This window comes from Pavona decussata, unplaced genomic scaffold (genome assembly GCF_977016875.1).
Source record: "Pavona decussata unplaced genomic scaffold, jaPavDecu1.1 SCAFFOLD_96, whole genome shotgun sequence".
Taxonomy (NCBI): domain Eukaryota; kingdom Metazoa; phylum Cnidaria; class Anthozoa; order Scleractinia; family Agariciidae; genus Pavona; species Pavona decussata.
Window position 1 is genome coordinate 2,038,825 of NW_028145513.1, and position 72,089 is coordinate 2,110,913.

General features: G+C 40.7%; 1 protein-coding gene and 1 pseudogene across 1 annotated transcript; one reads left to right on the forward strand and one right to left on the reverse strand.

Annotated features, from left to right (window-relative positions):
* Window positions 1-45,110: 45,110 nt before the first annotated feature.
* Window positions 45,111-47,474, reverse strand: LOC146472900 (uncharacterized). Its single transcript, XM_085119189.1, has 2 exons — window positions 46,578-47,474; window positions 45,111-46,124 (listed from the first exon to the last, which is right to left on the reverse strand). The coding sequence occupies exons 1-2, from the start codon at window positions 47,377-47,379 to the stop codon at window positions 45,235-45,237; spliced, it is 1,692 nt and encodes a 563-aa protein (XP_084975315.1). The 5' UTR covers window positions 47,380-47,474; the 3' UTR covers window positions 45,111-45,234.
* A 22,600-nt stretch (window positions 47,475-70,074) lies between these two features.
* The window catches only part of LOC146472901 (uncharacterized), a 4,681-nt pseudogene continuing 2,666 nt past the window's right edge, over window positions 70,075-72,089 (forward strand).

Genomic DNA, 72,089 nt, shown 5'->3' on the forward strand with positions numbered 1-72,089 from the left:
CTAGCCAATTTTTCCAGAGACTGAAAATGAAGAAAATAACTTGGTGGCGTGCATTCTTGTGGTTTCGGTGGATGCAGAGTCACTTGTAGTGGTCACTGATAAGTTGGTTGGGGAAACTTGCAGCGATTGTTGTCGATGTTTCAGTTCGGGCTTTCCATCGAAATAAAAGAACCAGCTATGCTTAGAATTCACATGTTTCCTACATCCACGCTGACTTTGAAATCCTTCATGGTCGCAAACTTGTATTGGAGAGTGATACAAGCTGTCTGTCTCGTCTTTTTCCAAATGGAGGCGTTTTTGTTTGGGTAATGCACCATCGACGTTAGACCAATCTACTTTGTTCTTCTTGTTCATATTTCCAGTAAAGGAACATTAGGGAAATGCACTCTTCAGTATAGATCAGCCAAAATCAACCAAACGCTTGGATCCATTTGCAAAGAATGAATCTTTGAATAAATCTCGCACTTGTCACCACTTGCCCCTACTTTTCCATGCTCATTACTATTGTAGTCAAATTCATAACAACCCAAACGTGGTTAAGCTTGCCTGTGCAGGCCTTTGCATGCCCAAGACCATTCTAACAATAGTAGGCACCATCCTTAAAGACATTTCAAATTTGACACTCTCCCACCCACGCACCCTGTCTAAGGGGTGATGGATCTGGCTGGCAATACATTTTCCAATGTTATTCAATTTATAGAATTTCTTCATTTATAACAATTAATTAATGGCACAAATCGGTAAATAAAAAGTAAAATATATCTAAAATAGCCATAAGGATAATCTGTAAAATTTTAGGGTAAAAGCACCTCATACTGAGACAGATCACCAATTACCAAAACAAAATAATGAAGGGACAATAAATGACAATAAAACTAGCTACAAAGTTAGTAAGTTAATTAATGAAATTATTTAAATTATAATGGAATCACATACGTTAGTCGGTGAGCGTTGAGTCCAGTCCACAGTTGATCGATGTAGCCTTCTTATTCCGTTCCGAGCTATTGCTGGGCTGCGTTTCATCATTTTACAGACACTGACAATAGCCGCACACTTTAAGTGTCTTTTTGAGCTTTAAAACACAAGTGCTGCAGGAGGATTGCGAGCAGAGAACGTGGAAAACTCTCAAAGATTTATACTCGTTTTTACCTAGCAGCATAATTTGCTAATTCGAAAAATCACCAGAGATATAAACAAAACACGACCTGATGTTGCTCTCGCGTATCTTATGGATGAAATGATAATGGCAATGGCTCTCACATCAGTATTAAAGTTAGCCAGTACTAAATATATTCTAAGTTTATACAGTAAGCAATAGAGAGGCCGACTTTAAAAAGATTACCAGCTCCGTCGTCTTGCGTGCGATCGCTCACCGCTTGAGACACTTCACTTTTCTCCTCTGTTGCCCGCTCCCTCGTTTCTTCTAGCCTTCGCTTCCGCAACTTTGTGTCTTTACTTAGCTCTCCTCCACTAAACGACACAAAGGATCGAAGCGATTCCATCTCGGAAGCTGGTTTCAGAAGAACAACCTATTTCGAGACAGTGTTTGTTTACGAAGTTTATCCTAATCATTTCGGAAATATCTCGAAAGGAAAAGATTTTACCAGCCGATAAATAAATTTCCGATCTCTAAATAGACGGATAACTTAACTTTCTAAATTCGTCTCCTGTAGCCATATTCGTTGGATTGATTTTGAAGAAAATAATTCGAACTAAAACAGCTTTTCCGCCAGCTTGTCACGTCCTTTTGAATCGAAGTTGCGGGAACTTGAACGTGCTAAAATAAGACCTTTGGCAATCAACCAATCTGATACACGCGGTTACATAGCTGATACATAGCTTTTCTTAGCTATTTGTTGAGCTGTGCGATCTTTCTTGTAGCCACCCCCACTTCCAGTCAACCAATTGGTGAAATCCTAGCCAATTTTTCCAGAGACTGAAAATGAAGAAAATAACTTGGTGGCGTGCATTCTTGTGGTTTCGGTGGATGCAGAGTCACTTGTAGTGGTCACTGATAAGTTGGTTGGGGAAACTTGCAGCGATTGTTGTCGATGTTTCAGTTCGGGCTTTCCATCGAAATAAAAGAACCAGCTATGCTTAGAATTCACATGTTTCCTACATCCACGCTGACTTTGAAATCCTTCATGGTCGCAAACTTGTATTGGAGAGTGATACAAGCTGTCTGTCTCGTCTTTTTCCAAATGGAGGCGTTTTTGTTTGGGTAATGCACCATCGACGTTAGACCAATCTACTTTGTTCTTCTTGTTCATATTTCCAGTAAAGGAACATTAGGGAAATGCACTCTTCAGTATAGATCAGCCAAAATCAACCAAACGCTTGGATCCATTTGCAAAGAATGAATCTTTGAATAAATCTCGCACTTGTCACCACTTGCCCCTACTTTTCCATGCTCATTACTATTGTAGTCAAATTCATAACAACCCAAACGTGGTTAAGCTTGCCTGTGCAGGCCTTTGCATGCCCAAGACCATTCTAACAATAGTAGGCACCATCCTTAAAGACATTTCAAATTTGACACTCTCCCACCCACGCACCCTGTCTAAGGGGTGATGGATCTGGCTGGCAATACATTTTCCAATGTTATTCAATTTATAGAATTTCTTCATTTATAACAATTAATTAATGGCACAAATCGGTAAATAAAAAGTAAAAAATATCTAAAATAGCCATAAGGATAATCTGTAAAATTTTAGGGTAAAAGCACTTCATACTGAGACAGATCACCAATTACCAAAACAAAATAATGAAGGGACAATAAATGACAATAAAACTAGCTACAAAGTTAGTAAGTTAATTAATGAAATTATTTAAATTATAATGGAATCACATACGTTAGTCGGTGAGCGTTGAGTCCAGTCCACAGTTGATCGATGTAGCCTTCTTATTCCGTTCCGAGCTATTGCTGGGCTGCGTTTCATCATTTTACAGACACTGACAATAGCCGCACACTTTAAGTGTCTTTTTGAGCTTTAAAACACAAGTGCTGCAGGAGGATTGCGAGCAGAGAACGTGGAAAACTCTCAAAGATTTATACTCGTTTTTACCTAGCAGCATAATTTGCTAATTCGAAAAATCACCAGAGATATAAACAAAACACGACCTGATGTTGCTCTCGCGTATCTTATGGATGAAATGATAATGGCAATGGCTCTCACATCAGTATTAAAGTTAGCCAGTACTAAATATATTCTAAGTTTATACAGTAAGCAATAGAGAGGCCGACTTTAAAAAGATTACCAGCTCCGTCGTCTTGCGTGCGATCGCTCACCGCTTGAGACACTTCACTTTTCTCCTCTGTTGCCCGCTCCCTCGTTTCTTCTAGCCTTCGCTTCCGCAACTTTGTGTCTTTACTTAGCTCTCCTCCACTAAACGACACAAAGGATCGAAGCGATTCCATCTCGGAAGCTGGTTTCAGAAGAACAACCTATTTCGAGACAGTGTTTGTTTACGAAGTTTATCCTAATCATTTCGGAAATATCTCGAAAGGAAAAGATTTTACCAGCCGATAAATAAATTTCCGATCTCTAAATAGACGGATAACTTAACTTTCTAAATTCGTCTCCTGTAGCCATATTCGTTGGATTGATTTTGAAGAAAATAATTCGAACTAAAACAGCTTTTCCGCCAGCTTGTCACGTCCTTTTGAATCGAAGTTGCGGGAACTTGAACGTGCTAAAATAAGACCTTTGGCAATCAACCAATCTGATACACGCGGTTACATAGCTGATACATAGCTTTTCTTAGCTATTTGTTGAGCTGTGCGATCTTTCTTGTAGCCACCCCCACTTCCAGTCAACCAATTGGTGAAATCCTAGCCAATTTTTCCAGAGACTGAAAATGAAGAAAATAACTTGGTGGCGTGCATTCTTGTGGTTTCGGTGGATGCAGAGTCACTTGTAGTGGTCACTGATAAGTTGGTTGGGGAAACTTGCAGCGATTGTTGTCGATGTTTCAGTTCGGGCTTTCCATCGAAATAAAAGAACCAGCTATGCTTAGAATTCACATGTTTCCTACATCCACGCTGACTTTGAAATCCTTCATGGTCGCAAACTTGTATTGGAGAGTGATACAAGCTGTCTGTCTCGTCTTTTTCCAAATGGAGGCGTTTTTGTTTGGGTAATGCACCATCGACGTTAGACCAATCTACTTTGTTCTTCTTGTTCATATTTCCAGTAAAGGAACATTAGGGAAATGCACTCTTCAGTATAGATCAGCCAAAATCAACCAAACGCTTGGATCCATTTGCAAAGAATGAATCTTTGAATAAATCTCGCACTTGTCACCACTTGCCCCTACTTTTCCATGCTCATTACTATTGTAGTCAAATTCATAACAACCCAAACGTGGTTAAGCTTGCCTGTGCAGGCCTTTGCATGCCCAAGACCATTCTAACAATAGTAGGCACCATCCTTAAAGACATTTCAAATTTGACACTCTCCCACCCACGCACCCTGTCTAAGGGGTGATGGATCTGGCTGGCAATACATTTTCCAATGTTATTCAATTTATAGAATTTCTTCATTTATAACAATTAATTAATGGCACAAATCGGTAAATAAAAAGTAAAAAATATCTAAAATAGCCATAAGGATAATCTGTAAAATTTTAGGGTAAAAGCACCTCATACTGAGACAGATCACCAATTACCAAAACAAAATAATGAAGGGACAATAAATGACAATAAAACTAGCTACAAAGTTAGTAAGTTAATTAATGAAATTATTTAAATTATAATGGAATCACATACGTTAGTCGGTGAGCGTTGAGTCCAGTCCACAGTTGATCGATGTAGCCTTCTTATTCCGTTCCGAGCTATTGCTGGGCTGCGTTTCATCATTTTACAGACACTGACAATAGCCGCACACTTTAAGTGTCTTTTTGAGCTTTAAAACACAAGTGCTGCAGGAGGATTGCGAGCAGAGAACGTGGAAAACTCTCAAAGATTTATACTCGTTTTTACCTAGCAGCATAATTTGCTAATTCGAAAAATCACCAGAGATATAAACAAAACACGACCTGATGTTGCTCTCGCGTATCTTATGGATGAAATGATAATGGCAATGGCTCTCACATCAGTATTAAAGTTAGCCAGTACTAAATATATTCTAAGTTTATACAGTAAGCAATAGAGAGGCCGACTTTAAAAAGATTACCAGCTCCGTCGTCTTGCGTGCGATCGCTCACCGCTTGAGACACTTCACTTTTCTCCTCTGTTGCCCGCTCCCTCGTTTCTTCTAGCCTTCGCTTCCGCAACTTTGTGTCTTTACTTAGCTCTCCTCCACTAAACGACACAAAGGATCGAAGCGATTCCATCTCGGAAGCTGGTTTCAGAAGAACAACCTATTTCGAGACAGTGTTTGTTTACGAAGTTTATCCTAATCATTTCGGAAATATCTCGAAAGGAAAAGATTTTACCAGCCGATAAATAAATTTCCGATCTCTAAATAGACGGATAACTTAACTTTCTAAATTCGTCTCCTGTAGCCATATTCGTTGGATTGATTTTGAAGAAAATAATTCGAACTAAAACAGCTTTTCCGCCAGCTTGTCACGTCCTTTTGAATCGAAGTTGCGGGAACTTGAACGTGCTAAAATAAGACCTTTGGCAATCAACCAATCTGATACACGCGGTTACATAGCTGATACATAGCTTTTCTTAGCTATTTGTTGAGCTGTGCGATCTTTCTTGTAGCCACCCCCACTTCCAGTCAACCAATTGGTGAAATCTTAGCCAATTTTTCCAGAGACTGAAAATGAAGAAAATAACTTGGTGGCGTGCATTCTTGTGGTTTCGGTGGATGCAGAGTCACTTGTAGTGGTCACTGATAAGTTGGTTGGGGAAACTTGCAGCGATTGTTGTCGATGTTTCAGTTCGGGCTTTCCATCGAAATAAAAGAACCAGCTATGCTTAGAATTCACATGTTTCCTACATCCACGCTGACTTTGAAATCCTTCATGGTCGCAAACTTGTATTGGACAGTGATACAAGCTGTCTGTCTCGTCTTTTTCCAAATGGAGGCGTTTTTGTTTGGGTAATGCACCATCGACGTTAGACCAATCTACTTTGTTCTTCTTGTTCATATTTCCAGTAAAGGAACATTAGGGAAATGCACTCTTCAGTACAGATCAGCCAAAATCAACCAAACGCTTGGATCCATTTGCAAAGAATGAATCTTTGAATAAATCTCGCACTTGTCACCACTTGCCCCTACTTTTCCATGCTCATTACTATTGTAGTCAAATTCATAACAACCCAAACGTGGTTAAGCTTGCCTGTGCAGGCCTTTGCATGCCCAAGACCATTCTAACAATAGTAGGCACCATCCTTAAAGACATTTCAAATTTGACACTCTCCCACCCACGCACCCTGTCTAAGGGGTGATGGATCTGGCTGGCAATACATTTTCCAATGTTATTCAATTTATAGAATTTCTTCATTTATAACAATTAATTAATGGCACAAATCGGTAAATAAAAAGTAAAAAATATCTAAAATAGCCATAAGGATAATCTGTAAAATTTTAGGGTAAAAGCACCTCATACTGAGACAGATCACCAATTACCAAAACAAAATAATGAAGGGACAATAAATGACAATAAAACTAGCTACAAAGTTAGTAAGTTAATTAATGAAATTATTTAAATTATAATGGAATCACATACGTTAGTCGGTGAGCGTTGAGTCCAGTCCACAGTTGATCGATGTAGCCTTCTTATTCCGTTCCGAGCTATTGCTGGGCTGCGTTTCATCATTTTACAGACACTGACAATAGCCGCACACTTTAAGTGTCTTTTTGAGCTTTAAAACACAAGTGCTGCAGGAGGATTGCGAGCAGAGAACGTGGAAAACTCTCAAAGATTTATACTCGTTTTTACCTAGCAGCATAATTTGCTAATTCGAAAAATCACCAGAGATATAAACAAAACACGACCTGATGTTGCTCTCGCGTATCTTATGGATGAAATGATAATGGCAATGGCTCTCACATCAGTATTAAAGTTAGCCAGTACTAAATATATTCTAAGTTTATACAGTAAGCAATAGAGAGGCCGACTTTAAAAAGATTACCAGCTCCGTCGTCTTGCGTGCGATCGCTCACCGCTTGAGACACTTCACTTTTCTCCTCTGTTGCCCGCTCCCTCGTTTCTTCTAGCCTTCGCTTCCGCAACTTTGTGTCTTTACTTAGCTCTCCTCCACTAAACGACACAAAGGATCGAAGCGATTCCATCTCGGAAGCTGGTTTCAGAAGAACAACCTATTTCGAGACAGTGTTTGTTTACGAAGTTTATCCTAATCATTTCGGAAATATCTCGAAAGGAAAAGATTTTACCAGCCGATAAATAAATTTCCGATCTCTAAATAGACGGATAACTTAACTTTCTAAATTCGTCTCCTGTAGCCATATTCGTTGGATTGATTTTGAAGAAAATAATTCGAACTAAAACAGCTTTTCCGCCAGCTTGTCACGTCCTTTTGAATCGAAGTTGCGGGAACTTGAACGTGCTAAAATAAGACCTTTGGCAATCAACCAATCTGATACACGCGGTTGGGACAAGAAGAACTTGAATACTCCATGCCACAACTATCTCCTGAAGAACTGTCCATCGTAGAAAGAGAACTTCTGACACCACATAGCGACCTTGTCAATTTCCTCACCAGTCCTCAAGACACTAATGTTATGGCACTAAGTTATTTTGAAAGTATGGAACCACTTCACGAGAAACAAAACGATCAAGACGGATTTATATACCCTGGAGCTACTGTTAACGTGAGTGTCAGTATACTTCTTAACATTACGTACTGCACTCGGTATCATTTATCTGGGGAAGCCATGGCTGATCTTTAAACCTTAATCAGTATACAAAGTGCTAAGGTTCACCCTGGCTTACAATCACTTCACAATTTCATGAAGTACTTTCACCATTTGAAAAGCCCAATTGTACCTTGCATTTGCATACATTCAGATATCACATGAGTAGCAAGTCACATGATTTTGAGCTCAGTGTGTTTTGACTTCGAGTTGGTCCTTTTGCCTCGCGGTGGATCCGCAATATTTCTTCCTTCACTTGTTGGAAAATATTCCTTTCGAAGCTAAAAAATACCAAAATGACCCACAACAAGACCGAAGATGAACTTTTAGACCTTCAAGATGACGAGAAGACCTCTGATACTTTTGATGTTGACGACAGGCTACAAGATGGCACTCGCATTACATGCAATCCCAACAAGGATGCAACACCGGCATCTTTGCATGAGATTAGCCTTCTGACCAGCCCAATACAGATTTTATCTAACAGACTGCCTGGAGTGCTTTATTCGCCTCTCCTAGAGGCACAAATGAACGAAAAATGCAAACTCCTGGTAATACACAGTAATGTAGGCTTCAGTTTAAGTTTCTTCTGTAAGTCACTTTCGTTCTTTAAAGCACAAATTGAACACAATTACCGTGATGATGATGATGATGATAATAATAATAATAATAATAATAATAACAGTATTTATTAAGATAACTTATCACTGCACTCGCTTTTTTAGTATATATGTTATTCGAATAAACAATGCGGTGTCTATAAGTTAGGCATTTATTTGAGGGTGGCGTATCCTCAAAAAACACGATGTCACAGTTGTAAACAAACCATAACAGTTCCCAGCTCCGAAATTTCGATATTCCATGGAATCACAGACCAACGTTGTGTATAAAATCCCCTGTACAAATTGTTCGTGGTGTTACATTGGGGAAACCGGCAGAGCTTTCAATACCCGAAAAAAAAAAAAAAACATTTGAGGAACACCAAAACTGCGGCCAAAGGTTCTAGAATTGCTAATGACGCCTGGTCCAACAACCGTGTCATTGATTTTGAAAACGTGTCAATTATTGACAAAGGCACCTTTAGAACCAGAAAAACATTGGAAGCGTGGCATACCAAAGTGACACCTAACGCAGATAACAATTCTTGCCGGTTACCTGAACAATACAACATTCTTTTTAACAAACATTCATAATTATTTACATTCTTTTTATTATTTCGCAATTCACATTTTTGTTTAAAAAGTTTTTCTCATCGCTTTGTCATCACTCATTTTACCCGTCGAAGACTGCAGTGTGGGCAGTCGAAAGCTCGTAGTTTTTAATCTTTTTAGCCAGAGATCGCTTTATTGAATTTTAACTACTTTTTAATTTACTTCAAGTATATATCTATAAAATAAATTTAAGATAGAAAATGTAACAGTTACTCGAGTTTCACGCACTAAGCAATCATCAGACTGTACCGTTGGAGTTTGTAGAGTTATAATTAAGGGAGGGCGGTTGGAGGAATCTTGCTTCTGATTGGCTGCGTAGAATTTAATTTCATGCCTGCATTTTGTAATTAACTCAGATCGTTTATTGAGGAGGGTAGATTTGTCAGCAGATAGGATGCAGAGCTTCTCAGATAGGCACAAATTGCAGCGCAAGGGATGTACGTGATATGGATTTGCTCGTTTGATAATGGACCATTTAATCGTGTAACTGGTGCCATTATCCTTCTGGTCCCAGATGTATTTGGAGAGAACAGTGTCATGTATATGTTTGGGGTGATTGAAAGAAAGCTTCTGGTCATTATATCGCGTTTTGAAAGTATGCTCCGTCATTCCTATATAAATCTTATTATCGCCGGATGTGGTGGTGACGTCTGCGCTGTAAACGATACCGCTTAAAAGACACGCACCATCGAGAGGGCAAAGGTCTTTCTTCCTGCAGTTGCATTTGTCAGGCTCATTGTAAATCCAAAGGAACTTGAATTTTGCGACGTGGCGCGTGCCAAAAACAAAAACAGGAGCAGATGGGTTTGTCCTCCATGCCGGGATCGAATTGCCCTCGAACTAAAGTGTCAGATGTATGAGGTACGTTCGGAAGTTTATATAATATTTGTGGTTATTTTGCCCAAAAGGCAATTCACCCGTTCTTTTATTTTTATTTCTTTTCTAACGCTATTAGAACGAGTAGTGACATAGTAACTGCTTTCTCTTGTGTGTAATGCTTCAAAAACAAGTGATAAACAATGTCACTGTCTTTTTTCGGCAAGTAGATTTTGGGCGAGTCAACCCACCGTATTCCTTGTTTCTCATTTTCTAATTTTCCAAAATGTGTGATGGTCTCGTCATATTGTGGTTTGGAAGGATTATTTCTTCACGGTCAATAGCATAAATCTAGGTCTATCTCTTGTATTTTCTTTACATAAGATGCTTTCTATGTTATAGGAAGCAAACTGCAATCAAGGGGCATCTGCTTCCAATGATCCAATGCTGGGAATCGAGGTGGGAGGTGATGAGCTGGTTTTGGAAGAATTAGGTCAACAGATGATGGTGGAAGATCGAGAAGATGTTCGCCTACCTATGTCAGTGGTAGAGATGTCATCACAAAGTATCCAAGTACCCGAAATTCCTCGGCAAGCATATAAAGAAGCTGAACAAAGAACGCAGCAGAAAATGAGAGCTAAGGCCATCAATAACCTTTCTGCTCCAATCTCGTTCCCAGAGCCCTCGTTACCCTTGTCCAGCGGAGCGGACAAGTCTGACGGGTTTACTTGATTTGGGCAGTTCTTGCACGTTTTTACAGTGTTCTCGAAACGTGGCAAGTAAAATGTCACGACTTGTAACAATTCGTCCATCGTGGCCCAGTGACCTCGTGCTTCCAACGTGTCAATGTCCAGGCCTTGAGACCACTGCAATCTCATCATCTTTGCCACCGTCTTTGGAGCTTCCTTGAGGTACAACTCAGTCGCGGATAGGTTTTGCAGAACTGCGTCTGATGCTCCATTGATTTTTCAAAAGTCCATTAGATCGGAAATTGCGTCTATGTATCCCAATCATCCACCATGTCTGAGTTTGCACTCGTCTTGCAAGAAGTCGATGAACTTGAACAGTAGATTTGGAGAGCAAAGATTGTAGTCTATCACTTCGAATGTCAATTCCTCCTCATCTTCGCAACAAAATTTCAAAAATTTAAAGCTTTTCTTAGCTATTTGTTGAGCTGTGCGATCTTTCTTGTAGCCACCCCCACTTCCAGTCAACCAATTGGTGAAATCCTAGCCAATTTTTCCAGAGACTGAAAATGAAGAAAATAACTTGGTGGCGTGCATTCTTGTGGTTTCGGTGGATGCAGAGTCACTTGTAGTGGTCACTGATAAGTTGGTTGGGGAAACTTGCAGCGATTGTTGTCGATGTTTCAGTTCGGGCTTTCCATCGAAATAAAAGAACCAGCTATGCTTAGAATTCACATGTTTCCTACATCCACGCTGACTTTGAAATCCTTCATGGTCGCAAACTTGTATTGGACAGTGATACAAGCTGTCTGTCTCGTCTTTTTCCAAATGGAGGCGTTTTTGTTTGGGTAATGCACCATCGACGTTAGACCAATCTACTTTGTTCTTCTTGTTCATATTTCCAGTAAAGGAACATTAGGGAAATGCACTCTTCAGTATAGATCAGCCAAAATCAACCAAACGCTTGGATCCATTTGCAAAGAATGAATCTTTGAATAAATCTCGCACTTGTCACCACTTGCCCCTACTTCTCCATGCTCATTACTATTGTACTCAAATTCATAACAACCCAAACGTGGTGAAGCTTGGCTGTGCAGGCCTTTGCATGCCCAAGACCATTCTAACAATAGTAGGCACCATCCTTAAAGACATTTCAAATTTGACACTCTCCCACCCACGCACCCTGTCTAAGGGGTGATGGATCTGGCTGGCAATACATTTTCCAATGTTATTCAATTTATAGAATTTCTTCATTTATAACAATTAATTAATGGCACAAATCGGTAAATAAAAAGTAAAATATATCTAAAATAGCCATAAGGATAATCTGTAAAATTTTAGGGTAAAAGCACCTCATACTGAGACAGATCACCAATTACCAAAACAAAAAAATGAAGGGACAATAAATGACAATAAAACTAGCTACAAAGTTAGTAAGTTAATTAATGAAATTATTTAAATTATAATGGAATCACATACGTTGGTCGGTGAGCGTTGAGTCCAGTCCACAGTTGATCGATATAGCCTTCTTATTCCGTTCCAAGCTATTGCTGGGCTGTGTTTCATCATGTTACAGACACTGACAATAGCCGCACACTTTAAGTGTCTTTTTGAGCTTTAAAATACAAGTGCTGCAGGAGGATTGCGAGCAGAGAACGTGGAAAACTCTCAAAGATTTATACTCGTTTTTACCTAGCAGCATAATTTGCTAATTCGAAAAATCACCACAGATATAAACAAAACACGACCTGATGTTGCTCTCACGTATCTTATGGATGAAATGATAATGGCAATGGCTCTCACATCAGTATTAAAGTTAGCCAGTACTAAATATATTCTAAGTTTATACAGTAAGCAATAGAGAGGCCGACTTTAAAAAGATTACCAGCTCCGTCGTCTTGCGTGCGATCGCTCACCGCTTGAGACACTTCACTTTTCTCCTCTGTTGCCCGCTCCCTCGTTTCTTCTAGCCTTCGCTTCCGCAACTTTGTGTCTTTACTTAGCTCTCCTCCACTAAACGACACAAAGGATCGAAGCGATTCCATCTCGGAAGCCGGTTTCAGAAGAACAACCTATTTCGAGACAGTGTTTGTTTACGAAGTTTATCCTAATCATTTCGGAAATATCTCGAAAGGAAAAGATTTTACCAGCCGATAAATAAATTTCCGATCTCTAAATAGACGGATAACTTAACTTTCTAAATTCGTCTCCTGTAGCCATATTCGTTGGATTGATTTTGAAGAAAATAATTCGAACTAAAACAGCTTTTCCGCCAGCTTGTCACGTCCTTTTGAATCGAAGTTGCGGGAACTTGAACGTGCTAAAATAAGACCTTTGGCAATCAACCAATCTGATACACGCGGTTGGGACAAGAAGAACTTGAATACTCCATGCCACAACTATCTCCTGAAGAACTGTCCATCGTAGAAAGAGAACTTCTGACACCACATAGCGACCTTGTCAATTTCCTCACCAGTCCTCAAGACACTAATGTTATGGCACTAAGTTATTTTGAAAGTATGGAACCACTTCACGAGAAACAAAACGATCAAGACGGATTTATATACCCTGGAGCTACTGTTAACGTGAGTGTCAGTATACTTCTTAACATTACGTACTGCACTCGGTATCATTTATCTGGGGAAGCCATGGCTGATCTTTAAACCTTAATCAGTATACAAAGTGCTAAGGTTCACCCTGGCTTACAATCACTTCACAATTTCATGAAGTACTTTCACCATTTGAAAAGCCCAATTGTACCTTGCATTTGCATACATTCAGATATCACATGAGTAGCAAGTCACATGATTTTGAGCTCAGTGTGTTTTGACTTCGAGTTGGTCCTTTTGCCTCGCGGTGGATCCGCAATATTTCTTCCTTCACTTGTTGGAAAATATTCCTTTCGAAGCTAAAAAATACCAAAATGACCCACAACAAGACCGAAGATGAACTTTTAGACCTTCAAGATGACGAGAAGACCTCTGATACTTTTGATGTTGACGACAGGCTACAAGATGGCACTCGCATTACATGCAATCCCAACAAGGATGCAACACCGGCATCTTTGCATGAGATTAGCCTTCTGACCAGCCCAATACAGATTTTATCTAACAGACTGCCTGGAGTGCTTTATTCGCCTCTCCTAGAGGCACAAATGAACGAAAAATGCAAACTCCTGGTAATACACAGTAATGTAGGCTTCAGTTTAAGTTTCTTCTGTAAGTCACTTTCGTTCTTTAAAGCACAAATTGAACACAATTACCGTGATGATGATGATGATGATAATAATAATAATAATAATAATAATAATAATAATAACAGTATTTATTAAGATAACTTATCACTGCACTCGCTTTTTTAGTATATATGTTATTCGAATAAACAATGCGGTGTCTATAAGTTAGGCATTTATTTGAGGGTGGCGTATCCTCAAAAAACACGATGTCACAGTTGTAAACAAACCATAACAGTTCCCAGCTCCGAAATTTCGATATTCCATGGAATCACAGACCAACGTTGTGTATAAAATCCCCTGTACAAATTGTTCGTGGTGTTACATTGGGGAAACCGGCAGAGCTTTCAATACCCGAAAAAAAAAAAAAAACATTTGAGGAACACCAAAACTGCGGCCAAAGGTTCTAGAATTGCTAATGACGCCTGGTCCAACAACCGTGTCATTGATTTTGAAAACGTGTCAATTATTGACAAAGGCACCTTTAGAACCAGAAAAACATTGGAAGCGTGGCATACCAAAGTGACACCTAACGCAGATAACAATTCTTGCCGGTTACCTGAACAATACAACATTCTTTTTAACAAACATTCATAATTATTTACATTCTTTTTATTATTTCGCAATTCACATTTTTGTTTAAAAAGTTTTTCTCATCGCTTTGTCATCACTCATTTTACCCGTCGAAGACTGCAGTGTGGGCAGTCGAAAGCTCGTAGTTTTTAATCTTTTTAGCCAGAGATCGCTTTATTGAATTTTAACTACTTTTTAATTTACTTCAAGTATATATCTATAATATTAATTTAAGATAGAAAATGTAACAGTTACTCGAGTTTCACGCACTAAGCGATCATCAGACTGTACCGTTGGAGTTTGTAGAGTTATAATTAAGGGAGGGCGGTTGGAGGAATCTTGCTTCTGATTGGCTGCGTAGAATTTAATTTCATGCCTGCATTTTGTAATTAACTCAGATCGTTTATTGAGGAGGGTAGATTTGTCAGCAGATAGGATGCAGAGCTTCTCAGATAGGCACAAATTGCAGCGCAAGGGATGTACGTGATATGGATTTGCTCGTTTGATAATGGACCATTTAATCGTGTAACTGGTGCCATTATCCTTCTGGTCCCAGATGTATTTGGAGAGAACAGTGTCATGTATATGTTTGGGGTGATTGAAAGAAAGCTTCTGGTCATTATATCGCGTTTTGAAAGTATGCTCCGTCATTCCTATATAAATCTTATTATCGCCGGATGTGGTGGTGACGTCTGCGCTGTAAACGATACCGCTTAAAAGACACGCACCATCGAGAGGGCAAAGGTCTTTCTTCCTGCAGTTGCATTTGTCAGGCTCATTGTAAATCCAAAGGAACTTGAATTTTGCGACGTGGCGCGTGCCAAAAACAAAAACAGGAGCAGATGGGTTTGTCCTCCATGCCGGGATCGAATTGCCCTCGAACTAAAGTGTCAGATGTATGAGGTACGTTCGGAAGTTTATATAATATTTGTGGTTATTTTGCCCAAAAGGCAATTCACCCGTTCTTTTATTTTTATTTCTTTTCTAACGCTATTAGAACGAGTAGTGACATAGTAACTGCTTTCTCTTGTGTGTAATGCTTCAAAAACAAGTGATAAACAATGTCACTGTCTTTTTTCGGCAAGTAGATTTTGGGCGAGTCAACCCACCGTATTGCTTGTTTCTCATTTTCTAATTTTCCAAAATGTGTGATGGTCTCGTCATATTGTGGTTTGGAAGGATTATTTCTTCACGGTCAATAGCATAAATCTAGGTCTATCTCTTGTATTTTCTTTACATAAGATGCTTTCTATGTTATAGGAAGCAAACTGCAATCAAGGGGCATCTGCTTCCAATGATCCAATGCTGGGAATCGAGGTGGGAGGTGATGAGCTGGTTTTGGAAGAATTAGGTCAACAGATGATGGTGGAAGATCGAGAAGATGTTCGCCTACCTATGTCAGTGGTAGAGATGTCATCACAAAGTATCCAAGTACCCGAAATTCCTCGGCAAGCATATAAAGAAGCTGAACAAAGAACGCAGCAGAAAATGAGAGCTAAGGCCATCAATAACCTTTCTGCTCCAATCTCGTTCCCAGAGCCCTCGTTACCCTTGTCCAGCGCAGCGGACAAGTCTGACGGGTTTACTTGATTTGGGCAGTTCTTGCACGTTTTTACAGTGTTCTCGAAACGTGGCAAGTAAAATGTCACGACTTGTAACAATTCGTCCATCGTGGCCCAGTGACCTCGTGCTTCCAACGTGTCAATGTCCAGGCCTTGAGACCACTGCAATCTCATCATCTTTGCCACCGTCTTTGGAGCTTCCTTGAGGTACAACTCAGTCGCGGATAGGTTTTGCAGAACTGCGTCTGATGCTCCATTGATATTTCAAAAGTCCATTAGATCGGAAATTGCGTCTATGTATCCCAATCATCCACCATGTCTGAGTTTGCACTCGTCTTGCAAGAAGTCGATGAACTTGAACAGTAGATTTGGAGAGCAAAGATTGTAGTCTATCACTTCGAATGTCAATTCCTCCTCATCTTCGCAACAAAATTTCAAAAATTTAAAGCTTTTCTTAGCTATTTGTTGAGCTGTGCGATCTTTCTTGTAGCCACCCCCACTTCCAGTCAACCAATTGGTGAAATCCTAGCCAATTTTTCCAGAGACTGAAAATGAAGAAAATAACTTGGTGGCGTGCATTCTTGTGGTTTCGGTGGATGCAGAGTCACTTGTAGTGGTCACTGATAAGTTGGTTGGGGAAACTTGCAGCGATTGTTGTCGATGTTTCAGTTCGGGCTTTCCATCGAAATAAAAGAACCAGCTATGCTTAGAATTCACATGTTTCCTACATCCACGCTGACTTTGAAATCCTTCATGGTCGCAAACTTGTATTGGACAGTGATACAAGCTGTCTGTCTCGTCTTTTTCCAAATGGAGGCGTTTTTGTTTGGGTAATGCACCATCGACGTTAGACCAATCTACTTTGTTCTTCTTGTTCATATTTCCAGTAAAGGAACATTAGGGAAATGCACTCTTCAGTATAGATCAGCCAAAATCAACCAAACGCTTGGATCCATTTGCAAAGAATGAATCTTTGAATAAATCTCGCACTTGTCACCACTTGCCCCTACTTCTCCATGCTCATTACTATTGTACTCAAATTCATAACAACCCAAACGTGGTTAAGCTTGCCTGTGCAGGCCTTTGCATGCCCAAGACCATTCTAACAATAGTAGGCACCATCCTTAAAGACATTTCAAATTTGACACTCTCCCACCCACGCACCCTGTCTAAGGGGTGATGGATCTGGCTGGCAATACATTTTCCAATGTTATTCAATTTATAGAATTTCTTCATTTATAACAATTAATTAATGGCACAAATCGGTAAATAAAAAGTAAAAAATATCTAAAATAGCCATAAGGATAATCTGTAAAATTTTAGGGTAAAAGCACCTCATACTGAGACAAATCACCAATTACCAAAACAAAATAATGAAGGGACAATAAATGACAATAAAACTAGCTACAAAGTTAGTAAGTTAATTAATGAAATTATTTAAATTATAATGGAATCACATACGTTAGTCGGTGAGCGTTGAGTCCAGTCCACAGTTGATCGATGTAGCCTTCTTATTCCGTTCCGAGCTATTGCTGGGCTGCGTTTCATCATTTTACAGACACTGACAATAGCCGCACACTTTAAGTGTCTTTTTGAGCTTTAAAACACAAGTGCTGCAGGAGGATTGCGAGCAGAGAACGTGGAAAACTCTCAAAGATTTATACTCGTTTTTACCTAGCAGCATAATTTGCTAATTCGAAAAATCACCACAGATATAAACAAAACACGACCTGATGTTGCTCTCGCGTATCTTATGGATGAAATGATAATGGCAATGGCTCTCACATCAGTATTAAAGTTAGCCAGTACTAAATATATTCTAAGTTTATACAGTAAGCAATAGAGAGGCCGACTTTAAAAAGATTACCAGCTCCGTCGTCTTGCGTGCGATCGCTCACCGCTTGAGACACTTCACTTTTCTCCTCTGTTGCCCGCTCCCTCGTTTCTTCTAGCCTTCGCTTCCGCAACTTTGTGTCTTTACTTAGCTCTCCTCCACTAAACGACACAAAGGATCGAAGCGATTCCATCTCGGAAGCTGGTTTCAGAAGAACAACCTATTTCGAGACAGTGTTTGTTTACGAAGTTTATCCTAATCATTTCGGAAATATCTCGAAAGGAAAAGATTTTACCAGTCGATAAATAAATTTCCGATCTCTAAATAGACGGATAACTTAACTTTCTAAATTCGTCTCCTGTAGCCATATTCGTTGGATTGATTTTGAAGAAAATAATTCGAACTAAAACAGCTTTTCCGCCAGCTTGTCACGTCCTTTTGAATCGAAGTTGCGGGAACTTGAACGTGCTAAAATAAGACCTTTGGCAATCAACCAATCTGATACACGCGGTTGGGACAAGAAGAACTTGAATACTCCATGCCACAACTATCTCCTGAAGAACTGTCCATCGTAGAAAGAGAACTTCTGACACCACATAGCGACCTTGTCAATTTCCTCACCAGTCCTCAAGACACTAATGTTATGGCACTAAGTTATTTTGAAAGTATGGAACCACTTCACGAGAAACAAAACGATCAAGACGGATTTATATACCCTGGAGCTACTGTTAACGTGAGTGTCAGTATACTTCTTAACATTACGTACTGCACTCGGTATCATTTATCTGGGGAAGCCATGGCTGATCTTTAAACCTTAATCAGTATACAAAGTGCTAAGGTTCACCCTGGCTTACAATCACTTCACAATTTCATGAAGTACTTTCACCATTTGAAAAGCCCAATTGTACCTTGCATTTGCATACATTCAGATATCACATGAGTAGCAAGTCACATGATTTTGAGCTCAGTGTGTTTTGACTTCGAGTTGGTCCTTTTGCCTCGCGGTGGATCCGCAATATTTCTTCCTTCACTTGTTGGAAAATATTCCTTTCGAAGCTAAAAAATACCAAAATGACCCACAACAAGACCGAAGATGAACTTTTAGACCTTCAAGATGACGAGAAGACCTCTGATACTTTTGATGTTGACGACAGGCTACAAGATGGCACTCGCATTACATGCAATCCCAACAAGGATGCAACACCGGCATCTTTGCATGAGATTAGCCTTCTGACCAGCCCAATACAGATTTTATCTAACAGACTGCCTGGAGTGCTTTATTCGCCTCTCCTAGAGGCACAAATGAACGAAAAATGCAAACTCCTGGTAATACACAGTAATGTAGGCTTCAGTTTACGTTTCTTCTGTAAGTCACTTTCGTTCTTTAAAGCACAAATTGAACACAATTACCGTGATGATGATGATGATGATAATAATAATAATAATAATAATAATAATAATAATAACAGTATTTATTAAGATAACTTATCACTGCACTCGCTTTTTTAGTATATATGTTATTCGAATAAACAATGCGGTGTCTATAAGTTAGGCATTTATTTGAGGGTGGCGTATCCTCAAAAAACACGATGTCACAGTTGTAAACAAACCATTTACCACACTACAACAACAGTTCCCAGCTCCGAAATCTCGATATTCCATGGAATCACAGACCAACGTTGTGTATAAAATCCCCTGTACAAATTGTTCGTGGTGTTACATTGGGGAAACCGGCAGAGCTTTCAATACCCGAAAAAAAAAAAAAAACATTTGAGGAACACCAAAACTGCGGCCAAAGGTTCTAGAATTGCTAATGACGCCTGGTCCAACAACCGTGTCATTGATTTTGAAAACGTGTCAATTATTGACAAAGGCACCTTTAGAACCAGAAAAACATTGGAAGCGTGGCATACCAAAGTGACACCTAACGCAGATAACAATTCTTGCCCGTTACCTGAACAATACAACATTCTTTTTAACAAACATTCATAATTATTTACATTCTTTTTATTATTTCGCAATTCACATTTTTGTTTAAAAAGTTTTTCTCATCGCTTTGTCATCACTCATTTTACCCGTCGAAGACTGCAGTGTGGGCAGTCGAAAGCTCGTAGTTTTTAATCTTTTTAGCCAGAGATCGCTTTATTGAATTTTAACTACTTTTTAATTTACTTCAAGTATATATCTATAATATTAATTTAAGATAGAAAATGTAACAGTTACTCGAGTTTCACGCACTAAGCGATCATCAGACTGTACCGTTGGAGTTTGTAGAGTTATAATTTAGGGAGGGCAGTTAGAGCAATCTTGCTTCTGATTGGATGCGTAGAATTTATTTTCATGCCTGCATTTTGTAATTAACTCAGATCGTTTATTGAGGAGGGTAGATTTGTCAGCAGATAGGATGCAGAGCTTCTCAGATAGGCACAAATTGCAGCGCAAGGGATGTACGTGATATGGATTTGCTCGTTTGATAATGGACCATTTAATCCCGTAACTGGTGCCATTATCCTTCTGGTCCCAGATGTATTTGGAGAGAACAGTGTCATGTATATGTTTGGGGTGATTGAAAGAAAGCTTCTGGTCATTATATCGCGTTTTGAAAGTATGCTCCGTCATTCCTATATAAATCTTATTATCGCCGGATGTGGTGGTGACGTCTGCGCTGTAAACGATACCGCTTAAAAGACACGCACCATCGAGAGGGCAAAGGTCTTTCTTCCTGCAGTTGCATTTGTCAGGCTCATTGTAAATCCAAAGGAACTTGAATTTTGCGACGTGGCGCGTGCCAAAAACAAAAACAGGAGCAGATGGGTTTGTCCTCCATGCCGGGATCGAATTGCCCTCGAACTAAAGTGTCAGATGTATGAGGTACGTTCGGAAGTTTATATAATATTTGTGGTTATTTTGCCCAAAAGGCAATTCACCCGTTCTTTTATTTTTATTTCTTTTCTAACGCTATTAGAACGAGTAGTGACATAGTAACTGCTTTCTCTTGTGTGTAATGCTTCAAAAACAAGTGATAAACAATGTCACTGTCTTTTTTCGGCAAGTAGATTTTGGGCGAGTCAACCCACCGTATTCCTTGTTTCTCATTTTCTAATTTTCCAAAATGTGTGATGGTCTCGTCATATTGTGGTTTGGAAGGATTATTTCTTCACGGTCAATAGCATAAATCTAGGTCTATCTCTTGTATTTTCTTTACATAAGATGCTTTCTATGTTATAGGAAGCAAACTGCAATCAAGGGGCATCTGCTTCCAATGATCCAATGCTGGGAATCGAGGTGGGAGGTGATGAGCTGGTTTTGGAAGAATTAGGTCAACAGATGATGGTGGAAGATCGAGAAGATGTTCGCCTACCTATGTCAGTGGTAGAGATGTCATCACAAAGTATCCAAGTACCCGAAATTCCTCGGCAAGCATATAAAGAAGCTGAACAAAGAACGCAGCAGAAAATGAGAGCTAAGGCCATCAATAACCTTTCTGCTCCAATCTCGTTCCCAGAGCCCTCGTTACCCTTGTCCAGCGCAGCGGACAAGTCTGACGGGTTTACTTGATTTGGGCAGTTCTTGCACGTTTTTACAGTGTTCTCGAAACGTGGCAAGTAAAATGTCACGACTTGTAACAATTCGTCCATCGTGGCCCAGTGACCTCGTGCTTCCAACGTGTCAATGTCCAGGCCTTGAGACCACTGCAATCTCATCATCTTTGCCACCGTCTTTGGAGCTTCCTTGAGGTACAACTCAGTCGCGGATAGGTTTTGCAGAACTGCGTCTGATGCTCCATTGATTTTTCAAAAGTCCATTAGATCGGAAATTGCGTCTATGTATCCCAATCATCCACCATGTCTGAGTTTGCACTCGTCTTGCAAGAAGTCGATGAACTTGAACAGTAGATTTGGAGAGCAAAGATTGTAGTCTATCACTTCGAATGTCAATTCCTCCTCATCTTCGCAACAAAATTTCAAAAATTTAAAGCTTTTCTTAGCTATTTGTTGAGCTGTGCGATCTTTCTTGTAGCCACCCCCACTTCCAGTCAACCAATTGGTGAAATCTTAGCCAATTTTTCCAGAGACTGAAAATGAAGAAAATAACTTGGTGGCGTGCATTCTTGTGGTTTCGGTGGATGCAGAGTCACTTGTAGTGGTCACTGATAAGTTGGTTGGGGAAACTTGCAGCGATTGTTGTCGATGTTTCAGTTCGGGCTTTCCATCGAAATAAAAGAACCAGCTATGCTTAGAATTCACATGTTTCCTACATCCACGCTGACTTTGAAATCCTTCATGGTCGCAAACTTGTATTGGACAGTGATACAAGCTGTCTGTCTCGTCTTTTTCCAAATGGAGGCGTTTTTGTTTGGGTAATGCACCATCGACGTTAGACCAATCTACTTTGTTCTTCTTGTTCATATTTCCAGTAAAGGAACATTAGGGAAATGCACTCTTCAGTATAGATCAGCCAAAATCAACCAAACGCTTGGATCCATTTGCAAAGAATGAATCTTTGAATAAATCTCGCACTTGTCACCACTTGCCCCTACTTCTCCATGCTCATTACTATTGTACTCAAATTCATAACAACCCAAACGTGGTTAAGCTTGCCTGTGCAGGCCTTTGCATGCCCAAGACCATTCTAACAATAGTAGGCACCATCCTTAAAGACATTTCAAATTTGACACTCTCCCACCCACGCACCCTGTCTAAGGGGTGATGGATCTGGCTGGCAATACATTTTCCAATGTTATTCAATTTATAGAATTTCTTCATTTATAACAATTAATTAATGGCACAAATCGGTAAATAAAAAGTAAAAAATATCTAAAATAGCCATAAGGATAATCTGTAAAATTTTAGGGTAAAAGCACCTCATACTGAGACAAATCACCAATTACCAAAACAAAATAATGAAGGGACAATAAATGACAATAAAACTAGCTACAAAGTTAGTAAGTTAATTAATGAAATTATTTAAATTATAATGGAATCACATACGTTAGTCGGTGAGCGTTGAGTCCAGTCCACAGTTGATCGATGTAACCTTCTTATTCCGTTCCGAGCTATTGCTGGGCTGCGTTTCATCATTTTACAGACACTGACAATAGCCGCACACTTTAAGTGTCTTTTTGAGCTTTAAAACACAAGTGCTGCAGGAGGATTGCGAGCAGAGAACGTGGAAAACTCTCAAAGATTTATACTCGTTTTTACCTAGCAGCATAATTTGCTAATTCGAAAAATCACCAGAGATATAAACAAAACACGACCTGATGTTGCTCTCGCGTATCTTATGGATGAAATGATAATGGCAATGGCTCTCACATCAGTATTAAAGTTAGCCAGTACTAAATATATTCTAAGTTTATACAGTAAGCAATAGAGAGGCCGACTTTAAAAAGATTACCAGCTCCGTCGTCTTGCGTGCGATCGCTCACCGCTTGAGACACTTCACTTTTCTCCTCTGTTGCCCGCTCCCTCGTTTCTTCTAGCCTTCGCTTCCGCAACTTTGTGTCTTTACTTAGCTCTCCTCCACTAAACGACACAAAGGATCGAAGCGATTCCATCTCGGAAGCTGGTTTCAGAAGAACAACCTATTTCGAGACAGTGTTTGTTTACGAAGTTTATCCTAATCATTTCGGAAATATCTCGAAAGGAAAAGATTTTACCAGCCGATAAATAAATTTCCGATCTCTAAATAGATGGATAACTTAACTTTCTAAATTCGTCTCCTGTAGCCATATTCGTTGGATTGATTTTGAAGAAAATAATTCGAACTAAAACAGCTTTTCCGCCAGCTTGTCACGTCCTTTTGAATCGAAGTTGCGGGAACTTGAACGTGCTAAAATAAGACCTTTGGCAATCAACCAATCTGATACACGCGGTTGGGACAAGAAGAACTTGAATACTCCATGCCACAACTATCTCCTGAAGAACTGTCCATCGTAGAAAGAGAACTTCTGACACCACATAGCGACCTTGTCAATTTCCTCACCAGTCCTCAAGACACTAATGTTATGGCACTAAGTTATTTTGAAAGTATGGAACCACTTCACGAGAAACAAAACGATCAAGACGGATTTATATACCCTGGAGCTACTGTTAACGTGAGTGTCAGTATACTTCTTAACATTACGTACTGCACTCGGTATCATTTATCTGGGGAAGCCATGGCTGATCTTTAAACCTTAATCAGTATACAAAGTGCTAAGGTTCACCCTGGCTTACAATCACTTCACAATTTCATGAAGTACTTTCACCATTTGAAAAGCCCAATTGTACCTTGCATTTGCATACATTCAGATATCACATGAGTAGCAAGTCACATGATTTTGAGCTCAGTGTGTTTTGACTTCGAGTTGGTCCTTTTGCCTCGCGGTGGATCCGCAATATTTCTTCCTTCACTTGTTGGAAAATATTCCTTTCGAAGCTAAAAAATACCAAAATGACCCACAACAAGACCGAAGATGAACTTTTAGACCTTCAAGATGACGAGAAGACCTCTGATACTTTTGATGTTGACGACAGGCTACAAGATGGCACTCGCATTACATGCAATCCCAACAAGGATGCAACACCGGCATCTTTGCATGAGATTAGCCTTCTGACCAGCCCAATACAGATTTTATCTAACAGACTGCCTGGAGTGCTTTATTCGCCTCTCCTAGAGGCACAAATGAACGAAAAATGCAAACTCCTGGTAATACACAGTAATGTAGGCTTCAGTTTAAGTTTCTTCTGTAAGTCACTTTCGTTCTTTAAAGCACAAATTGAACACAATTACCGTGATGATGATGATGATGATAATAATAATAATAATAATAATAATAATAACAGTATTTATTAAGATAACTTATCACTGCACTCGCTTTTTTAGTATATATGTTATTCGAATAAACAATGCGGTGTCTATAAGTTAGGCATTTATTTGAGGGTGGCGTATCCTCAAAAAACACGATGTCACAGTTGTAAACAAACCATAACAGTTCCCAGCTCCGAAATTTCGATATTCCATGGAATCACAGACCAACGTTGTGTATAAAATCCCCTGTACAAATTGTTCGTGGTGTTACATTGGGGAAACCGGCAGAGCTTTCAATACCCGAAAAAAAAAAAAAAACATTTGAGGAACACCAAAACTGCGGCCAAAGGTTCTAGAATTGCTAATGACGCCTGGTCCAACAACCGTGTCATTGATTTTGAAAACGTGTCAATTATTGACAAAGGCACCTTTAGAACCAGAAAAACATTGGAAGCGTGGCATACCAAAGTGACACCTAACGCAGATAACAATTCTTGCCGGTTACCTGAACAATACAACATTCTTTTTAACAAACATTCATAATTATTTACATTCTTTTTATTATTTCGCAATTCACATTTTTGTTTAAAAAGTTTTTCTCATCGCTTTGTCATCACTCATTTTACCCGTCGAAGACTGCAGTGTGGGCAGTCGAAAGCTCGTAGTTTTTAATCTTTTTAGCCAGAGATCGCTTTATTGAATTTTAACTACTTTTTAATTTACTTCAAGTATATATCTATAATATTAATTTAAGATAGAAAATGTAACAGTTACTCGAGTTTCACGCACTAAGCGATCATCAGACTGTACCGTTGGAGTTTGTAGAGTTATAATTTAGGGAGGGCAGTTAGAGCAATCTTGCTTCTGATTGGATGCGTAGAATTTATTTTCATGCCTGCATTTTGTAATTAACTCAGATCGTTTATTGAGGAGGGTAGATTTGTCAGCAGATAGGATGCAGAGCTTCTCAGATAGGCACAAATTGCAGCGCAAGGGATGTACGTGATATGGATTTGCTCGTTTGATAATGGACCATTTAATCCCGTAACTGGTGCCATTATCCTTCTGGTCCCAGATGTATTTGGAGAGAACAGTGTCATGTATATGTTTGGGGTGATTGAAAGAAAGCTTCTGGTCATTATATCGCGTTTTGAAAGTATGCTCCGTCATTCCTATATAAATCTTATTATCGCCGGATGTGGTGGTGACGTCTGCGCTGTAAACGATACCGCTTAAAAGACACGCACCATCGAGAGGGCAAAGGTCTTTCTTCCTGCAGTTGCATTTGTCAGGCTCATTGTAAATCCAAAGGAACTTGAATTTTGCGACGTGGCGCGTGCCAAAAACAAAAACAGGAGCAGATGGGTTTGTCCTCCATGCCGGGATCGAATTGCCCTCGAACTAAAGTGTCAGATGTATGAGGTACGTTCGGAAGTTTATATAATATTTGTGGTTATTTTGCCCAAAAGGCAATTCACCCGTTCTTTTATTTTTATTTCTTTTCTAACGCTATTAGAACGAGTAGTGACATAGTAACTGCTTTCTCTTGTGTGTAATGCTTCAAAAACAAGTGATAAACAATGTCACTGTCTTTTTTCGGCAAGTAGATTTTGGGCGAGTCAACCCACCGTATTCCTTGTTTCTCATTTTCTAATTTTCCAAAATGTGTGATGGTCTCGTCATATTGTGGTTTGGAAGGATTATTTCTTCACGGTCAATAGCATAAATCTAGGTCTATCTCTTGTATTTTCTTTACATAAGATGCTTTCTATGTTATAGGAAGCAAACTGCAATCAAGGGGCATCTGCTTCCAATGATCCAATGCTGGGAATCGAGGTGGGAGGTGATGAGCTGGTTTTGGAAGAATTAGGTCAACAGATGATGGTGGAAGATCGAGAAGATGTTCGCCTACCTATGTCAGTGGTAGAGATGTCATCACAAAGTATCCAAGTACCCGAAATTCCTCGGCAAGCATATAAAGAAGCTGAACAAAGAACGCAGCAGAAAATGAGAGCTAAGGCCATCAATAACCTTTCTGCTCCAATCTCGTTCCCAGAGCCCTCGTTACCCTTGTCCAGCGCAGCGGACAAGTCTGACGGGTTTACTTGATTTGGGCAGTTCTTGCACGTTTTTACAGTGTTCTCGAAACGTGGCAAGTAAAATGTCACGACTTGTAACAATTCGTCCATCGTGGCCCAGTGACCTCGTGCTTCCAACGTGTCAATGTCCAGGCCTTGAGACCACTGCAATCTCATCATCTTTGCCACCGTCTTTGGAGCTTCCTTGAGGTACAACTCAGTCGCGGATAGGTTTTGCAGAACTGCGTCTGATGCTCCATTGATTTTTCAAAAGTCCATTAGATCGGAAATTGCGTCTATGTATCCCAATCATCCACCATGTCTGAGTTTGCACTCGTCTTGCAAGAAGTCGATGAACTTGAACAGTAGATTTGGAGAGCAAAGATTGTAGTCTATCACTTCGAATGTCAATTCCTCCTCATCTTCGCAACAAAATTTCAAAAATTTAAAGCTTTTCTTAGCTATTTGTTGAGCTGTGCGATCTTTCTTGTAGCCACCCCCACTTCCAGTCAACCAATTGGTGAAATCTTAGCCAATTTTTCCAGAGACTGAAAATGAAGAAAATAACTTGGTGGCGTGCATTCTTGTGGTTTCGGTGGATGCAGAGTCACTTGTAGTGGTCACTGATAAGTTGGTTGGGGAAACTTGCAGCGATTGTTGTCGATGTTTCAGTTCGGGCTTTCCATCGAAATAAAAGAACCAGCTATGCTTAGAATTCACATGTTTCCTACATCCACGCTGACTTTGAAATCCTTCATGGTCGCAAACTTGTATTGGACAGTGATACAAGCTGTCTGTCTCGTCTTTTTCCAAATGGAGGCGTTTTTGTTTGGGTAATGCACCATCGACGTTAGACCAATCTACTTTGTTCTTCTTGTTCATATTTCCAGTAAAGGAACATTAGGGAAATGCACTCTTCAGTATAGATCAGCCAAAATCAACCAAACGCTTGGATCCATTTGCAAAGAATGAATCTTTGAATAAATCTCGCACTTGTCACCACTTGCCCCTACTTCTCCATGCTCATTACTATTGTACTCAAATTCATAACAACCCAAACGTGGTTAAGCTTGCCTGTGCAGGCCTTTGCATGCCCAAGACCATTCTAACAATAGTAGGCACCATCCTTAAAGACATTTCAAATTTGACACTCTCCCACCCACGCACCCTGTCTAAGGGGTGATGGATCTGGCTGGCAATACATTTTCCAATGTTATTCAATTTATAGAATTTCTTCATTTATAACAATTAATTAATGGCACAAATCGGTAAATAAAAAGTAAAAAATATCTAAAATAGCCATAAGGATAATCTGTAAAATTTTAGGGTAAAAGCACCTCATACTGAGACAAATCACCAATTACCAAAACAAAATAATGAAGGGACAATAAATGACAATAAAACTAGCTACAAAGTTAGTAAGTTAATTAATGAAATTATTTAAATTATAATGGAATCACATACGTTAGTCGGTGAGCGTTGAGTCCAGTCCACAGTTGATCGATGTAGCCTTCTTATTCCGTTCCGAGCTATTGCTGGGCTGCGTTTCATCATTTTACAGACACTGACAATAGCCGCACACTTTAAGTGTCTTTTTGAGCTTTAAAACACAAGTGCTGCAGGAGGATTGCGAGCAGAGAACGTGGAAAACTCTCAAAGATTTATGCTCGTTTTTACCTAGCAGCATAATTTGCTAATTCGAAAAATCACCAGAGATATAAACAAAACACGACCTGATGTTGCTCTCGCGTATCTTATGGATGAAATGATAATGGCAATGGCTCTCACATCAGTATTAAAGTTAGCCAGTACTAAATATATTCTAAGTTTATACAGTAAGCAATAGAGAGGCCGACTTTAAAAAGATTACCAGCTCCGTCGTCTTGCGTGCGATCGCTCACCGCTTGAGACACTTCACTTTTCTCCTCTGTTGCCCGCTCCCTCGTTTCTTCTAGCCTTCGCTTCCGCAACTTTGTGTCTTTACTTAGCTCTCCTCCACTAAACGACACAAAGGATCGAAGCGATTCCATCTCGGAAGCTGGTTTCAGAAGAACAACCTATTTCGAGACAGTGTTTGTTTACGAAGTTTATCCTAATCATTTCGGAAATATCTCGAAAGGAAAAGATTTTACCAGCCGATAAATAAATTTCCGATCTCTAAATAGATGGATAACTTAACTTTCTAAATTCGTCTCCTGTAGCCATATTCGTTGGATTGATTTTGAAGAAAATAATTCGAACTAAAACAGCTTTTCCGCCAGCTTGTCACGTCCTTTTGAATCGAAGTTGCGGGAACTTGAACGTGCTAAAATAAGACCTTTGGCAATCAACCAATCTGATACACGCGGTTGGGACAAGAAGAACTTGAATACTCCATGCCACAACTATCTCCTGAAGAACTGTCCATCGTAGAAAGAGAACTTCTGACACCACATAGCGACCTTGTCAATTTCCTCACCAGTCCTCAAGACACTAATGTTATGGCACTAAGTTATTTTGAAAGTATGGAACCACTTCACGAGAAACAAAACGATCAAGACGGATTTATATACCCTGGAGCTACTGTTAACGTGAGTGTCAGTATACTTCTTAACATTACGTACTGCACTCGGTATCATTTATCTGGGGAAGCCATGGCTGATCTTTAAACCTTAATCAGTATACAAAGTGCTAAGGTTCACCCTGGCTTACAATCACTTCACAATTTCATGAAGTACTTTCACCATTTGAAAAGCCCAATTGTACCTTGCATTTGCATACATTCAGATATCACATGAGTAGCAAGTCACATGATTTTGAGCTCAGTGTGTTTTGACTTCGAGTTGGTCCTTTTGCCTCGCGGTGGATCCGCAATATTTCTTCCTTCACTTGTTGGAAAATATTCCTTTCGAAGCTAAAAAATACCAAAATGACCCACAACAAGACCGAAGATGAACTTTTAGACCTTCAAGATGACGAGAAGACCTCTGATACTTTTGATGTTGACGACAGGCTACAAGATGGCACTCGCATTACATGCAATCCCAACAAGGATGCAACACCGGCATCTTTGCATGAGATTAGCCTTCTGACCAGCCCAATACAGATTTTATCTAACAGACTGCCTGGAGTGCTTTATTCGCCTCTCCTAGAGGCACAAATGAACGAAAAATGCAAACTCCTGGTAATACACAGTAATGTAGGCTTCAGTTTAAGTTTCTTCTGTAAGTCACTTTCGTTCTTTAAAGCACAAATTGAACACAATTACCGTGATGATGATGATGATGATAATAATAATAATAATAATAATAATAATAACAGTATTTATTAAGATAACTTATCACTGCACTCGCTTTTTTAGTATATATGTTATTCGAATAAACAATGCGGTGTCTATAAGTTAGGCATTTATTTGAGGGTGGCGTATCCTCAAAAAACACGATGTCACAGTTGTAAACAAACCATAACAGTTCCCAGCTCCGAAATTTCGATATTCCATGGAATCACAGACCAACGTTGTGTATAAAATCCCCTGTACAAATTGTTCGTGGTGTTACATTGGGGAAACCGGCAGAGCTTTCAATACCCGAAAAAAAAAAAAAAACATTTGAGGAACACCAAAACTGCGGCCAAAGGTTCTAGAATTGCTAATGACGCCTGGTCCAACAACCGTGTCATTGATTTTGAAAACGTGTCAATTATTGACAAAGGCACCTTTAGAACCAGAAAAACATTGGAAGCGTGGCATACCAAAGTGACACCTAACGCAGATAACAATTCTTGCCGGTTACCTGAACAATACAACATTCTTTTTAACAAACATTCATAATTATTTACATTCTTTTTATTATTTCGCAATTCACATTTTTGTTTAAAAAGTTTTTCTCATCGCTTTGTCATCACTCATTTTACCCGTCGAAGACTGCAGTGTGGGCAGTCGAAAGCTCGTAGTTTTTAATCTTTTTAGCCAGAGATCGCTTTATTGAATTTTAACTACTTTTTAATTTACTTCAAGTATATATCTATAATATTAATTTAAGATAGAAAATGTAACAGTTACTCGAGTTTCACGCACTAAGCGATCATCAGACTGTACCGTTGGAGTTTGTAGAGTTATAATTAAGGGAGGGCGGTTGGAGGAATCTTGCTTCTGATTGGCTGCGTAGAATTTAATTTCATGCCTGCATTTTGTAATTAACTCAGATCGTTTATTGAGGAGGGTAGATTTGTCAGCAGATAGGATGCAGAGCTTCTCAGATAGGCACAAATTGCAGCGCAAGGGATGTACGTGATATGGATTTGCTCGTTTGATAATGGACCATTTAATCGTGTAACTGGTGCCATTATCCTTCTGGTCCCAGATGTATTTGGAGAGAACAGTGTCATGTATATGTTTGGGGTGATTGAAAGAAAGCTTCTGGTCATTATATCGCGTTTTGAAAGTATGCTCCGTCATTCCTATATAAATCTTATTATCGCCGGATGTGGTGGTGACGTCTGCGCTGTAAACGATACCGCTTAAAAGACACGCACCATCGAGAGGGCAAAGGTCTTTCTTCCTGCAGTTGCATTTGTCAGGCTCATTGTAAATCCAAAGGAACTTGAATTTTGCGACGTGGCGCGTGCCAAAAACAAAAACAGGAGCAGATGGGTTTGTCCTCCATGCCGGGATCGAATTGCCCTCGAACTAAAGTGTCAGATGTATGAGGTACGTTCGGAAGTTTATATAATATTTGTGGTTATTTTGCCCAAAAGGCAATTCACCCGTTCTTTTATTTTTATTTCTTTTCTAACGCTATTAGAACGAGTAGTGACATAGTAACTGCTTTCTCTTGTGTGTAATGCTTCAAAAACAAGTGATAAACAATGTCACTGTCTTTTTTCGGCAAGTAGATTTTGGGCGAGTCAACCCACCGTATTCCTTGTTTCTCATTTTCTAATTTTCCAAAATGTGTGATGGTCTCGTCATATTGTGGTTTGGAAGGATTATTTCTTCACGGTCAATAGCATAAATCTAGGTCTATCTCTTGTATTTTCTTTACATAAGATGCTTTCTATGTTATAGGAAGCAAACTGCAATCAAGGGGCATCTGCTTCCAATGATCCAATGCTGGGAATCGAGGTGGGAGGTGATGAGCTGGTTTTGGAAGAATTAGGTCAACAGATGATGGTGGAAGATCGAGAAGATGTTCGCCTACCTATGTCAGTGGTAGAGATGTCATCACAAAGTATCCAAGTACCCGAAATTCCTCGGCAAGCATATAAAGAAGCTGAACAAAGAACGCAGCAGAAAATGAGAGCTAAGGCCATCAATAACCTTTCTGCTCCAATCTCGTTCCCAGAGCCCTCGTTACCCTTGTCCAGCGCAGCGGACAAGTCTGACGGGTTTACTTGATTTGGGCAGTTCTTGCACGTTTTTACAGTGTTCTCGAAACGTGGCAAGTAAAATGTCACGACTTGTAACAATTCGTCCATCGTGGCCCAGTGACCTCGTGCTTCCAACGTGTCAATGTCCAGGCCTTGAGACCACTGCAATCTCATCATCTTTGCCACCGTCTTTGGAGCTTCCTTGAGGTACAACTCAGTCGCGGATAGGTTTTGCAGAACTGCGTCTGATGCTCCATTGATATTTCAAAAGTCCATTAGATCGGAAATTGCGTCTATGTATCCCAATCATCCACCATGTCTGAGTTTGCACTCGTCTTGCAAGAAGTCGATGAACTTGAACAGTAGATTTGGAGAGCAAAGATTGTAGTCTATCACTTCGAATGTCAATTCCTCCTCATCTTCGCAACAAAATTTCAAAAATTTAAAGCTTTTCTTAGCTATTTGTTGAGCTGTGCGATCTTTCTTGTAGCCACCCCCACTTCCAGTCAACCAATTGGTGAAATCCTAGCCAATTTTTCCAGAGACTGAAAATGAAGAAAATAACTTGGTGGCGTGCATTCTTGTGGTTTCGGTGGATGCAGAGTCACTTGTAGTGGTCACTGATAAGTTGGTTGGGGAAACTTGCAGCGATTGTTGTCGATGTTTCAGTTCGGGCTTTCCATCGAAATAAAAGAACCAGCTATGCTTAGAATTCACATGTTTCCTACATCCACGCTGACTTTGAAATCCTTCATGGTCGCAAACTTGTATTGGACAGTGATACAAGCTGTCTGTCTCGTCTTTTTCCAAATGGAGGCGTTTTTGTTTGGGTAATGCACCATCGACGTTAGACCAATCTACTTTGTTCTTCTTGTTCATATTTCCAGTAAAGGAACATTAGGGAAATGCACTCTTCAGTATAGATCAGCCAAAATCAACCAAACGCTTGGATCCATTTGCAAAGAATGAATCTTTGAATAAATCTCGCACTTGTCACCACTTGCCCCTACTTCTCCATGCTCATTACTATTGTACTCAAATTCATAACAACCCAAACGTGGTTAAGCTTGCCTGTGCAGGCCTTTGCATGCCCAAGACCATTCTAACAATAGTAGGCACCATCCTTAAAGACATTTCAAATTTGACACTCTCCCACCCACGCACCCTGTCTAAGGGGTGATGGATCTGGCTGGCAATACATTTTCCAATGTTATTCAATTTATAGAATTTCTTCATTTATAACAATTAATTAATGGCACAAATCGGTAAATAAAAAGTAAAAAATATCTAAAATAGCCATAAGGATAATCTGTAAAATTTTAGGGTAAAAGCACCTCATACTGAGACAGATCACCAATTACCAAAACAAAAAAATGAAGGGACAATAAATGACAATAAAACTAGCTACAAAGTTAGTAAGTTAATTAATGAAATTATTTAAATTATAATGGAATCACATACGTTGGTCGGTGAGCGTTGAGTCCAGTCCACAGTTGATCGATATAGCCTTCTTATTCCGTTCCAAGCTATTGCTGGGCTGTGTTTCATCATTTTACAGACACTGACAATAGCCGCACACTTTAAGTGTCTTTTTGAGCTTTAAAATACAAGTGCTGCAGGAGGATTGCGAGCAGAGAACGTGGAAAACTCTCAAAGATTTATACTCGTTTTTACCTAGCAGCATAATTTGCTAATTCGAAAAATCACCACAGATATAAACAAAACACGACCTGATGTTGCTCTCACGTATCTTATGGATGAAATGATAATGGCAATGGCTCTCACATCAGTATTAAAGTTAGCCAGTACTAAATATATTCTAAGTTTATACAGTAAGCAATAGAGAGGCCGACTTTAAAAAGATTACCAGCTCCGTCGTCTTGCGTGCGATCGCTCACCGCTTGAGACACTTCACTTTTCTCCTCTGTTGCCCGCTCCCTCGTTTCTTCTAGCCTTCGCTTCCGCAACTTTGTGTCTTTACTTAGCTCTCCTCCACTAAACGACACAAAGGATCGAAGCGATTCCATCTCGGAAGCCGGTTTCAGAAGAACAACCTATTTCGAGACAGTGTTTGTTTACGAAGTTTATCCTAATCATTTCGGAAATATCTCGAAAGGAAAAGATTTTACCAGCCGATAAATAAATTTCCGATCTCTAAATAGACGGATAACTTAACTTTCTAAATTCGTCTCCTGTAGCCATATTCGTTGGATTGATTTTGAAGAAAATAATTCGAACTAAAACAGCTTTTCCGCCAGCTTGTCACGTCCTTTTGAATCGAAGTTGCGGGAACTTGAACGTGCTAAAATAAGACCTTTGGCAATCAACCAATCTGATACACGCGGTTGGGACAAGAAGAACTTGAATACTCCATGCCACAACTATCTCCTGAAGAACTGTCCATCGTAGAAAGAGAACTTCTGACACCACATAGCGACCTTGTCAATTTCCTCACCAGTCCTCAAGACACTAATGTTATGGCACTAAGTTATTTTGAAAGTATGGAACCACTTCACGAGAAACAAAACGATCAAGACGGATTTATATACCCTGGAGCTACTGTTAACGTGAGTGTCAGTATACTTCTTAACATTACGTACTGCACTCGGTATCATTTATCTGGGGAAGCCATGGCTGATCTTTAAACCTTAATCAGTATACAAAGTGCTAAGGTTCACCCTGGCTTACAATCACTTCACAATTTCATGAAGTACTTTCACCATTTGAAAAGCCCAATTGTACCTTGCATTTGCATACATTCAGATATCACATGAGTAGCAAGTCACATGATTTTGAGCTCAGTGTGTTTTGACTTCGAGTTGGTCCTTTTGCCTCGCGGTGGATCCGCAATATTTCTTCCTTCACTTGTTGGAAAATATTCCTTTCGAAGCTAAAAAATACCAAAATGACCCACAACAAGACCGAAGATGAACTTTTAGACCTTCAAGATGACGAGAAGACCTCTGATACTTTTGATGTTGACGACAGGCTACAAGATGGCACTCGCATTACATGCAATCCCAACAAGGATGCAACACCGGCATCTTTGCATGAGATTAGCCTTCTGACCAGCCCAATACAGATTTTATCTAACAGACTGCCTGGAGTGCTTTATTCGCCTCTCCTAGAGGCACAAATGAACGAAAAATGCAAACTCCTGGTAATACACAGTAATGTAGGCTTCAGTTTACGTTTCTTCTGTAAGTCACTTTCGTTCTTTAAAGCACAAATTGAACACAATTACCGTGATGATGATGATGATGATAATAATAATAATAATAATAATAATAATAATAACAGTATTTATTAAGATAACTTATCACTGCACTCGCTTTTTTAGTATATATGTTATTCGAATAAACAATGCGGTGTCTATAAGTTAGGCATTTATTTGAGGGTGGCGTATCCTCAAAAAACACGATGTCACAGTTGTAAACAAACCATTTACCACACTACAACAACAGTTCCCAGCTCCGAAATCTCGATATTCCATGGAATCACAGACCAACGTTGTGTATAAAATCCCCTGTACAAATTGTTCGTGGTGTTACATTGGGGAAACCGGCAGAGCTTTCAATACCCGAAAAAAAAAAAAAACATTTGAGGAACACCAAAACTGCGGCCAAAGGTTCTAGAATTGCTAATGACGCCTGGTCCAACAACCGTGTCATTGATTTTGAAAACGTGTCAATTATTGACAAAGGCACCTTTAGAACCAGAAAAACATTGGAAGCGTGGCATACCAAAGTGACACCTAACGCAGATAACAATTCTTGCCCGTTACCTGAACAATACAACATTCTTTTTAACAAACATTCATAATTATTTACATTCTTTTTATTATTTCGCAATTCACATTTTTGTTTAAAAAGTTTTTCTCATCGCTTTGTCATCACTCATTTTACCCGTCGAAGACTGCAGTGTGGGCAGTCGAAAGCTCGTAGTTTTTAATCTTTTTAGCCAGAGATCGCTTTATTGAATTTTAACTACTTTTTAATTTACTTCAAGTATATATCTATAATATTTATTTAAGATAGAAAATGTAACAGTTACTCGAGTTTCACGCACTAAGCGATCATCAGACTGTACCGTTGGAGTTTGTAGAGTTATAATTTAGGGAGGGCAGTTAGAGCAATCTTGCTTCTGATTGGATGCGTAGAATTTATTTTCATGCCTGCATTTTGTAATTAACTCAGATCGTTTATTGAGGAGGGTAGATTTGTCAGCAGATAGGATGCAGAGCTTCTCAGATAGGCACAAATTGCAGCGCAAGGGATGTACGTGATATGGATTTGCTCGTTTGATAATGGACCATTTAATCCCGTAACTGGTGCCATTATCCTTCTGGTCCCAGATGTATTTGGAGAGAACAGTGTCATGTATATGTTTGGGGTGATTGAAAGAAAGCTTCTGGTCATTATATCGCGTTTTGAAAGTATGCTCCGTCATTCCTATATAAATCTTATTATCGCCGGATGTGGTGGTGACGTCTGCGCTGTAAACGATACCGCTTAAAAGACACGCACCATCGAGAGGGCAAAGGTCTTTCTTCCTGCAGTTGCATTTGTCAGGCTCATTGTAAATCCAAAGGAACTTGAATTTTGCGACGTGGCGCGTGCCAAAAACAAAAACAGGAGCAGATGGGTTTGTCCTCCATGCCGGGATCGAATTGCCCTCGAACTAAAGTGTCAGATGTATGAGGTACGTTCGGAAGTTTATATAATATTTGTGGTTATTTTGCCCAAAAGGCAATTCACCCGTTCTTTTATTTTTATTTCTTTTCTAACGCTATTAGAACGAGTAGTGACATAGTAACTGCTTTCTCTTGTGTGTAATGCTTCAAAAACAAGTGATAAACAATGTCACTGTCTTTTTTCGGCAAGTAGATTTTGGGCGAGTCAACCCACCGTATTCCTTGTTTCTCATTTTCTAATTTTCCAAAATGTGTGATGGTCTCGTCATATTGTGGTTTGGAAGGATTATTTCTTCACGGTCAATAGCATAAATCTAGGTCTATCTCTTGTATTTTCTTTACATAAGATGCTTTCTATGTTATAGGAAGCAAACTGCAATCAAGGGGCATCTGCTTCCAATGATCCAATGCTGGGAATCGAGGTGGGAGGTGATGAGCTGGTTTTGGAAGAATTAGGTCAACAGATGATGGTGGAAGATCGAGAAGATGTTCGCCTACCTATGTCAGTGGTAGAGATGTCATCACAAAGTATCCAAGTACCCGAAATTCCTCGGCAAGCATATAAAGAAGCTGAACAAAGAACGCAGCAGAAAATGAGAGCTAAGGCCATCAATAACCTTTCTGCTCCAATCTCGTTCCCAGAGCCCTCGTTACCCTTGTCCAGCGCAGCGGACAAGTCTGACGGGTTTACTTGATTTGGGCAGTTCTTGCACGTTTTTACAGTGTTCTCGAAACGTGGCAAGTAAAATGTCACGACTTGTAACAATTCGTCCATCGTGGCCCAGTGACCTCGTGCTTCCAACGTGTCAATGTCCAGGCCTTGAGACCACTGCAATCTCATCATCTTTGCCACCGTCTTTGGAGCTTCCTTGAGGTACAACTCAGTCGCGGATAGGTTTTGCAGAACTGCGTCTGATGCTCCATTGATTTTTCAAAAGTCCATTAGATCGGAAATTGCGTCTATGTATCCCAATCATCCACCATGTCTGAGTTTGCACTCGTCTTGCAAGAAGTCGATGAACTTGAACAGTAGATTTGGAGAGCAAAGATTGTAGTCTATCACTTCGAATGTCAATTCCTCCTCATCTTCGCAACAAAATTTCAAAAATTTAAAGCTTTTCTTAGCTATTTGTTGAGCTGTGCGATCTTTCTTGTAGCCACCCCCACTTCCAGTCAACCAATTGGTGAAATCTTAGCCAATTTTTCCAGAGACTGAAAATGAAGAAAATAACTTGGTGGCGTGCATTCTTGTGGTTTCGGTGGATGCAGAGTCACTTGTAGTGGTCACTGATAAGTTGGTTGGGGAAACTTGCAGCGATTGTTGTCGATGTTTCAGTTCGGGCTTTCCATCGAAATAAAAGAACCAGCTATGCTTAGAATTCACATGTTTCCTACATCCACGCTGACTTTGAAATCCTTCATGGTCGCAAACTTGTATTGGACAGTGATACAAGCTGTCTGTCTCGTCTTTTTCCAAATGGAGGCGTTTTTGTTTGGGTAATGCACCATCGACGTTAGACCAATCTACTTTGTTCTTCTTGTTCATATTTCCAGTAAAGGAACATTAGGGAAATGCACTCTTCAGTATAGATCAGCCAAAATCAACCAAACGCTTGGATCCATTTGCAAAGAATGAATCTTTGAATAAATCTCGCACTTGTCACCACTTGCCCCTACTTCTCCATGCTCATTACTATTGTAGTCAAATTCATAACAACCCAAACGTGGTTAAGCTTGCCTGTGCAGCCCTTTGCATGCCCAAGACCATTCTAACAATAGTAGGCACCATCCTTAAAGACATTTCAAATTTGACACTCTCCCACCCACGCACCCTGTCTAAGGGGTGATGGATCTGGCTGGCAATACATTTTCCAATGTTATTCAATTTATAGAATTTCTTCATTTATAACAATTAATTAATGGCACAAATCGGTAAATAAAAAGTAAAAAATATCTAAAATAGCCATAAGGATAATCTGTAAAATTTTAGGGTAAAAGCACCTCATACTGAGACAGATCACCAATTACCAAAACAAAATAATGAAGGGACAATAAATGACAATAAAACTAGCTACAAAGTTAGTAAGTTAATTAATGAAATTATTTAAATTATAATGGAATCACATACGTTAGTCGGTGAGCGTTGAGTCCAGTCCACAGTTGATCGATGTAGCCTTCTTATTCCGTTCCGAGCTATTGCTGGGCTGCGTTTCATCATTTTACAGACACTGACAATAGCCGCACACTTTAAGTGTCTTTTTGAGCTTTAAAACACAAGTGCTGCAGGAGGATTGCGAGCAGAGAACGTGGAAAACTCTCAAAGATTTATACTCGTTTTTACCTAGCAGCATAATTTGCTAATTCGAAAAATCACCAGAGATATAAACAAAACACGACCTGATGTTGCTCTCGCGTATCTTATGGATGAAATGATAATGGCAATGGCTCTCACATCAGTATTAAAGTTAGCCAGTACTAAATATATTCTAAGTTTATACAGTAAGCAATAGAGAGGCCGACTTTAAAAAGATTACCAGCTCCGTCGTCTTGCGTGCGATCGCTCACCGCTTGAGACACTTCACTTTTCTCCTCTGTTGCCCGCTCCCTCGTTTCTTCTAGCCTTCGCTTCCGCAACTTTGTGTCTTTACTTAGCTCTCCTCCACTAAACGACACAAAGGATCGAAGCGATTCCATCTCGGAAGCCGGTTTCAGAAGAACAACCTATTTCGAGACAGTGTTTGTTTACGAAGTTTATCCTAATCATTTCGGAAATATCTCGAAAGGAAAAGATTTTACCAGCCGATAAATAAATTTCCGATCTCTAAATAGACGGATAACTTAACTTTCTAAATTCGTCTCCTGTAGCCATATTCGTTGGATTGATTTTGAAGAAAATAATTCGAACTAAAACAGCTTTTCCGCCAGCTTGTCACGTCCTTTTGAATCGAAGTTGCGGGAACTTGAACGTGCTAAAATAAGACCTTTGGCAATCAACCAATCTGATACACGCGGTTGGGACAAGAAGAACTTGAATACTCCATGCCACAACTATCTCCTGAAGAACTGTCCATCGTAGAAAGAGAACTTCTGACACCACATAGCGACCTTGTCAATTTCCTCACCAGTCCTCAAGACACTAATGTTATGGCACTAAGTTATTTTGAAAGTATGGAACCACTTCACGAGAAACAAAACGATCAAGACGGATTTATATACCCTGGAGCTACTGTTAACGTGAGTGTCAGTATACTTCTTAACATTACGTACTGCACTCGGTATCATTTATCTGGGGAAGCCATGGCTGATCTTTAAACCTTAATCAGTAAACAAAGTGCTAAGGTTCACCCTGGCTTACAATCACTTCACAATTTCATGAAGTACTTTCACCATTTGAAAAGCCCAATTGTACCTTGCATTTGCATACATTCAGATATCACATGAGTAGCAAGTCACATGATTTTGAGCTCAGTGTGTTTTGACTTCGAGTTGGTCCTTTTGCCTCGCGGTGGATCCGCAATATTTCTTCCTTCACTTGTTGGAAAATATTCCTTTCGAAGCTAAAAAATATCAAAATGACCCACAACAAGACCGAAGATGAACTTTTAGACCTTCAAGATGACGAGAAGACCTCTGATACTTTTGATGTTGACGACAGGCTACAAGATGGCACTCGCATTACATGCAATCCCAACAAGGATGCAACACCGGCATCTTTGCATGAGATTAGCCTTCTGACCAGCCCAATACAGATTTTATCTAACAGACTGCCTGGAGTGCTTTATTCGCCTCTCCTAGAGGCACAAATGAACGAAAAATGCAAACTCCTGGTAATACACAGTAATGTAGGCTTCAGTTTAAGTTTCTTCTGTAAGTCACTTTCGTTCTTTAAAGCACAAATTGAACACAATTACCGTGATGATGATGATGATGATAATAATAATAATAATAATAATCATAATAACAGTATTTATTAAGATAACTTATCACTGCACTCGCTTTTTTAGTATATATGTTATTCGAATAAACAATGCGGTGTCTATAAGTTAGGCATTTATTTGAGGGTGGCGTATCCTCAAAAAACACGATGTCACAGTTGTAAACAAACCATAACAGTTCCCAGCTCCGAAATTTCGATATTCCATGGAATCACAGACCAACGTTGTGTATAAAATCCCCTGTACAAATTGTTCGTGGTGTTACATTGGGGAAACCGGCAGAGCTTTCAATACCCGAAAAAAAAAAAAAACATTTGAGGAACACCAAAACTGCGGCCAAAGGTTCTAGAATTGCTAATGACGCCTGGTCCAACAACCGTGTCATTGATTTTGAAAACGTGTCAATTATTGACAAAGGCACCTTTAGAACCAGAAAAACATTGGAAGCGTGGCATACCAAAGTGACACCTAACGCAGATAACAATTCTTGCCCGTTACCTGAACAATACAACATTCTTTTTAACAAACATTCATAATTATTTACATTCTTTTTATTATTTCGCAATTCACATTTTTGTTTAAAAAGTTTTTCTCATCGCTTTGTCATCACTCATTTTACCCGTCGAAGACTGCAGTGTGGGCAGTCGAAAGCTCGTAGTTTTTAATCTTTTTAGCCAGAGATCGCTTTATTGAATTTTAACTACTTTTTAATTTACTTCAAGTATATATCTATAATATTAATTTAAGATAGAAAATGTAACAGTTACTCGAGTTTCACGCACTAAGCGATCATCAGACTGTACCGTTGGAGTTTGTAGAGTTATAATTTAGGGAGGGCGGTTGGAGCAATCTTGCTTCTGATTGGCTGCGTAGAATTTAATTTCATGCCTGCATTTTGTAATTAACTCAGATCGTTTATTGAGGAGGGTAGATTTGTCAGCAGATAGGATGCAGAGCTTCTCAGATAGGCACAAATTGCAGCGCAAGGGATGTACGTGATATGGATTTGCTCGTTTGATAATGGACCATTTAATCCTGTAACTGGTGCCATTATCCTTCTGGTCCCAGATGTATTTGGAGAGAACAGTGTCATGTATATGTTTGGGGTGATTGAAAGAAAGCTTCTGGTCATTATATCGCGTTTTGAAAGTATGCTCCGTCATTCCTATATAAATCTTATTATCGCCGGATGTGGTGGTGACGTCTGCGCTGTAAACGATACCGCTTAAAAGACACGCACCATCGAGAGGGCAAAGGTCTTTCTTCCTGCAGTTGCATTTGTCAGGCTCATTGTAAATCCAAAGGAACTTGAATTTTGCGACGTGGCGCGTGCCAAAAACAAAAACAGGAGCAGATGGGTTTGTCCTCCATGCCGGGATCGAATTGCCCTCGAACTAAAGTGTCAGATGTATGAGGTACGTTCGGAAGTTTATATAATATTTGTGGTTATTTTGCCCAAAAGGCAATTCACCCGTTCTTTTATTTTTATTTCTTTTCTAACGCTATTAGAACGAGTAGTGACATAGTAACTGCTTTCTCTTGTGTGTAATGCTTCAAAAACAAGTGATAAACAATGTCACTGTCTTTTTTCGGCAAGTAGATTTTGGGCGAGTCAACCCACCGTATTCCTTGTTTCTCATTTTCTAATTTTCCAAAATGTGTGATGGTCTCGTCATATTGTGGTTTGGAAGGATTATTTCTTCACGGTCAATAGCATAAATCTAGGTCTATCTCTTGTATTTTCTTTACATAAGATGCTTTCTATGTTATAGGAAGCAAACTGCAATCAAGGGGCATCTGCTTCCAATGATCCAATGCTGGGAATCGAGGTGGGAGGTGATGAGCTGGTTTTGGAAGAATTAGGTCAACAGATGATGGTGGAAGATCGAGAAGATGTTCGCCTACCTATGTCAGTGGTAGAGATGTCATCACAAAGTATCCAAGTACCCGAAATTCCTCGGCAAGCATATAAAGAAGCTGAACAAAGAACGCAGCAGAAAATGAGAGCTAAGGCCATCAATAACCTTTCTGCTCCAATCTCGTTCCCAGAGCCCTCGTTACCCTTGTCCAGCGGAGCGGACAAGTCTGACGGGTTTACTTGATTTGGGCAGTTCTTGCACGTTTTTACAGTGTTCTCGAAACGTGGCAAGTAAAATGTCACGACTTGTAACAATTCGTCCATCGTGGCCCAGTGACCTTGTGCTTCCAACGTGTCAATGTCCAGGCCTTGAGACCACTGCAATCTCATCATCTTTGCCACCGTCTTTGGAGCTTCCTTGAGGTACAACTCAGTCGCGGATAGGTTTTGCAGAACTGCGTCTGATGCTCCATTGATTTTTCAAAAGTCCATTAGATCGGAAATTGCGTCTATGTATCCCAATCATCCACCATGTCTGAGTTTGCACTCGTCTTGCAAGAAGTCGATGAACTTGAACAGTAGATTTGGAGAGCAAAGATTGTAGTCTATCACTTCGAATGTCAATTCCTCCTCATCTTCGCAACAAAATTTCAAAAATTTAAAGCTTTTCTTAGCTATTTGTTGAGCTGTGCGATCTTTCTTGTAGCCACCCCCACTTCCAGTCAACCAATTGGTGAAATCTTAGCCAATTTTTCCAGAGACTGAAAATGAAGAAAATAACTTGGTGGCGTGCATTCTTGTGGTTTCGGTGGATGCAGAGTCACTTGTAGTGGTCACTGATAAGTTGGTTGGGGAAACTTGCAGCGATTGTTGTCGATGTTTCAGTTCGGGCTTTCCATCGAAATAAAAGAACCAGCTATGCTTAGAATTCACATGTTTCCTACATCCACGCTGACTTTGAAATCCTTCATGGTCGCACACTTGTATTGGACAGTGATACAAGCTGTCTGTCTCGTCTTATATAAATAAATCTCGCACTTGTCACCTCTTTCCCCTACTTCTCCATGCTCATTACTATTGTACTCAAATTCATAAAAACCCAAACGTGGTTAAGCTTGCCTGTGCAGGCCTTTGCATGCCCAAGACCATTCTCACAAAGTATCAAAGGGAACCCGCCAATAAGAACAATCGTTCATTAAAACTATAAGAGCCAAATTCTGAGAAAATCGAAAATCGAAAGACACTCACGAAAAATCGGATTTTTTTTATTTGGCCAAAACATCCGTTGGGGTGAACCAACTTAAGAAAAAATATCAAAAAATTCCATCGCTTTATATAAAGGGAGAAATTTTAAAAAGTTTGAAAATCGGGTAAAATGGCGACATTGGGCTCTATAAAAGGCCCAAATTCTCGCCGAACTTCGGGGAGACGGTGAGCGCGTAAAGAAGATCCTATAGAAACGAAACATGGCACAAATATTAATTGATGTTTGCTCGTTAAAATCATGTAATAGTTTTCTCATGTTTTGGTCTGTGGCCGTTACAGTCGGCATATTTATACGGTGACTATTTGTGACTTTCATTGCGCGATAAATTGAAGGCCAACTTCGGCTGCAATAAATGGTTTCTGGTATATGTCGTTTGATCATCAAATCTACATGAAAGAAAAGCTTAGTCATTAACCTTTTATCCTGGAAAGTTACAGCTTTGGAAATAAAGATTTCCCGTGTCAGTAAAATAAAGTATGCAAATTTGGAGTCGATTTTAGAAATACATCTAAAAATTACATTTAAAGCTTTGAAGAACGACTTACCATTGTATGTATCTCGTTTAGTTATTCCTTGAAGTATGTTTCAGCTTTGATACGACGTGGTGAGCCACATATTGGAGTGTAAAATACTCGCGAATATTATATTTTGAATGGAAAACATTTGGCGGAGAAGGATTCATTTTCAACGCGCCGGCCGTATCGAAATTGTGATGTAGAGCGAGATTTGCCGAAAAGTTATTTCAATAATATACTAAATGTGTCTTAAATATATTTTGTAATGAAAAGGAAGAAGTTTTCGCAGCAAACGTTACGACCACCAAAGGTATTCCAAATTGGATTTTAATTTTATCGTGACCTCAATATGACCTTGGAAAGTAACGCAAGCCGCTCGCAACGGGACCGTTTGTTTATTACGTACCCCACCCGCCGGGGGCGGCGGTGGTTTTTGCAAGGAAAAAAAAAAACAATGCCTTCTTTTGAATTCTTATCCCCACTAAAATCAAGAAAACCAAATATTACCACCCCAAGAACTAACTCGTTTTCAAAACGAACCCCAACCCTTGCACTCTGGAACGTTTGTATTTGATATGCTGAACTTTTGTGCTACGTTTCTAGACAAAAAAAATCGTTACTCCAGCAGGAAAAAAATCATTGCGCCGTTAGAAGGTTGTAAGATAAGCACAAAATGGATCGAAAATCTTGAGTGCCGAAAACATAATTTTCTAAGGGAAAATGCTTTTAAATTGGGAATCTTGGGAATCCAATTTGGCACGTTTTCCGCGATATTTGCACAGGAACCTGATTCCGCACAATTGTAGCCAATACAATTTTATATTGTTTGTGCCAAAAAGCCCCCCCCCCCCCCTCGCAAAATACGTGTTTTTCCAAAACTTTTACTCCCCCCCTTCCCTCTAAAACCACCGGGTGAACATATTAAAGCAACTATTTTTTTCCCATGCTTGAAAGAAATAAGTAACAATACTAAATTAAAGTTCACATGGTTCTTGATAGTGTAGTTACGGAGTGGTTTCGCAACTGCAACTGGCCACGGCCTTATGAAGAAGTTCAAGGTACAGTGCCTTGCGACGAATGGGTTTCTGAGGCACCTCCAATTCCAGTTCCTTACAGATGTTTTGCAGCATTGCAAGCTTCAATCTCTCCAGCGATCCATCCTTCTTCATTGCACAAATATCGTACTGATCGTACGTGATGGGGTGCTGTAGGGTGATGGAGGTGACTACTTCTCTTGCCCGTGCAAAGTTCTCTTCCTCTTGACAGGCCTGTATGTTAGCGTCGTCAGGAATCTGTTGGCGCACCTTCGCAGCTAGGCGGGAGAAGTGTGATGTAATCTGCTGCGGTGTTAGGAACTCAGAGACTTTGAACAGACGGACACCGTCGGTTCCTAGTGCACATCTCATTTCACGGGAAACAACATCCCCGTCCAATTTTTTTCCGGTGGTTTGGCCGATGGCAAACTTGGCATCAAGGTAGGCTTTCTGAGTGTTGTTAAATCGATAGGGCTTTTTGACGCATTTTAGAGCCCATCCTTCTTTGATGTACACGTCGTCTAGAGCCCCCTCTGTAACTGGAGCAGTGATGGTGATGTGCCCCGCACCCTCTTCTAATTGGGCCTTGTAGCCTAATTTAGCAAGGTCTAACAAAGACCTCTTCTCTAAAGATTGCGTGCATTTTTCTAAAGACAGGTGTTTCTCTAGAGAAGATAGTCTTTGAAAGACCTTGACACACCCATCTTGAGGGCAAGAGAAAAGAGATGTTGCTTCTTCAGTGGCTCCCTGAACGTTTTCCGGTAACACTTCCGCCTTCTTTGTCTTCTTCGCGCGCTTTGTACCCACGGATTTAAAGCCACCTGGTGAGAACGTTGACGCAAGCCAGCTGTAGCCAGGTTCTAGATCTGAAATAGGAGCAATGAAGATCAAACTAAGAGCACCATTGGACATGGTTTTCACATGCTTCTGTGTCGCTAGCTTTCGAGTCAAAATATATAGGCCTCGTTTGGCTTTACTGTAGATACGCGCGCCACGCGCACAATGTTGTGGAAAGAGGAAAAGGAAAAAAAGACACAGTTTGGACTTGCGCGCCCCTCAACAGAAGCATCCAATTTCCTCGCGCCTAAGAGAGTATACTCCTTCCCCTAAATCAATAGGGTTTCCTATATCCCCCTCAACTTCAATGCATGTAATAAGGTAACTTGATACTGTGAATAAAAATGAATAAAAGGAATGAATTGGTAGAAGTCTGTTGTGCAATGCAGCTTTCCTCTACTTTTCTACTGGAGGTTCCCAGACGATCATAAAATACACCTAAACACACACTGCATGACCCAGTTGCACGTATTTACCGCATAAAGACGTCTCCAATGTGATCTCTTTACGACTCCCAATGTCGTACGCACGCCAGGCTGTGGTGCTGGTCTTGTCAGCGCTAAATACGAAGTTGTTTAGCTTGCTGATGGCGGTTATCTTTCGGCTATTATCCACTACAGGTACCTCCCGAATGGTGTCCATGGAAACTACCCGCACCCCATCTATTCCTCCATGCGAGAGTAGAGCACCTTTCAGCTCGTGCGCTGTCGTCACATCATTCCCCTCGTTAATGTGGATCCTGACGTGGGCTTTACAGGCTGCCGCCAATCTGTCAGCAGCACCTTTTCCCCCTTGTGGGTCGGAGAAGTCAATACGCTGGATGTGGACTCCAGTGGTGGCTGCTACCACGGGGCAAGATAGAATAGTGGTAGATGAGTGGTAGCAACCGGCGTTGTCCTGCCTGAAATACGCATTCTTTATCTCTGGGTACTCCAGTTTCAGAGTGTGCAATACGTCCTGCATAATCGCCACCACTGCTGAACTGTCTTGGTTGCAGGACTGGATGGTATGGATGAACCCCTGCCACTGGAGTACATCGTTCAAACGCCGATAGACCACAGAGATGTGCCAGGAAACTCCCCTTTTACCAAACCAGTCTGCTTGCAATTCCCTGTATTTCTGGGGCAAGAACTTCATCGCCCAATCGTTCACGATCAGCACAGTTTCCTGGTCAAGCTTGTCGAGAATATCTAATCGTGCCTGGTCTTGGTTAGCGGATCTTAGTATGTGACATTTCCAGGAGAGGATAGCCAGTTTAGCAGTTTCAAAGATGAACATCGCTTCATCTTTGTCGTCCTCATTTGCAAAGGTGCTTTGGCTGATTATTCTTGCTATGTCAGCTAGGGTTTCAGTGAGGCCCTGGCATTTGTCGCACCTGTCCATGTGCTGATGGTTGCAGGTCTGCTGGTACTCTCTTTCGGTACTGTCGTTAAGAGCAAACACAATGCAGTGATCTGCTACTTAAGAGGTGTTACTGATATGAACCTGTTTACAACAAATTGACAAACAAATTCTCACATTAGCGCAGTATCACGAGTACCGTAACATTCCATTCCGGGGGTTTACATTGCAGTATGGGTTTACAGTGAATTAAGCCAGATTTAAGAGTGACCTAAATTAACCTCACATTAAAATAATTGTCTTTTTGTACTAAAACTGGAAGAAGGGGAGAATAACCTGGTTTAATTAGAGGTGATTATTTTTTACCTCACCTTGTCAGCAGGGAGGGGATAGGGGGTTGGGACTAGTAGGCAGCTGTCCTATAGTTAGGTTCGAGAGGGGTTAGGCTACTAATGAATATAACATGAATATAAAAGTAGTACCGTTGTCAGTACCTTGTAGTCCCCTTTCAGGTAAAACTTGTCCGCCTTGAGGGCTTCTGTAACTCTTGTCTCCCATTCCTTACCGGCGCCAAGCTGACTTATCTGACGTACCAGTGCAGCAAGATCGTCAAATGCACGAGCACCCTCTGCTGCAAAATAATCGAGCCCCTGCAGTGATTTCCTTACAGACGCATTGCATTCAGAGAGTACTCGCAGCATAGTCGACTCACTGCAAAGGTTTGAATCCCGTCTCCAAACAGTACTGGGTGTATTATAGAACAACTCCCTGAGGGATCATCAGGCGTATCACATTGGGTACCTCGATCGTATCACCTGACGATAGCTTCAGATTTTTCAGCCCGAATGGTAGATCTTGTACCAGATGGGGACTGGTTATAAAGCCCAGAAAGTGGTCCAATTGGCCGAGTTCCACTCGAATTCACGTAATGGGTTGTTTTTGTACTTGGGCTCCCCTTCCAAACTGCCGCTGATGTAGGTTGGCCATAGTGAAGCGGTACCTCGTCAAACCCGGAATATACCGCGATATGTCAGTGAAGCTTCCAACACCAGCCATAATAGAAAGAATTTGCCTGCGTGTGTCCCAGCTGGCTGCGTTGTCGTAGGCTTCCGCTAACGCTTCTAAGTACACTTGGTCGGAATGTGGGAGCTCCTCAACGCCCAGTGCCTTATTCATGGCGGTAGAAGACGCTAAGCGTTGCCAAAAAATTCCGGAACTGTCAGGGGAAACAGTCTTCAGCACGGCTGATACTACTTCACTGTCTTTCTTGGTTTGGCGTAACCTAGTTTTTTCAGATGCCTCGATCCAGTTGACCCATGGTTTGCCGAGTGGTTCCAGTTTACAGGAAATCAAAAACTCGTTCAATTTCCCACGAGGTTCAGTTACAGGAGCAGACTCATCGCTAGTTGATGCAGTGCTTGCAGTGTCTGGCGATAAGAACGTTTCATCGGCTTCACAGATTGCAAGCTGGCCAAATGTTTCCGAAAAGTCATCCAAAGAGTGACCATTATCACTTTCCTCAGGAGATGGCAGCTTTTCTCTCTATGAAATAATAAAGTTCTTCATTTAATTTTCGAAATAATAAACGGCAAATTCAACATGGCCAACGTTGCTTATTCAATTCATCGTCGTCGTTATCGTCATTGTCGTGTCTTAAGTCAATTTGGTGTGACGTCATGTTAATAAACTTTAACAGCCTAGGTTTTAAACGAAGTGTCGGCAGGATTAAAACACTATTGAGTCGTCACACCTGAACCAAAATATATAGATTAAACTGTTTCATCAAGACTTAACTGCGTGGAAAGGTACTAAGCTGTAGCAACGACATCTTTACGAGCGTTTTACTGCAACGTTATAAAAAATAATCCCTCTTGACTATTAGTTTTACTTACTTGTGGAAAAGTTTCCTCGCATGGTTCGACAACTTGTATATTTGGAACATCAACGACTGCTGGTTTCTGCTGCTCTTGGCTGCCAATGGCGTCGTCTATGTATTGCTTACACATACGGCATATCGCTATTAAGCAAAATAATTTATATATAAGAATTTCCCACTCAAACTTCAATCCCGCTGCCCAATTAATTAGGTCCTTCTATAAACTCTTATTCTTAAGCCATTATGCATGCTCTGAAAGGGAAGGGAAAGGATATTCTCGCTTTGCGCACGTCCACGCGAGCAGCGCGAATGTCCCCTTTCCCTCCTTTTTTGGGACCGGCCACGCGGGACTTAGACTACGAGCAGTCTCTCGTATTTCTAACAGATATTAGAAACCTTGAAACCTTGAAACATCAATCCAACTACAGACGTGAATACTCGGAACTTACGAGATCCAACTTGAACTAGCTTTCCTGTAGATCTCATCTGCTGTGAAAATGCCTAAATACCCCCCCCCCCCCAAAAAAATCGAAAAATTGTGAATTATAAACAGTAGCCAAACAAAACACTCTCATGAGTACAAGAACTTGGGGCGTGGCCATCGATTTGCCGTCGAGGTGTGAAAGAGTGTTTTCATATGTAAAATTGTTGCAAAGATGTGAATGATCAAATTCATCAACACAAATTATCCTACCGCCCTATCAGCGAAGCTTCAATTTAACCCCGCTCTTATCTCAATCGATAACACCCGTTCCATCTCTTCTACTGCAATGCACGCCTCTCTCCCTCTGATCCCCCACTCTGCTGCATAGTAGTTTATATCACCCCACCCCACAGAGAAGGGTACAAGAGCAACGGGCAGAGTGCAAGCTTCGGAAGGAAAATGCAACCACGCGCGCGGCTCTCTCTCTTAAGCGCCGATCAATTTAATTCAAACTTCAGCATCCTCCGGGCCCGAGCCGAGAATCCCCTCCCCCCCCCCCTGCCTCGAATGTGTTCCCCGAATCTATCGTGCAAGGCGCGTTTTGTTTGTCTGATGTATTCTGCTGTGAGAGGAAGAAAAAGGGAATGAGGTTGCATTTATCATGCATGGTGAGAAACCAAGTGTATTTCCACCCTAATGTCAATTTGTCGCCCGGGAATTGTCCACCCCCGAGACATGGCGCGGCCTTCCTTATCATATTTTCCCACCTCCAAGCGCGTCTCGCAGTCAATTCTTCATCGTCAATCTTGCGCGTCACGCGACCAAAGAAATTCTCGCTCGGTGCTAGCTGGGTTCTTATTTTTCCACTCTACGCCCATTGTGAGGCCAGTCAAACCAGCAAAGCATTTAAATTAAGGAACAGAATCGTAGAACACGGCGACGTCAGAAATAGGAGGTTTTTAAGATCTTCGTGACTACGCTATCCTATATCCTCAATGGTTCTCAACAGGGTGTTACAGATTCAGATAGCGTTACGGCGTGATACCGTTCACGTGGGACTTAAACGCATTGCATCATGGACCTGCTAACCATGTGATTGCTGGAGTGTTGTCGTTTTTTCGAGCAAAGTAGTTTTACTTTGTGTACAGTGTAGGTACGTTCGAGTTGATATTACAGTCAATCAGATTTGAGCCTAAAGATCCTTGTGTGGAGTTGAATCCTTACGAAGAACCGGCGACACGCGTCCTGTAGCGCAGCCCTTCTCTTACATGGTCACTTCGAGCCGGAGCCGATAATACTTGTTTTTACGCTGCACACTGTGGATTCTTCGATCTTTGTTTTGACTGAAGTCATTGAGCGATGCCACCAAAAGTCAAAAACCTTGCAAGGAAGAAAGCAACTCGTGAAGGACATCGAACAACCGTGAAACGAATCGCCTATACAGTCAATGAGCAATTGGATGTCTCGATCAGCGATGAATTGGATCAGAGCAAGCAAGCTCTACACGTGTCGAAGCTTCGCCAGCAAAGAGAATCACTTCGTTCTAAATCGGAAACTCTGAAAGGTCTAGACGAAGACATCCTGTCGATCGTGGAAGACGAAGAAATTGAGATTGAGATTCGAGAAGCAGATCTCGTAAGCGAATTAATACAGCTCAGCATATCAAGAATCGACAATTTTCTGGAAACATTTAGACCCCCCGCGAAGAACATGGACACACCAGAACAACACGAGACACCGGTAAGCCCTCACATTTCTGTATCTACGGAAGTTGCTTCTGGTAATTCTGAACCCTCAAATGTCACTGTTGAATCTCCTTATCCTACTGCAAGTGCTTCTGGTAATTCTGAACCCTCAAATGTCACTGTTGAATCTCCAAATCCTACTGCAAGTTCATGTACACCATCACCTTCTGCCTCCCAAGTTAAATTACCTAAACTCGATTTGAAGAAATTTGATGGGGAGATAAGTAACTGGCCTACCTTCTGGGATGCATTCGAGTCATCAATCCACAACAATATGAAGCTAGCGGCTATTGATAAATTCAATTACCTGAATTCACTCCTTATGAAACCAGCCAGTGATGCCATTTCTGGATTGCCCCTTACTGCCACCAACTACGAAGAAGCTGTTGCCATTTTAAAGAAGAGATTTGGCAATAAGCAATAAATCATAAGCAGACACATGGACATTCTTCTCAGTATTAACCCGGTCAATTCAAGCCAAAACATTGATAAGCTGAGACACCTTTATGATACCTTAGAGGCGCATGTCAGAAGTCTAAAATCGTTGGGGGTCCCTTCAGACTCATATGGAACCCTTCTTTCCTCCATTATCATGAACAAGCTCCCAAGCGACTTGCGTCTAGTCATCAGCAGAGAAGTGAAGGATGAGGAGTGGCAGCTAGATCGGATTTTGCATGTGTTTGAGAATGAATTGGAGGCCAGGGAACGCGCAGCTGTTCGTGACGTTGCTCAATCGACAAGTGAAGTAAAATCGTTCAAAAGAGACCAACCCAGGATGAAGCCCACCACTACAGCACTTCTCACGAAAGCCGCAGGACCCACTTGCACCTATTGCAGGATGAATCATGCCTCTAACTCCTGCACTACTGTGACGGATGTTGCTGCCCGAAAGGAGATTCTGAAAAAGCATGGAAGATGTTTCATCTGTCTAAGAAGAGGTCACATTAGTCACAATTGTCCTTCGAATACCAAGTGTTTTAAGTGTAGTGGTTGTCACCATGTCCGTATTTGTACCTCTGGTATCAGTGAAGGAACTGGGGCCCACTCTGTTAAAAATGCCCCTCCGACTGCCAACCATGAGCAGACCTCTTGGAGAGTGCCAAACGATACAAATGAGAATCCTACAGCATTGTATGTTGGAACACCTATCCTGTTGGACAAGAGCCACTATCTCACATCCCTCATTGTACGAGACAGCCACAAGCGAGTCATGCATAGTGGTGTCAAGTCTACCCTTACTGAATTGAGAGACAGGTTCTGGATCGTTCAAGGCAGGCAGTTCGTGAGAAGGCTATTCCATCAATGTGTCGTATGCCGCAAACTGGAAGGAGGACCTTACCAAGCTCCACCGGCCCCTCCACTCCCAGAGTTCAGAGTAAAGGAGGAGCCACCGTTTACCTATGTCGGACTTGACTTTGCCGGTCCACTCTACGTGAAGAATTCAAATTGCAACAGTCCTCAACAGAAAGTGTGGATCTGCCTTTACACATGTTGTGTCACGAGAGCTATCCATTTGGATCTTGTGCCAGGTCTGATGGCTAACGCATTCTTGAGAAGCTTTAGAAGATTTACCGCCCGACGTGGACGACCGTCGTTGGTGGTGTCCGACAATGGTAGTACCTCTAAACCTGCAGCACGAGAAATCGCAAAGGTGTTGAATGACCCAGGAGTAAAGCAGCACTTCGCCAAGGAACAGATGAAGTGGACATTCAACCTTGAGAAAGCACCCTGGTGGGGTGGAATATTTGAGAGACTTGTGAGATCAGTGAAGAGGTGTCTGAAGAACACTATCGGAGGAGCAAGACTTACCTATGAAGAATTGTCGACTGTAGTTGTGGAAGTTGAGATGATACTAAACTGCAGACCTCTTTCATACGTGTCAAGCGAAGACCTTGAAGAACCGATCACACCATCGCACTAACTGTGTGGACAGCGTCTGATGAGTGTTCCTGACAGCAATACTAGTGAAACCCCGGACTACAACCCAGACATTCAGCCACAAGATTTAGATAGAAGAATGCAGCATCTGAGCAATGTTATGAACCACTTTGGAAAAGATGGAGAGAAGAATATCTCGTGGAACTGCGAAACTCTCATCGTTATGCTGCCACCGAGGGGAACACTGATAGAACTGTGTCCACTGGAGAAGTAGTTGTTGTTCATGACGAAGATCAACCTAGAGGAAAATGGCGGGTTGGCAAGGTTGAAGATCTCATTGCAGGAGCTGATGGAGCTATCAGAGGAGCTGTTGTTCGAGTCCAAAGCAAGGGAGAAAAATGCACAACAATCAGACGTCCGGTGCAACGCCTTTACCCCTTGGAAATCCGATGCCAGGTCGCTGAGCCCGCAGCAATCTCCAGATTTGTTCCTGATTCATCAGTCCCTTGTGCCAGACCTGAACAGCCCGAGCCGCCCAAGACGAGCAGCAGCAGTAGAAGCTGACCGTAGGAGAAAAACGTGGCTAGAGGATCTGAACTAAGGAACACTGACAAGCTCCTGACATTGAACATTCAGTGTCGAACTTTGCTAACATGACTTTGAACCAAGGAACTCTTTAGTTTCGTATCCTTGTAGTTTTCTTACAGTTATGTAGGGATTGTGTTGACCAGAACAAATAGTTAGCTCAGTAGTGGATAATCTGGTCAACAGGGGGGAGTGTTACAGATTCAGATAGCGTTACGGCGTGACACCGTTCACGTGGGACTTAAACGCATTGCATCATGGACCTGCTAACCATGTGATTGCTGGAGTGTTGTCGTTTTTTCGAGCAAAGTAGTTTTACTTTTGTGTAGGTACGTTCGAGTTGATATTACAGTCAATCAGATTTGAGCCTAAAGATCCTTGTGTGGAGTTGAATCCTTACGAAGAACCGGCGACACGCGTCCTGTAGCGCAGCCCTTCTCTTACACAGGGTCCAATAGCTGAACTCCTAGCAGTAGGCAGTTATAGGCTACGCAGTAATCGGTTACCTGCTCGGGCTAACAGCAACTTGCATTCGCTGTCAAGGGCTTTATCGCCACTCAGCTTGTGTTGTTCCAAATGTCTTGAAACGTCTCTTTCACATTGTTTCAGGGAAATCACTTCTGTCTGCCCTGGATAATCACTGCTCAATCCGCAGGCTGTTGCGCCTTCCAGTAGGGAGGAAAAACTGCACGATGGCGAAGCCATAGAGATCAGCACACAGAAAAAATCCCTCTAGCCAAGCGTGGCTGGAGGTTTTCGTAAGTCATAATTCGATTAGCAGTAAAATTACCACAGCACGTGCAAAAAAAAGAATTGTGAAATTCCGTCTGACGCAAGATCTCGGTTACGCTGATGATGTTTTCATTTACCGAACGTAGAACTCTTTTTATTTTACTTCTTTTAAATTTCCTCTTATAGGCAAAAACATAATAAGGACGGTGAGATACATTTATTTCGCTGCAACATTAACACAACATACAGCCGCTCGGGCCGACCCGAAATTCGCAACCTCAAGTGATTACGTGACTTCTATAATTATTCAACATTCTTGAATGACGTCTTGTGGGTCACTTGAAGGGGTCATTCCTGTTGCTTACTACAACTGGTTGATGATTGATATCTTTGCTCATATGTGCCATAAGAAGTTGAAATTGAATTGAAACCAGTGTTTTCCAGAGCATTGGTGTTTGTATCGCTCTCAAACAAGGCGATATTATTATAAACTGCTGTACGTCGTCCGCCGTGGGAATGTCCCCAGGTTCAGTTGAATTCACAGATTCCTATGTTTTCAAAATACCGTTTAACCTCTGATTTAGCCGTCCTTATTCACGATCAACACACCACTTATGAAGGGAGAAAGTCGCTTAAGGACAGACGATGACGGTAAGTCGTTCATTTCGGGTTAAATGAAATCCTTTAGATGTCATTGACGAATCAACTCCCAATTTGAATACAATTAATAGCCGCTTGTATGCCATGACAGTTTATTTTACTGACACGGGAAATTTTTATTTCCAAAGCTGTAACTTTCCAGGATTATAGTACAATGACTAAGCTTTCTTTTAATGTAGATTTGATGATAAAACGACACATACCAGAAACCATTTTTTGCAGCCAAAGTTGGCCTTCAATTTATCGCGCAATGAGAGTCACAAATAGGGACCGTATAAATATGCCGATTGTAACGGCCACAGACCAAAACATGAGAAAACTATTACATGGTTTTAACGAGAAAAATAAATTAATATTTGTGCCATCTTTCGTTTTTATAGGATCTTCTTCACGCGCTCACCGTCTCCCCGAAGTTCCGTGAGAATTCGGGCCTTTTATAGAGCCCAATGTCGCCATTTTACCCGATTTTCGAACTTTTTAAAATTTCTCCCTTTATATAAAGCGTTGGAATTTTTCGATATTTTTTCTTAAGTTGGTTGACCCTAAGGGATGTTTTGGCCAAATAAAAAAAAAATCCGATTTTTCGTGAGTGTCTTTCGATTTTCGAAGAATTTGGCTCATAAAAGGGAACAGGCAGAGAAAACAGGAACACCTGTACGAAGGAACAAAATTAATAGGATCGATTTGAAGTCAATCATAACACGTAATTTCATCAGGCTAGTGAAGATAAACAGTCAATTTAAATGTTCTTAAATCATAGCAAGTCTTAACATGTCTTATTGATGCTGACAGTTTCGATGACTGTCAGCCATCTTTATCAAAACTTGAAAAACATGAAAAGTGTCAGAAGCCTTAAATAGGCTTCAGAAGGTGTTAATTATTGCGATAAATGCGATTAGCTGTACGAGTTTAAAAAAATGCCGATTACAAAACTCTGCTCAATAAAGCCGTGGAGAAATGGAAAAACTTTCACAATAATTTATATGAAGATGACAAGGAATACACACTCCTACTGCAAGACGGACAAGAGGCTGTCTTCATGCCTAGGACAAACAAGGAGTTTTTTCCCTTGTAAGGTACAAGGAAGAACTCTTGAAAGATTACAAGCGAAGCACGTTGGAATGATTTGGATGAGGACTTTATTGTAAACTCTTTCAAGAGCTGCGCATTGACACATGCTGTCGACGGTTCTGAAGATGAGCTGATACACTGCTTACAGCCAAGTCAACCTTGCCATTCTGTCCTGGCACAACTGAAGGCAGTTGAACAGCAACTTCTGCAAACACTGGAGAATGACCCATTTCTAAGTACCACCAAAAGAATATTAAAAAAAGTAGCCATTTTGGAATAAGGTCAATACTGTAGGTTTTTGTATCATTTGCAGGAAGGTAGATCCTGAAAGAAAAGCCTTTACAATCCATTGCAAATAAGGGGCAAGCTATAGCGAAAGATGACGAGGTAATTTGTCTATGTCGACTTATCTATATTTACTCTATAACAGATTTCGTTCCATTAATGGACACCCTTGAAATGGCGTTAAAGAGTAACTTACCGAAGGCCACAGCTCTCCAATCTGTAAAGCACTTTGCAGGCAACTGCAAGGCAGTATTGCACAAGATTGGAATTTGGGAGAAGTCGTAAAAGTATTATCTCAACAAGGTGTTTGGGGTGCAAGGAAAAGAAGAGGAAAGAAGTCAAGCAGAAACGCTCTCTCATCAAGATGAGCTTGACAAGAAAGAGAAGGAACTACTTCAAAAAAATGATCCCTATCACCCCCAGATATCAAAACACTTAGAAGACAAGTGTCATCTTATTGGAAAGATGACATTGAAGTATCGCACACAAGCTGGTTTGCTAATTCATATCAATGGAAAGCCAATTCGAACATATACAAACTCCTCTGAGGCTATGAACCACATAATGTCTCAAGCCAAGGTAGAGCACCTCAGCACCAAAGCCAGACAGCAGAACAGAAACCTTTCTAAACTGGAATCCACACGTCATATTTTCGAAGAAACACATCGAGGTGAGTAAGAAAAGCTGAAGCTGGCCATGTGCGGACTGAGTGAAAAGTACCAAGTGGCAAATGTTGCAATCCATCTTCAAGTGCCTGTGGATGTTGGTTTGAGTGGACTGAAGAACAAAGAAATGAATACGTGGAGAAAGTGAATGCTATGTCAGTGGAGGATATGTTGAAAGGCAAGCATGGCCACGGCCCTATCTCACTTTTAAATCTACCGGCGGCAATACAACAGATGGCAACACTAGAGGCACACAAGGCGGCTAACACCTTTGAGGTTAGGGATGTCAAAAATGGGAAGGTTGAGTGCACGGTCAACAAGGACCAAGAACCTTATAAATTGCCAATACTCTGTCTAGCTGGCTCACAATTTTCAAATGTCACTGCAGAGTAAAGTCACCAACTATTTCAGTCAAATGATTACGTCAGTCCCGTTTCAAACAACAAGAGTATTTTAATGAGTTCCTTCTTCATTGGACCCCACCTACCAGGTGGGGTCCAATGCGACCCCCAGTGATTATAAACATTCACCAAATCTCGTATGCCTGGACAATTTTTGTCAGATTTCATGAATTTGTCTCTTTGTGTCAGTTGCTTGAAATGCAAATGTTACTTTTAAAATCCAAAGGACTGTTTAAAATTGGTGCTTATTTTCTTATTGGGGTCCAAATTGACCCCAGCGAAGCAAGAGGAAAGTTCAAGGGTACTAAGTGAAGTACTGGACAATTCAATGTAACATACATAAGGTGCTAACAAGGATGAAGTCTATTTGATGTAGGATTGCTTTGTTCACATCAGACTCCTTTTGTTTCCCTTAAGTAATGGCGGCAAAAGGTAGAATTGTGTATTACAATACAGAGGAAACTTTCCGTGCAGTTCTAGAAGGGCAGTCAGATGAATCTGAATTAGAAGTTTCGGACTGTTCCGATACAGAAAGTGACCATTTGTCAGAGCCTTCAGACCACAGTGATACTGAGTCAGCTCCTACAGTACCACACGACAGGAATGAAACAGACCAGGTTGTCACTCCTTCTGAACCTCCAAATGAGCCTAGAAGAGGTCGTGGTAGAGGTCGAAATCGTGGCCAAGCTAGAGGACGAGGGCAGCCAGTTAGGGTTGCTGGGGGAGAGGAAGGTATCGCTCAGGATGTACTTATGGCAAAGAATGGAACCGTTTGGCAGACTACCCCACAAAATGGAGGTCGACGTCGCATGCAAGACATAATAAGGACACCTCCAGGAAAAACAGATGCTGCTAAATGCAACTCAGTCGAGGAAGCCTTTGGATTTTTTATCACCCGAACTATGGTTGATCTCATTGCTCTAGAAACTAATCGTGAGGCTAGACCCAGGGTCAGGCAATGGAATGAAGATAACCCTGAGAATCAAAGAGATTGGCAAGAAGTTGACTCGACTGAGATTAAGGCCTTCGTTGGGCTTTGTGTTAATGCCGGGTTGCACAAATCAAATCACGAATCTGTGTCCTCGTTATGGTCAGAGAATGAAGGGAGACCAATGTTCACTGCAACCATGTCTAGGAATAGATTTACAAATATTCTCAAGTTCTTAAGGTTTGATAATCGTGCAACTCGGCAAGAAAGACAAGCTGATGACAAACTCGCACCATGTAGGGACTCTTGGAATCTATTTCAAGCACAACTTCCAGAGTTCTACATTCCTGGTCCAGATCTTTGTGTAGATGAACAACTTGTGGCCTTTAGAGGCAGATGTGGTTTTCGCCAGTATATTCCATCAAAGCCAGCTAAATATGGAATTAAAATTTGGTGGTGCTGTGATTCACAGACCTGTTACCCGTTGAAAGGTGATGTTTATCTGGGAAGGCAACCTGGCCAGCAGAGAGAAGTTGGGCAGGGAGCTCGTGTTGTCGAACAGCTTGTAGAACCATGGCGTAAAAGTGGAAGGAATGTCACAGCGGACAATTTTTTCACCTCTATCCCTCTTGCAGAAGACCTTCTGAAGGATGGCTTGACCTTTGTGGGCACAATCCGTTCCAACAAGCCACACATCCCAGATTCAATGAAAGCTAACAGTACCAGACATGTTCAGAGTTCCCTGTTTGGTTTCAGTGACCAGCTCACGTTGGTTTCATATGTACCAAGGGAGAAGCAGGCTGTGTTGGTGTTGTCGACAATGCATCATGATGACCTAGTAGATGGTGACATCCAGAAACCAGAAATTATCCTCTACTACAACTCAGCCAAAAGTGAAGTAGATAATCTGGATCACCTGGCAACGATGTACACAAGTAGAAGGAAAGTCAACCGTTGGCCTGTAGGACTATTCGGAAATGTCGTTGACGTTGGGGCTGTAGCAGCATTTATTGTCTGGTTAGGCAACTTTCCCCAATGGAAAATTTCCGAAGGTAAACGCAGGAGACGCCTCTTCCTTTCAGAGCTAGCAAATCAGCTTGTCATGCCACATATGAGACGCAGAGCACTTACACCCACATTGCAGGCACCGATCAGGAATGCCATGAAAATGGTTGGAGTTGATCTTCTCCTACCTGTCCAGCAAGCTCAAGGTCACACGAGTGCGGAGAAAGAGAAAGAGATGTCACCTCTGCCCTCGTGGATTCGATAAGAAAATTCGGTTGACATGGATAGGTGCAAGCACCCAGTATGTTCAGCTCACAGTGTTCAACCAGTGCTTTGTGATGAATACTTCTAGATCTAAGACGTCCCATGGTGTTACAGGCACTGTTTGGTTACATCCCATGAGAATGAAAACGGAATATCCATTCAGAATATTAAACAATTTTAATTCTTTTATATTTTTTCCAACAGGAATTTGCTGTTTCTGCTGTAAAAGTTTATGATGTTGTTGTTAGAACTTCTATGTAGCCCTCTGATGTGCATTGTATACTACTACAATAGGTTTTTAAATAGTCAATAACCGTAATATAGGATGGGGTCTGACTAGACCCCAGCTGGTACGATTTGCATAAATCTGTTAAGTTTTCTAAGCATGTTTTGCCTAATTGGCACGTAAAACGCTCCCTTTAATTTCAAGGAACAATTTTAACGTTTGCATTCGTAAATGGAAGTATAATTAACATTAGTTTTCTAAAAACCATTGAATATCGTAACTGAGCATGATTGAAAGAAAAAAAAGGACTGTATGTTGTGTGAAGAAAAGGAAAAAAGATGGGTTATTAGTACGTCAATGTGCCAGGTTGTTTGTTAACTGAATAATAAAACATGTTTGAGCAAAGATAAATGCCATAACAACGATATTAAGTTTGTATTCTGGCATATTTTGTAATGGGGTCAAACTGGACCCCAGTTGGTATAATTCATATGTAAAATATGTTGGTAGTATGAGGGTTAAATTTCAACTAAAGTTAGTTTCAGTTACGACATTAAGCATGTGTCCTTGAGTGTTACTGTGAGAATCTACTTAATACGGTGTCCGTATTTTAAACCGTTTTGCACTGTAGGACACACCCCATGTGACACCAGGAGCAGGCAGAAACCACCAAAGAAACATTACGTGGTTTAACCCACCATACAGCAAGAATGTAAAAACGAATGTAGGAAAGCACTTTCTGTCCCTCATCAATCATCACTTTCCCAAATCAAATCCACTCCACAAAATCTTTAACCGCAACACTCTTAAATTAAGCTACAGCTGCATGAGCAACATTAAAACCATTATCTCGAACCACAATAAAGGTGAAATCAGCAAATCATCAAAGCCACCTGAAGAAGCGAAAATCAACTGTAACTGCCGGAACAAAAATTCTTGCCACATGTACAGAAATTGTAACGAACACAACATCGTTTACCAAGGAGAGGTCATCACATCAGACTCTAGAGAGACATCGGAGTTTGCGACGCTACGTTCAAATTACGATACAGGAATCACATGTGCTCTTACAGAAACAGACAATACAGAAACGCAACTGAACTCAGCAAATACATACACTGTATGGCACTTAAAGGACAAGAAAATCGATTATTTAATCAAATGGCGAAAAGGGAAACGGGCAAAGTCATATTCAAACATTAACAAAAAATGTAATTTGTGTCTATGGGAGAAGTACTTCATAATATGTAGACTGGAAATGTCATCCCTTAACAGCAGAGACGAACAAGCTATTCTTGAGCAAGCTATTCATAGCGAATGTCTAGACTCCTGGAGGTTAACATTACTTCCAAGTCCTTCCAGGTGTTCCCACTGTCGGACGGAGCTGCCCCTTTCTTGGGGCATGCAAGAAATGATTGAGCTAAATGATTTAATGTTGGACTGTAAAGAGGTAAATGATATTTATTCCCATCGAAACTTTTGATATTAAAGTGTTAATTGAGTTTTCTATAACTCATGCTCGAGTGAAATGGTTAATTTAACTCAGCGAATAACTCAATTGTTTTCTTTTTTTCTTGTTTTTCTCAGAATTGCTGAGCACTTCACCTTTACAGGGACGAAGACTTTTCGTGAGTGACGTGTAACTATTTTTTCAGACCACTATCCCTATACCAGAAGATGGATTTAGCTGTAAAGTTGAGATCGTTAGTTCAATGTGGGCGCAAAAATACAGAAGAATGTGTCAGGTGTCCACCGCTTAATCCCAGCATAGTAAATCGAACTCAATCCGTGGATTGAGTTCGATTGAGTTCGGCAATCGAACGAAATCGAACACCAGACTTTCAGTGAGTTCGATTTCCGAACAAATCGAATTCAATCGAACAAATCGAACTAAATCGCACTCAATCCATCTGATTGTGTTCGATTGAGTTCGGTTTCCGAACTCAATCGAACACAATTTAATTGATTGAGTTCGATTGGCTCTGGTAAACCTATACAAAGCAAGCCCATCAGAGCAGGTTTTTCTTGTGCTTTGTTACAATTTATTCAATAACAGAAACCTCATTTATAAACTGTTCACGGCAGTTAAGAGAACAGAACAGAACAGAACAAAGCTGTCATTATTCCCGCGGGCGTATTCCGAAATTGTCGTACCCTTTCCTTTTTTAGCTAACTTATAATTACGGAGTGACAAATCGAAGGGTTGATTTTATGCAAAAATACAAGCAAATTACTAACCGCGACACAGGCAACGGCACACAGTATTTGAACCTTACAATCCACAGCGCATCTGAAGCCATTTCTGCGTAATTTCTTCGTTTACGAAAAACACGTGCGCTACACTCCGGACTGAAGTAACTTGAGCTTCCAAGATCTGGTTAGCGATTTTCAAAGCCTGTTTTACACAAATCACGAGTTCGAAAATCGAACGTTCGGTTGGGTTCGATTGATTTTTTGTCTTTTCGGTGAGTTCGATTGCCAAACTCAATCGAACTCAATCCACGGATTGAGTTCGATTGAAATTTAGTTCGATTGGGTTCGATTTACTATGCCGGGCTTAATAGATCAATTGTAGAAAATTATTTAAGTCAACCTTTATAATTTTTGTTCACTAGTATTTTCAATAATTTATTTTTAATAGTTTTCTATTCAACAAAAGTTTGATACATAATTTTAATAATCAATATTTCGCAGTCTTTATATTTTTTCTTGAAAATAGTATTAGAGTTTTTAAATAAAAAATAGTAGATCATATTAGTTTAGTGTTGTCAAATAGTTTCTTTTTCCAAGTGTAATAAAATAAATTGTTATCAAATGTAAATAATACTGTTTTTCTAAATAAGGTTTTTTTTTAAATTCAACTTTGTAATTTTAATAATTAAAGGCAGTTTTTCCATTCAATGTTGTTTCTTCACGGTGTCATTTTGAATACTTAATAAGGGTAAACAAAACTGGTTTGACTAGTTTTTTCTAGTGGGTGGGCATTTTCAATAATATACACTCAGGAAAACTGGTTTGAGCCGGTTTGACCATGACGTTACTGTCTTCTCATTAGTTCATCACTCGTCCTTTGTTCTTTGCCTATATAACTGAACCACCACCCGGCTGGTTGGGCAGAAACGTACCACCAAAGCACAGTACACTTTATATACTAAACTCCAAATTATACATACACTTGTATCTCATAAATCCCTCTTACACCTAGATGTCTTGGATCTCATTAAACCCTTCCCTATATCAACTACACGTCATGTCAACTTATTCAACGCTTAAAACCAGTTTAGGTGACCCCTGAACAACCTCATTAACTCAAAGCCGCTGCATATATGAATAAAATTCTCCCAAGCATCCCAAATAGACTACTATTCTCAGTGGTCCTACCTCACGCGTATAAAAGGCAGAGTAGTGATGCCATTTCTCTCGAAGCTGCTGAGCTGTTCAGATTACCATGGCTGACCTACAGGTCCCTGTAGATGCAGTCCAACAAGCTCAAGTTGTCTTACAAAACCAAGCACAAGAAGGTCAAGCACCGGCGGCGTTAGCAGAACAAGCTCAACCACCAGTAGCGCCAGAGGAACAAGCTCAACCGCCTGCAAAAGCTCCAGTGCAAGCAAACGAAGTTTCTTTGGAGGTTTGTGAAACTTTATTTTTTCTGTTCGTTGCCACGTCTTTCGTTCTGGTTCTCTAGTATTTCACTCCCAAACCTTGTATGTTGTTTGCCCTACGCGAGCTGTTTTTCATTTCCACTTAGTATATTATTAGCCCTGCTTCTTAACGTTTGCCTGCTTTTCTACAGGCTGTGCGGGCTAAATTTTGTTGGATATATTGTTCTCCCTTCTTCTTAACGTTTGCCCTCGTTTCATATGGGCTGTGCAGGCTATATTTTGTCTGATATATTATATGCCCGGCTTTTAACGTTTGCCCTCGTTTCGTGTGGGCTGCGCAGGCTAAATTTTGTCTGATATATTATTTGCCATGCTTTTAACTTTTGCCCTCGTTTCGTGTGGGCTGTGCGGGCCACATTTTGTTTGATGAATTATTCGCCCTGCTTTTAACGTTTCCCCTCGTTTCATGTGGACTGTGCGCACTAAATTTTTATTCGTATATTCGTTCTGCTTCTAAAAGTTTACCCTCGTTTTGTGTGGGCTAGTGCGGCATATAATTTTGTTTTGTTTACCGTATTTTACTGTATTCAAATTGCTTTTCAAGTTTACCCTCGTTTTGTGTGGGCTCAGCGGGCTAAATTTTGTTTTGCATATTATTTGCCCGGCTTTTAACGTTTGCCCTCGTTTCGTGTGAGCTGTGCGAGCCGTGTTTTGTCTTTGTATATTATTTGCCATTATAAACTATTTGCCCCTTTATGTGGGCCTCGCGGGCTATAATTTTGTTTGGTTTGTTTTTCGCCCTGATTCTCAACCTTTGTCCTCTTTTTCACCTGGGCTTCGCGGGCAATTCTGAATTCGTATGCTTGTTTATTTTCATCTTAAAATCCCCTTTTACTTTTGCTCCGCATACAGTTTGCTTAGTTGTTGCGCCTCATTGTTTGCCCTTTTTTTTTTGTTTTTTTCATTACCGTATTTACCGCTCGATTACACCGGCAGTCCCGCTGGGGCTAGTTTATTTTGCCTGTTGTTTTTAATTTTGTTTGCTTTTTCTCTCCCAATCATTTATTATAAAAGCTGTTCATTTATTTATTGCCTTGAATTTATTCTTGGATTTTATTTTCGATGTTTTCTCGCTTTTAGGGCTTAGTTTTGACAGCCCATTTTTCTCTTTTAGGCTTTACAACAGCGTATTAAAGCTCTCAAAAGTGCCCAAGGCACCTCAGTAGAGTCATTGATACAGAGAATTTTAAATTATGGTGGCAGAAGAGTTTAGGACTTCAACAAGTACGAAGCGCTTCGTTACGCCGAAGAATTAGCTTTTGTTGCAAAGTCCTCCAGTCACCCCAAGGCCACCAGCTATGATGTTATCGCTTCGACTTTGAGAGAGAAGCTCTACGTCCCAACTGAGCAGTTCAAGGCGTATTTCCTTGCTTTGTTAGCTGACAAGGTTTTTTCCCGTGTTATCGAAATGATCTCGAAGGTTGACAAGTCTTTCAGCGGTCCACGCCATTTCGCACACACACGCGTAGAGGAAGATTGCCACATCGGCAACCGTACTTTCAAGCCTATCAGCGGCCACCCTCTCGCGTTATTTGTTACAAATGTGGTGAACCAGGGCATAAGTCACCCCAGTGTTGGAAGCGCGCTCCTTCTCGTCAGCCTTCTTCTGCTGCTCAGCCTTGATTTAACCATCCTACAACATAATTTTGTTGTATCATCTTATGAAATAAAGATTTTCCTTTAGGGGAATAGTGCATTGTTTTTACTTGCCTTATGTTTCCTTTATTTTTTGTTATTTCGGAGTTACTGTCTTTAAGGTTTTTTCCCGTGTTATCGAAATGATCTCGAAGGTTGACAAGTCTTTCAGCGGTCCACGCCATTTCGCACACACATGTGTAGAGGAAGATTGCCACATCGGCAACCGTACTTTCAAGCCTATCAGCGGCCACCCTCTCGCGTTATTTGTTACAAATGTGGTGAACCAGGGCATAAGTCACCCCAGTGTTGGAAGCGCGCTCCTTCTCGTCAGCCTTCTTCTGCTGCGCAGCCTTGATTTAACCATCCTACAACATAATTTTGTTGTATCATCTTATGAAATAAAGATTTTCCTTTACGGGAATAGTGCATTGTTTTTACTTGCCTTATGTTTCCTTTATTTTTTGTTATTTCGGAGTTACTGTCTTTAAGCCTTCACCTTTTTATCCCTTAATACCGACTTATATTTTCATATATTTTATTTTGCCCACTCACTACGGTGTTGTCCACTCGCTATATTGTTCTTGCTCCTCTTTCTTCTTCCCTCGGGTGGCATTCTCAAGGGGAACGAAAGTTCCCTCTCGGATTACCGGGGCTGAGTTTGCCATTCCCTGGGCCTTACCTATTCTTTCTTCTGCTCTAGTTTTTCAAGATGCCTTTTCATGACTGGGAAAAGACTCCCAACTTTGATCCTGCCAAGATTTCTGTTAACACGCTAAGTTGGGTCGATTATAAGGGATCTCTTCTTACTGAGGCCCAGGAAATGGCAGACAACGCCCACATTAGTCAAGATTATATCTCCTCAGTTGTCGCAGGAGAAGCTTTTGCCAACGCCTCCCTTTTGGCCTTCTGTGACTCAAGTTCCTTTAGAGCGGGTGAACTCCATCGCCATATAGATCAATGGTACAAGTTATTTCAATCGTCTGATAACAAATTTTCTGAAGTACTAGACTGGATTCATAACTTTGTCCACGTTGACAAGTTTTTTACCCATGATAAAGGAAGCTATAAGGGAGTCAATTATAACTGTGAAAGACCGCCTGCTCGCATTTTTGCTAATCATCTTTTTTGTAAGGCGTTTGCCCAGTTTATTTCTGATACTCTTATCGAGAGATTAGCTTCAGGCGCCATCTCCCTCTGGTGCAGGGTAGGGGAATGTCCACCTCCACACCTGGTCATGCCGCTTACAGTAGAACATACCAAACCACGTCTTTGTAATGACGACAGATTTCTCAACCTTTGGACTCTAGACCGCCCTTTTAAATTGGACGGTGTTCAGCAATTACCCAAGTATGTTGTCCCTGGCTTCTTTCAAACTGTCTGCGATGACAAATCCCGTTACGACCATATCCAACTCTCAGTGGAAAGCCGGACATTTTTTGGATTCGAGTGGGGCGGACGGTTTTTTGTCAGTTGTTGTATTCCATTTGGTTGGAAATCATCCGCCTACATTTATCACTCCACTGGCCTCCTTGCCTCTCATTATATACGGTCGCTTGGCATTCCACCTTTGCTGTACATCGACGACCGTCACAGTAGTCAGCTTTCTTTCCCTAGTGGTTGTCTTCCAGTTGCTTTTCAAAATTTGCCCTCCCAGGATAGCATTAATTTGGCTTTAGCCAACGCTGCTATCTTTCTTACGTGTTTTATCCTTTCCTCCCTTGGTTATTGTATTGCTTTGGATCAATCGACTTTGGTACCTTGCAAGCAAGTCCCTTACTTGGGTTTTATTTCCGATTCTGAGAAACAGGCCTTCATTTTATTGCCTCACAAGAAAAAAAAGTTTCTTACTCTTCTCAAGCAGGCTCTTAGTTCAGAATCCATCGACCTGGTTATTCTCCAAAGGTTAGGAGGGAAGTGCTCATCGCGACAGGTCAAGCTATCCGGGCCCTTGAGACAGGAGTTGGAGCATTGGCTCTTTTTGGAAACCTGGAACGGATTCCTTCCTTGGCATTCCAAAAAACACTGCCATTTTCGTTTGTTCTTGGATTCTTCCTCTTTTACTTGGGGAGGCGTATTGAGTCTGGGTAACATTACTGTTCGCACTTGCGACTGCTGGGATTCTTCTGTTATTGGGGCCGACATTGCTACCAAGGACACTCTTCCCCTCAACAATGCCTTGCAATCCTTTGGGAATACGGTAAGAAGCTCATGGGTGGATGCATTTGTTGACAGTCAGGTTTTGCTTCACTCTTGGAACAGGCGTGGTTCCCGTTCCCACTCTTTGGTGACCGCTCTTAAGTGCCTGTTTCAAACCACCATGCATCTTAACGTTGATCTACATGTCTATGTACTATGTTCCTGGCCCTGAGAACCCTGCGGATTCTCCCTCCCGTCGGCTAAGCTTTCAGGACTCTAGACTTAGTCCAGAAACGTGGGATTTGGTCCAAAGTCTGTATGGCGGTCCTAAAGGTCACTCCATTGATCTCATGGTACGAGCTTCAAATGTCCAAACTGACCTATCTGGCAAGCCTCTACCATTTTTTTCTGAAAGACCCTTAGTTAATGCTTTGGGGGTTAATGTGTTTGCACAATCCCCTAACTTGTATCGTCCCTTTACAAATCTCGTGTCGGGATCCTCGTCTATGGCAAGGTGAATTACCTTACCAAAAAGGTTCAAAATGTCACCAACAACACAAGCCGCCACGCTCTGCGATCAAACTACTGGTGTATGATTGCCCTCAACCCAGATGATATCGGCCAAGGGCCCGAGGAGATCATCGCTTAGGCCCGGGTTAAACGTCGTACTTCACATGAGCCGAACCTAATTACAGTTTAGGTCGACCGAAATTTATTAATTTCGCCCGGTTGAGTCAAACGTTGAGCTTTATTCAGCCGAACTTAACTGCAAGATCGAATAAAAAGCAAAGAGGTCAAGAAATACCTGTGAAGGATATAATAAAATTACAGAAAAACTTGAAAATATGCCACTTTTAGCAAAAAAGTATAATTATAATGAAGGCTTGTCAATTCGTCCAAATTTCTTTAATAAATTTTGCATGTTTAATGTTAATTTATCTCTTCAGATTAATTATCCAAAGGACAACGACGAAAAAATAAACGGTTATAAAATGAGTTAAAGAATGTTGATTGTTGAGTATCCAGCGATAAAACTTGTAGGTTAACGTTTTTTGTGTCTGTTTATGGTCTGTTTTGAATTAGGCGAAAACCGTTGGAATTCGAAGTTGCATCATTCTTCAGGTTTTCTGCATGACTGATTTTATGCCAAGGGTTTTCAGCCACTCGCGAGCCCTGTTATATTCAGAAATACATTAACGTAATTCATGCATTGGGTTCGGCTCATGTGAAGATCGGCGTTTGACTCAAAGTCGATCTTCAGCCGTTCTTCACGCCTAAACCAGGCGTGAAGAACGGCTCAGCCGATCCAAATTAAATTACCCGAGCTTAACTGGGTCAAACGCCGAGCTTCACATGAACTTAACTCATGTTAATTGGTTGAATTGAGTTCGGCTCATGTGAAGTACGGCGTTCAACCCACGCCTAACCTAACAGAAACAGACCGCGAAGTGGTTCACCAAAAACTAACAAAAGAACTTAAAGGTAAGAAAATTAAACGTCAGATGCAGCTACTTTCGATGTATTTATCAAAAGCCAGGCCAACTTATTTCACAAAACACAATCATCTCTTGGTTTTGAAAAGGCAAACTAACTACACACGATCATACCGTATTACTTGATATTTTCATAGAGAAAGCATCAGAGTTGTACAACGCTATAGTGCAGCTGAAAGAATCCCAGAATTAAAGTGGGCATAACGGGAAAACAATCGACCAAGTCAGCCGTTGCAAACAACAACGCCACCTCAAAAACATAAGGTACGCAATCAATGCTTCTGCTTTGCACAGGACGATTGAAATGCCGGGTTTAAGTACTTAAAAAACACACAAAGGCAACTGACAAGTTTTTTATTGAGCGAACAACACACAAACTCATTCAAGCTTAAGTTAAATTAAGCAAATGGCAAATCGCTAAAAGAAGATAAAAAGTGCTCATACAACAAAACCATTATTTTTGCAGAGAGAAAGCAGAATGTGCCCTCTGGTTTGCCGAGACTTATGGCCTCACACCACAGTCTCTTTTGCTGACAGACAAGACTGGCAACAGTTTCAACTTAAACCTACACTCCTGTCATTCTCAAGGTAACACAACTCATCCAGTGATAGCAAGTATAATTGTCATTTATATCCAATCTTATCATGGTTTGCTGCATTAGTGAGGATTTTTACAGTTAATGACTTGGGTCTTTTTTATTTTAATTTATATCCAGAAAGCACCACAACTGTCTCAGATAATACTACAGAAGTGGAGCAGCAAGAGAGCACAAGTAAAAATAATTGTAATGCAGCAATGTTATCAAAAATCCTTAACAATCACACTATTCAAACTATCACCAATAGACGATATTCGTATTCCCCGATGACCCTGGGACGAGTGAGCCCTTTCGCATGGATGCGAGGCTAATGCGGGGAAAGTTGCCGCGAAAATACAAAAAAGTTATGGAAAATTATGGCTGGTTTGGTGGAAAAGGAAGTAAATTTTAAAAACTGGAAGGTTCCAGAGCTTAAAAAATACCTGCAGGCTCGAGGAATATCTGTCTCCAACAAAAAAAAGGAAGAATTAGTCGAACTGGCGGAAAAAGCTCACGAACTTGCTCTCGAATTGACGGACGGCAATGAATCCATAAGTGATGTTGCGAATGCGAAGTTGGTCACAAAAGATGGTACAATCCCGAATCCTTTTAACCTCCATTCTGACTGGAGCACTGATTTTTCAGATGCCCCAAATTTTGCCTGGGGAGATTTATACTGCTATTTGATAAACAAGAAGGGATATGACCAAGGATCCCTGAAGGCGTACAAGTCTCTTGAGGGGTACCGGTTACACTGGGATGGACATGTGTACAATCTACAAAGGAAAAAAAACATCTATTTTGAACACCACATCATAAAATTCTCTGTTAAACCTACGGAACGAGAGAAAACACCTTCAGGAAACAAACCGACGTATGATGGTTGGCTAATTATCCACAGTGGTGGTGTTGTTGTCTCTGCACACTGTCCTTGCATTGGCGGGTAAGTGCAACTGGTTTTCTTTACAAGCATGGGATTGATTTTTTTTATACTCTTTGTATTTCATCTTTTAACAACTTGCACCCTCTTTCACTTAACAGCTCTGATGGGGCTTGCCGTCACATAGGTGCGGCACTCATCGAACTTGAAGACACTCTTCGACAAAACGAAGTGGTCACTTGCACTGGCGAAAAATGCGTATGGAAAAGAAGAAAGAGGACACACAATGAAGCTGTAATTTAGAGGACATGACCTTTACGAAACCTGAAATCGGTAAGAAAAAGAAAAAGGCAGTGAAGCCTTCAACCAGGAATTACAATCCACGCCCAAAGACAGCTGTAAACAATGAGAATCTACTTGAACAGTTCAGAGGATTGCTTATTAACAAAGTTCCTTCAGCAACAGGCCATCATTTATTACCTGATCCTGGATTAAATGAAGCAACTGAGGCCACTGAAGAAATTACGGAACAAAATAATGCAAGTGACCCACCTTTGACAAGTGATAATCCATCTATCCAAGAACAACCATTTCACTTGGGATGTACATCTCCTTTCAGAAACCACCCCTCAAGTGTTGATGAAATTAAGCAAAAGGAACAAGGAAATAAAGAGAAAACTAAACTTCACTGAAGATGAAATAAGCTTTATTGAAAAGAAAACAAAGCTTCAAAGTCAAGAATCTGACTGGTTTTTGTACAGAAAAGGCAGAGTAACAGCATCTAAATGTAAAAGGGTGGCAAGCCTAAAGCCAACTACTTCCCCATCAAAAAACAATGAAGGAGTTATTGGTGAACAATACCCCCCAATCCAGTGCAATGCTACAAGGACTACAAAATGAAGATAGCATTGCAGAAGCATTTATAAACAAGCTGAACAGTGAGGGGAAAAAAGAAGTCTCTATTAAAAGGGATATGACCAAGAATCCCTGAAGGCGTCATACGTACTGGAATGAACTGGCGAGTGCGTGCCGACACAGCTAAATAATTGATTAAGCATGCTTGAATCATCATCTTATAAAAGGAGCGTTAGTCAGTGTTTCATGTACCTGACGCGAGAGGCTTGTCGGGATGAAAGTGTAGTTTTTTTCTTTATTTTCTATATACTACACTCTACTTTTATGTATCGAGCACTATAATACGGAAAATTCAAAACACAGTCTTCCTAATTCGCTCCAAGATAAAAGCACTCTACAATAAGCCGTAATGGAAAAATTCAACATTGGATACTCTACAAAGAATATTCCTCTACCATTGTAGAACGACTTCTTGCAACGCCTAATTGAAAAAAAAAAACAGAGCAGTTTCTTCGTCGAATGCGCTGGAAAGCTTACCTCTTTCTCAACCCTGACACGTCCAACTTCTCCCAAGACACATACGGCTTTAAGTCGACCAAGAACCCCCATCTGATCAATGAGGTAAAGGAATTTGAAGACGACATGCTAAAGCTGGTA

Coding starts and splice junctions, on each gene's coding strand:
- LOC146472900 (XM_085119189.1), bottom strand. CDS start 47,379: ATGTTCATCTTTGAAACTGCTAAACTGGCTATCCTCTCCTGGAAATGT. Junction 46,125..46,577: donor ATTGGAGACGTCTTTATGCG/GTAAATACGTGC, acceptor TTTCAGATCTAG/AACCTGGCTACAGCTGGCTT.